The 72,089-nt window shown below is 38.7% G+C and overlaps 2 protein-coding genes, 1 long non-coding RNA gene and 2 pseudogenes across 11 annotated transcripts; 3 read left to right on the top strand and 2 right to left on the bottom strand.

The window, feature by feature from the left end:
- The first annotated feature begins 13,782 nt into the window (after positions 1-13,782).
- LOC148999394 (Pentatricopeptide repeat (PPR) superfamily protein) lies at positions 13,783-17,265 on the top strand. The gene has a single exon (XM_089141188.1). The coding sequence runs from the start codon at positions 14,252-14,254 to the stop codon at positions 16,670-16,672; it is 2,421 nt and encodes an 806-aa protein (XP_088997314.1). The 5' UTR covers positions 13,783-14,251; the 3' UTR covers positions 16,673-17,265.
- Positions 17,266-17,945: 680 nt separating this feature from the next.
- Positions 17,946-27,015, top strand: LOC148999393 (DExH-box ATP-dependent RNA helicase DExH10-like; annotated as a pseudogene). Its single transcript, XR_016170956.1, has 9 exons — positions 17,946-18,164; positions 18,292-18,450; positions 19,781-19,870; positions 19,993-20,085; positions 24,122-24,258; positions 24,368-24,516; positions 24,592-24,687; positions 25,203-25,295; positions 25,488-27,015. The product of XR_016170956.1 is annotated as a DExH-box ATP-dependent RNA helicase DExH10-like (transcript).
- Positions 27,015-30,182, bottom strand: LOC148999392 (gamma-glutamylcyclotransferase 2-1-like; annotated as a pseudogene). Its single transcript, XR_016170955.1, has 7 exons — positions 30,126-30,182; positions 28,304-28,360; positions 28,132-28,188; positions 27,989-28,029; positions 27,638-27,709; positions 27,451-27,545; positions 27,015-27,309 (listed from the first exon to the last, which is right to left on the bottom strand). The product of XR_016170955.1 is annotated as a gamma-glutamylcyclotransferase 2-1-like (transcript).
- Positions 30,183-32,343: 2,161 nt separating this feature from the next.
- On the top strand, positions 32,344-38,160 carry LOC148999391 (protein RDM16-like). Its single transcript, XM_089141196.1, has 6 exons — positions 32,344-32,680; positions 33,945-34,226; positions 34,381-34,839; positions 34,943-35,137; positions 35,227-35,387; positions 35,538-38,160. The coding sequence occupies exons 1-6, from the start codon at positions 32,447-32,449 to the stop codon at positions 36,406-36,408; spliced, it is 2,202 nt and encodes a 733-aa protein (XP_088997322.1). The 5' UTR covers positions 32,344-32,446; the 3' UTR covers positions 36,409-38,160.
- A 1,166-nt stretch (positions 38,161-39,326) lies between these two features.
- LOC148999390 (uncharacterized) lies at positions 39,327-69,179 on the bottom strand. 7 transcript variants are annotated; one of them, XR_016170954.1, is made up of 9 exons: positions 66,497-69,179; positions 66,357-66,406; positions 66,079-66,149; positions 55,653-55,809; positions 47,790-47,837; positions 42,943-43,426; positions 40,811-42,687; positions 40,615-40,721; positions 39,327-40,518 (listed from the first exon to the last, which is right to left on the bottom strand). It is a non-coding gene; the product is annotated as an uncharacterized LOC148999390 (long non-coding RNA). The 7 variants fall into 7 exon arrangements; XR_016170949.1 differs by lacking the exon at positions 42,943-43,426 and having other exon boundaries at positions 39,327-39,931; positions 40,403-40,518; XR_016170952.1 differs by lacking the exon at positions 42,943-43,426 and having other exon boundaries at positions 40,811-40,966; positions 41,075-42,687.
- Positions 69,180-72,089: the final 2,910 nt, after the last annotated feature.

Genomic DNA, 72,089 nt, shown 5'->3' with positions numbered 1-72,089 from the left:
ACCTAGTTTGTTCTTAGAGTGAACCTGGTCCTGGGATCCTGAAAGAAACAAGGAAAGTGAGAGTGGGCTGCCTTTGAGGACTGGAAGCCACCTCCAATGATTAAGTCAGATCCTGATGAACATGAATCCTCACAAGATGAAGTAAATGCTCTCTGAAGACGAAGAGAATGTCTTCTTGAATGTTCATCTGGAGAGTTGTTAACCGAGTTAATGCTCTTGGAGGACCTACCCTTTGTCTTAAGTGTTCATCTATTTATTCCCCTTATACCTCAGTGATAGTGAAATCTTGTTCAACCATCGGATCAGTGGGTTCTAAAAGGAGGATGCTAATCATCTGAGGGCATGGCTTGATCAGCAAGCTATGCCTCAATCTTGCCCAAGAAGCTTTCACGGCTATACATGATCCCACCTGTTAACTAAATCAATGAAAGGAAGAGTTCTAGATCCTTTACCTTAGTGATGTTCTGCAATGGATCTAGACACTGGAAGTGCCTCTTTGCATTCCCTTTCCCTTCTTTCAGCTTGTGAACTGTATAGGTTATTTCCACGCTTCCAAATCGGTGAACCACAATGATGGAGGTTCAAAATTAGCTTGGAGAATTCGTAGAGTATGGGAGAGTATTCTTAATCATGTGTCTTTGTTGGTTTTCCATCCCTCTATTTAAAATGTTTTCCCTCAACCCTAATTCTTTAATTAGGGTTTTCCTTAAACTCATATTAGGGAGGGAATATTAGAGTCCTCTTTAGACTCAATTAAATAGAGGAGTAGTTATCTTAGACTACATAACCATCTTGTCGCCACCTATGGCACAAATTGTAGTGGGACCCACCCACTATTATTAACATCTCCCACTAGCCATAAGGTGGCGGAGTTATCCAAATGCTCTCATCAACTCTAATCCTTTCAATGCGAAAATGAAACGTGCGACCTAAGAGATGTATCTAGGGTAGGAGTGTTATATCAAGTCTCCATCTAACCAACATAGCACATCACTCAAAAATTATCTCAATATACCCTAAACAATTCAATTATACCTAGTTCCACATTCTCGATCCCTCATAGTGAACAATGTGGACTATCCTCATATGATGTACTCATGACTTTGTCCAATGACAAGTTGCCCGGGCAATGAGTCACATCACTGATGGGTATAGAATGAAAAGTTTTTCCATAGCTCTCATGCCATTTGGATTATCCCCAACTGCTTTCCCAGTCTTGCCCTGCGAGACCGCATCATCCATGATCCTAAGGAAACAAGCTAAAGTAGCATCATTGGGTATCCTCTTCGTGGCATAGTCTAAAGTAAAGGGTACAAGTAGGATCAACAAAATGTGATCCTGATGGCTCTCACAGTGACGAAGCAGGATCCATTCAATCACTCTCATCATCGGTCGACTTCAGCACATGCAACAAACATGCATGCTATGGTGTAACTCCCACTGATATGGGCATATCAAAAAAAAAAAAAAAAAAAGTCATACGAATCTTGGTTCAATCGCTACCAAAAGCGCCTAACCTAATTCTTCTACAATCAGTCACACAATGACCAATTATAAAAGATTCACATTCGGCTACAATCTAGGAAACACAGAAATGTGATGATTCTATATTCGACCACTGAGGTTTCATCTTAGTTCCAACTGAGGCGCCTGACATTGGTTTGAAAGCCCCCTAAAGCCTTACAAACCCTTAGGCTCATCTTGCTCGCTATCTTCAAGCGCCAAGGTGAATTACCCATGTGAGTGGGTCAATTCCATGCCTGGTGACTTTATAAAATATACTAACTCACTGCATCACATCATTTGCATGTGAGAATAGGCTGAGACTTCTTAAAAGTCTTCTAAGCCAAACTGCCTCTTGAACAGCAACTGAGCATGCAACATACTCAGCCTCCATCATGGACAAAGCAATGCATGTTTGCTTCTTGTTGCTCCAAGTAATAGCTCCACCTCCAAGGACGAAAACATAACCTGAGGTAGACTTTCGCTCATCCTAATCATTGTCCTAGTCAGCATCACTGTAACCTCTCAACCTCAAATCTGAACCACTATATGTGAGCATGAGATTTGTGATCCCACGAAGGTAATGAAAAATCCTTTTTATTGCCTGCCAATGGGTAAGTCCAAGGTTACTCTGGTAACGATTAACCATCCCAACAGCATAGTAGATATTTGGGCGCGTTCATATCATCACGTACATCAGACTACCAACCACAGAAGCATAGGGTACTCTTGACATTTGATTTTTCTCTTCTTCATTCTTAGGACATTTATCTAGGCTCAATCTGCACGTTTTGTCCATTGGTGTGTCAATGGGCTTAGAATTTTGCATGTAAAAACGTTCAAGGATTTTCTCTAAGTAAGTTTGTTGAGACAAACAAAGAAAGTTCTTTGAGCAATTCCTCACTATCTTGATGCCTAACACAAAGTTGGCTTCTCCCATGTCCTTCATCTCAAATGTGAAGGACAGCCACTCTTTAGTGGCGACTATCATGTCAATGTCATTCCCTGCTAAAAGGATATCATCGACATATAAAGAGAGAACTAAGAATCTTTTCTTGTACCATTTTATATACACACAATGATCTTCTTCAATCACATCAAAGGCATTCGAAGTTAAGGCATGATGAAATCTAAAATACCATTGTCTGGATGCTTGTTTGAGGCCATGTATGGAACTTTTAAGGGGGCAAACTTTGTGCTCATGTTCCTTGGACTCAAAACCCATTGGTTGATCCATATAAATCTCTTCGTCCAGTTCTCCGTTGAGAAATGTCGTTTTAACGTCCATTTGAAAGAGTTCAAGATCTAGTCTTGCCACAATGGACCATATAAAACGAATGGATGCTATCCTCACCACAGGAGAGAATGTCTCATCATAGTCCACACCCTCTCTTTGAGTGTAGCCTTTCGCCACAAGTCATGCCTTATATTTGTCAATTAATCCATCGGCCTTACGCTTAACCTTAAGAACCCATTTGTTCCCAATAGTTTTGCAATTAGGTGGAGGATCACTTAACTCCCAGACTTGATTCTTTTCCATAGAACTCAACTCATCTTCTATAGCAGCCAACCATTTGTTCTTAGCATGTGATGATAGCACTTCCTTTAGGGATACAAGCTCCTCCTCATCAGCTAAGGCACACAAATGGGCGTCCCTTTCAATCTCGAATCGACAACTGGGAATATGTCCTCTTGTGCTTCTACGTGCATTGAGATCACAATTGTTTATGGGTGTGTCCCCACTAGGTTCATAGTCTACATTTGTGCTTCCCCTTGGTGACTATGACCAATATCTTCTTTGGTGACTAAAGGATGTGTTCTTTCCCCACCCTCGCCAAAAGGATTTGGTATGCTGTGATCCTCCTCTATCTCATAGAGGTCAAGATCTCTATGCGCATCAGATAAACTAGGGTAATTTGCTTCTAGAAACTCGACATCTCGTGACTCAATCTCAGTCATACCTCCACTAGGGTGTTCACTGTACATATCGTATCCCTTAGAGCTATTAGGATACCTCACAAAGATGCATTTCTTAGCTCTAGGTCCTAACTTCCTGTACTTATGGGAAGAGGTGTGAACATACCCAGCACAACCCCATGGTCGTAAATGTCCTAGAGTAGGCTTTGTACCTTTCCATAGCTCATAGGGTGTAGATGGCATTGACTGAGATGGTACTCTATTCAGGAAATAGGCTGCAGTCTGAAGTGCATCTCCCCAAAAACTAATTGGGAGGTTTGCTTGCGCCATCATGGACCTAACCATGTCCAGTAGAGTTCTATTCCTTCTTTCTACTACACAATTTTGTTGCAGAGTGTTAGGAATAGTTAATTGTCTCATAATTCCTTTTTCTTCACACAATTCTGTAAATTGTTCAGATAAATATTCATGTCCACGGTCAGTACGCAGAATTTTAAATTCCTGCCTAGTTGATTCTCAACCTCTGTCATAAAGTGTTTGAAACAATCTAATGCTTTATGATGGTGAGCGATCAAATAAACATAACCATATCGCGAATGATCATCTGTGAAAGTGAGAAAATAGGAGGCTCCATGTCTTGCCTTAACATTCATGGGTCCACAAATGTCAGAGTGTACTAACTCTAATGCTTGAGTTGATTTGGGTGCCTCTCCAAAAAGCTTTTGATGAGCCTTTCCAACCAAACAAGGTTCACATATGGGCAAGTCCACTTTAGCGAGTGAGCCTAAAAGGCCGACTCTAGCTAACCGTGACATCCTGTCTTTCCCAATGTGACCTAATCTAGAATGCCATTCTACAGATTCTATATTATAGTCAACAATTAAAGAAGAAGAATTAGAGATAACCGACATCAAATCTAATTTAAAAAATCCATTGTCAAGAATGCAGTGGCCCCATATGGCCCCTTCAAATAACAAATCCAAAGTACTGTTGGAAAAATTGAAAGAATATCCAAAACTTAAAAGTGTTGAAACCGAAACTAAATTATGCAATATGTCTGGTGCATAGAGTACATCATGGAGGATCAATGTGCGGCCCGTTGGTAAGCTAAGTTGGACTGATCCAATGCCTTGAACATCAATGTTGGCGCCGTTTCCCATGTAAATTCTATGCACTCCCAATGACAATTTGTGATAATTTGTAAAACTGCCTCTTTATCACATCCACCCTAAAATCCACCTAGGGTATACCCTAGCTGGATTACTCAGGGGAGTGATCCACAATCCCGACGATCCAGTTTAGAAACGATCATAACCACTTAGCACAATAATATAATCAAAAAGCAAGAACAAATCTTTGTATTCAAGTAATTTAATAATAAAAGTTAAGAAATGATCTCAGAATGATCGGAAAAGAACATCAGAGTGCGGAAAATGATACCAATAGAATAAATAGTCAACATGCGAAAATGAGGCAGAAATTTCCTCTACAACATTAGCGGAAGGTAGATCGAATAAAAATAAGGGTTACAACCGATTCTCATCAAATAAAAAGGGAAATAACTAAACTACAGTCTCAATGAATCAAATAAAAGGTCAAAAGAGAATATGACGATATCCCATCGCTGTCACACAAGTGTAAAAGCCGAACTGCTCCAGATAAGTATCAATCTCGTACTGATAGTCTTCATCAACTTAGTCGCCATAACCAGTATTGTGTGAGTCACTAACTTGGTCTTCAAAGTGTTGACCATTATAGTCAACAATAGTAGTACATGCAGGAAAGTCTAACAAAAGATGTTACAAAAAGGAGTGAGTTCAAAAGAACTCAGCAAGGTAGTTATTCCATAATACATAAGTCATATAATACAAATCATAACTTGATGCAATATGATATGAAACACATGATGCAAGTATAATTCTAACTCTATGAATGCTAGTCTCTATGGTAGACATGCTTTAAGTCATAGCACCATACTTCTTTGGGTAGGTCACACACACACACCCTCAACCATTTAAGATATCTTGGGTTCCCTTAACCATTTAAGATATCTTGGGCAGCCGATTGGTAATGGGCCCTACATCCCTCTCAGACATTCCTTGGCTGGGGATTTGGTCACCACTCTCTCACATCACCATTGGTATAAGTATTGGCGCATGTCACAGCAAAGCCTAGCCCAATGCAAGTCATCTACTCAGTCATGTCAACTCAGATCCGGATACTTCCGTTCCTCCTCAACCATTTAAGATATCTTGGGATCCTTTCTAGTATCCTTCACACTAGAGTCATGTATCCTATGGCTCCAACCAACTCGGACTACAGACTCATCAACCCTATTGGTCATCCACAAATAGTAGACGGAAAGCTCTCACGTCCCCTCACGGATCATTTCATCGGTCTTGAGTGTCCGTGAGCCCCAGTCTAGCCATTTGCAACCTTACCAATAAATGGCTCCTACAATGTGATTCATAACCTCTCACGGATCATTTCACCGGTCTTGAGTGCCCACAAATCCCCACTGCTACCACGGGTCATTTGGTCTCAATACCCTTCCGATTCGGGTCTAACACGACAAAGACATCCTAGCCACCCACTAGACAGTCCTATGTATGCCATCCAATAATCTAGGAAAGTGTCAATGGGCATCTTCGGAGAACATCCCATACTATTCCCTCGGATGTCCAAGGACAGAAGCGTCAATAGGACACTCCCCAATCCCAAATTATACCTAAGCAATCACATGCTTATTTCCATCATATCATATATCAACGATACATCATCATATTGAAAGATATGTCATAACATCTCATGATCAAGTGTATATGTAATGACAAGAATAAATAGACATGATAAACAAAGTAATTAAGCATGGTGCTACTATCATAAGGTACTACAGTAGTCATATGATGTCTAGAATCAACTAATAAGCTAAGTCTACTAAGTTTTCAACAACAGTGTAAAAGTCATACAGTCTATGTTATATGGCGATAGCCGTCCTTACCTTAAGCCATGATGATGATGATCCAAATGTCACAAAAGAATGATCCAATGATGGTATTAAGACCCTAGACAAACATAAATAAGAGATTAGAGAAGAAATCGGGAAAATCGGAGGTCGAATGGGTCAAAACAACGAAAAACAAAGTTCAGCAGCATGCTTGGTCGATGCTCCTTGGTTGATGGGATCGACCAAACAAAATTCAATGCAAGCAGAATAGTGGATTTTGGAATTTTTGGTCAGAAATCAATCTTTCGGGGCTCGGATTGACTCGAAACTTGGAGGGATGATTAATAACAATATAAGAACACATCTAAGCAAGTAATTAACATCATCTAATGGTTTAATTAGAAAGCCCCAAATTAGAATATTAAGTTCTAGAGACAAGAATTATAGCATCAATGAGAAATCAATGTAATTGAAAGGGAAGCTAGGGAATTAGTTGGGGAATGGGTTAGGAACAAGATTACAATCATTTGCAAGCCATTACTTAGACTAATCATACTTCACACTTCAGTTTAGGACAAGAATTCAAGTTGCTAAGCAAGGAATCATGGTAATGCATATGCAAGGATCAAAATGAGAGTGAGGCATAGCAAGAATGAAGGGGAAACTAATGTAAATGGGAGGGGACACACATGACAAGGTGTTTGCAAGGTTGCAGCACCTTGGCCATGGTCTCAACAGTAAGAAGAAAAAGAGGGATGAGTAGGATAGAGAGTAAGAAAGAGAATCATACCTTAGAAAATGATAATGGAGGCAAGAGACAATGATTGCAATGATTAGAGTAGAATATCATTCACCAATATCAAGGAGGAGCTTTGGGGAACCTTCTCCACTTTCTCAGGTGTTACAATGATTAGAATAGGGTTCAAAACACGAGGCTAGGCTAAATAGAGGGTGGAATATTCCAAAAGAATCTTTAACTCGCAGTTGGGCAGCCTTGGTCGATGCTCCTTGGTTGTTGGGATCGACCAAGCATAGTTTAGCAACTTCGGACAGGGATTCGGAGGGCTATACGGGGTCAAATTGAGTGGGGTTTTCTCCTACAAGTCAATCAAGAAGTCTAGTTTCAGGAAATATCTTCGGATCATGCACGGAAGTTCATTAGGTACTTCAAATAATTCATCCCTCTTCGATGCGCAGTTTCTTAAGAAACACTGACAATGCTTCCCAGTGTGGAGCACCATCATCAATATCCATGGGTTTCGGGTCAAACACCATGTCTTCTACAGAGAGGGCCCACAAAGACTTTTTCCTTCACTTCGGGGCATTGGATCTACCCTAAGGAAAAGGTCGGACATGACCTCCTAAGGCTTTCAAAGATAACAACATTGAAATCAAGGTCCGACTTCAAGGTCGATCTACCATTAGACAAGCCTTTCTTTATCCCAAAACAAATAGGGTGTCCTGGCTAGGTTTGGGCTAGATTTCACATTCTCCCCCCCCCCTAAATAGTTTCGTCCTCGAAATTGGGAGAGTACTAGGCTTCTAAGGAGATGGAGGCACTTCGCTCTTATCTTAACTTCCTTCTCTCAAGATCTACGAAAAACAAATAACAATAAGTCTTTTGCAAGAAAACAAAGGAGTAAATCTAACATGCTCTGAAAGCAGGAGCAATCAGAAGGGTTAACAAATCATGAGGGTCACCTTAATTTCCTTTCAAAATCATCAGGTAAAGAATTCACAAGGTTATAGAGTGTGTGGAGATCCACTCTACAAAAGCAGGGATAGAAGGATCAGTCATGGGAATGACTTAAGATCACCCTCCTATCAAAGGGAATAGAAGGTACAAGAAGAAATCGTAAAGAAAATAGATCAGCTTCGAGATAAACTTCTACTAAATGAAACTAGGCAACTCATACGACAGAGAATAAATCGAACAATGTATATGGTAGGTATGCATTTGGCACAGCAGCAAGGTTAGGATTAGGTGGGATTTCACAATCTCCCCCCCCCCCCTTAAAAAAAAATTTCTCCTCAAAATTGAAAGCATACCTGGACTTCCAAAAAGGTGAGGGAACTTCTTCAGGGGTATGATTGTTCCACCGAATCTTTACCAAGGGAATGGAAAGTACAACGAAAAATAGGTCTAATAGGTAAAGAACGTTGGACTCTTGGCTGACTTCTCAAACGGCTAAGAGGAACTCAAAACAATAAGCAGGTGTTAAGAATGTAAGAGATGTACAGGTGGCAAAATGAATGAAGATAGGAACAAAGGCTACGAATAACGAACCGGAAGAAAAAAGTTTTCTAGGCTTCTAAAAAAGATCCTAGGGTTTCAAAGGTCTTCCACAAACATCACACTTCCAACATGTCAACCACACTTAAATCAACTATACAGGTCAATAAAATCCAAACAATGCATCAAAATTAAAATTTTCCAAAACTGCCAAAACAGTGAAATCTACTCTGCTTGAAAACCAGCCTAAAATGGACCACTTTCTCTATTTCAATCACACTTCAAACACTTCTAACTTCGAGTTCAGTTCCGGGGAAAAGGTTCTCTAGGATTCCTAAGGTTCAAAGACTCTCAAGAGGCTTCAACCACTTCACACAAACTATCAAGATCAACAACACAAGATAATCTTCATTCTTACCCCCTCTTTCTTCTCAATTTCATTACCAACAACTTGATTTTCTTCAAAACCGAGAAATGCTTGCTGTTATTGGTTAGAAACATGCTTAGGGGTGTTTAGAAACATGCTCCAACCATTTTCCACACAAGCCAAGCTTCGACCAACAAGATTTCCCACACCTTGCACCAATTTCACTATTCACTTTACCAAAATCCCAACTTCACAAACACTTGTCCAATTTTCAAACCAAATGAAATTTTGACACCAACCAAATCCTACATAACTGTTTCAACATGAGGAAAGTGCTCACACACTTCGTTTGGCCAAACTTCGACTTTCCGAAAATCACAAAACCTTGCCCAAAAGAGGATTTCTTCTTCTAAAGTTGCTGAATTTTCATGTCCACACTGCAAAACTGATAGATTTTCTTCAAACAAACCATCCCAGCATGTTCGTCCAAGTCTTATGCACATGCTAGTATGTTTGTATCGCAATTTTGACAAAATCAAAATTTTTACTCAGAAAGAGGAAGTTAAAGAATTGTAAGACTAGTAAATATTCATGAGGAAGGATTGTAAGGTTTAAAATCAAACTGACAGCTAAAGAATTTACTCAAAAAGAGGAAGTTGATTAGTGAAATTTTCTCTTAAAATCTCTTCTAAGGACTCTTTCAGAGTTATATAGATGGATATGAAGACTGCATTTCTGATTGGAAACCTTAATAAAGAAATCTATCTCTTTTAGCCTGAGGGTTTTGCGGTTGATGATCTTAATCATCTTGGTGTAGACTCAAGAAGTCTAATTTATGGTTTTAAGTAAGCTTCCAACTATGGTACTTAAAGATTAATAATGTTTTGACTTCATTCAATTTTGTTAAGAAACTTGTAGATCAATATATATATATATATATATATGGCAAGGTCAGTGGGAGAAATTTTATCTTTTTCATTATTTATGTTGATAATATTTTGCTCACTAGTAGTGACGTTGACCTACTGCATAAAGACCGAGCAATTGTTATTTGAGAATTGTGATATAAAAGACCTTGGTAAAGCATCTTTGTCTTGGGCATTGAGATCCATAGGGATTGTTCATGCTATTTATTGGATCTTTCTTAGAGGGCATATATAATTTTTATTTAAAGAAGTTCCGTATGCTAGATTGCAGACTTGAGAATGTTTAAACTCTCAAGGGAGATACACTGAGCTTATTACAGTTGCCCTATAAAGGAGACTGAGAGAGAACAATTGAAGAAAGTATCTTATCTTGAGATACTTGAAGAGGACAATTGATGATATGATAATCTACAAGCTTGTTGCAGACCTATAGCATTAGGGTATATTTATAGATTTTGACCTTGCTAATTGTCCGGATAATAAGAAGTCCACTTTAAGTTGTTTTCCTTGATGGCAGAAGGGATAATATTGTGAAAAGTGTGAAATAAGGTAAAATTACTTATTTCATCATATAGGTTGAGTAAGTTACTCAAATTGTTTGACTAAAGAATCTCATCAGATAATTGACAGTTCTATTTAAACATCGTGGATAGACCCATCCAGTTGTACTGTGATCACAATTTTGTTGTATTGTTTATTAACAAGAAGAAATGTGTGATCATAGGGTCTAAATACATGATGGTCAAGTATTTGACCACTAAAGAAAAAAACTAAAGAAAGTGACACCACAATAGAGCATATTTGTACAGATAATATGGCTATAGATCCCCTAACTAAGGGTAGACGTCTTTGATAGACATGTGGTAACTATGGTTTTAGGGGGAACCTTAGATGCAGTTGTTTAGTAGGAGTTTGTGAATTTTGCTCTATTGTGTAATAAAGTATTATATATGTACTTGTCTCTTGTATGCACTGATAGTTTATTTGAATACAATAAAGTTCTTTGGTGACATATTAATGTTCACATTATTATCATATTGCATGTTATAAAAGTCTTAAGGTATGTGTTAACCTTAAGCAAAAAGATAAGGCATTTATATATTAGCCTTAAGGTGTGTCATGTAACACATAAAATTAAAACCCGAGTTATAAAAATGACACAGGTTCGTGGGAACCATAATGTACACATCTCCTTTTTGTGGCATTGAGTCACAGGTTCGAACCATGATGTACATACTTTCGTGGCATTGAATCACAGGTTCGTGAGAACTGTAAAGTATATTCTCTCGTGGCATTGAGTCAGGTTCGTGGGAACCATAAAATGAGAGATTTGGACTGACAACGGGATGACACATGAGGATTTCTATAAAGTATCATTAGTTGCCACACTACCATATTGCATCCATTTTCAATAGAATTAAGAGTATTTGTGACCATGGATGATCCTGTGTTGCTTAAAACATGCAATCACTGCCATGATTCGGTACTTAAGGCTCTATGTGAAGGGATTGAGTTTTATGATTATCCTCAGACCAATATAAAGTTGTGCACATAAAAGTCAAAATGTTTTCAACATGTTTTTTCAAATGTTTTCTTAAAACAAAAGAGATGTTTTGTTTTCTGCTCGACTGTGTCACAATCAATATAGCCCAAGTGGGAGAATGTTAGAATATTAATTAAATATTCCACATAAGATGGGCTTTATGGATTGTATTACACTTTGATTTGGTTTCTTATTGGTCTGATATGGGTAATATACGGTTACTAAAACTCTTATATGGACTAGCTAGTGTGGGTTAATAGGGACCGTTAGATCTTGATGGACGATCTAACGGATTTGCCTATATAAAGGATGCTAGGTCCCTCCTCTAAACCTAATGATTATCACATTATTCTCTGCATTAGTTCAGAGAGGTTATACCATCAAGCCAGTGAATAGGGAGGAGTCTAGAGGAGAAGATCTAACATCAAGTTGATCATATAATCAACTTCCACCTCAAGTTCGTTCCTAATGGGAGACAAAAGAAGATATTCTGCTGCGCTTCGTCTCCAATGAATCCTAGAAAGGTACGTTCATCATTATCTTGTGTCATTATCATATTAAGGTGTTTTTAGTCGATCTATGCGATCTTGGATAGAAATATTCTTACACCAACTCCATTTTAATTCCAGGCAAAGCTTCTGCAACATAAGCGACTTGCTGCGCATGTTCAAAAAGGAGTTGTCGATCGCTCTTTCCATTTGAAGCTGCTACATAACCATAGAATTCTACTACCAATGCAGTTGCTGCATCGCTCATGGCATGAATGGCAACTGGAATCCCTGAATTGGATGTTGCGTTTGTCAAAGTAGACAGGATTTCTAGAGCTGTCAATTGTAGACCAAAAGTAAGCGTTTCAGCAGCACAAGGCTCATATGTAAGAGTAAATCCGGAACCCAATGGCCCATTAGCAAACGCCTTGACGCCACCCAAGTAAAAACATTGGTTTATGACCCGCCCTGTCTTTTGGAGGAGGTGCTGTAAATAGGACCATGCCTCCAAAGGAGGAACCAAGCAAATTCCGATTAGCATTTTCCCTTGAGTATCAGGCCCTTGACAAACATCTGAAAAATCTTCCAAGGAGGTCCTCTCGATGCCCCAGGTATATATTGCCTATCATCATCAACTGTTGTCGCTGCACACACCACATATTTCTCACTTGACCCCTCTTTTGCAAACTCAACAAATTGGACAAGGACACAGTAGAAATAAGATGTTGAAGTTCTCAGTGCAAGCAAAGCCCCCATGTCTGTCGATTCGTTATTACTTAGTGCTCTGACAGCTGCTATGTAGAAGCGAAGACCCATAACAAATTGAACAATGCTCACCAATGCAAATAATAACCAGTCGCTCAGTAAGAAGGGTATACCTTGCCAAAGTATTAGCGAGTACCAAAAAGGTACGTTGGAACACATGCACGACTTGTATAAGGCAAGGTTGGAACATACTTGAAAAATCTTTTGTATTGTTTGAAGTCAGTCGCTAAGAAGGACTTTGGACATTGACCTTTAATTTCCCATTGCTTCCACCCTCAATCATACCAACTACAGACCTGAATCTTCTGACTTCATGGTCAAATAGAACTTCAAGTCTAGCCTGATTTTGATTAAAATAAAATTGTTTCACCCCTCTGCACGAACGCATCTTCAAAACTAACATCTTCTATTACATGAACTATATCATCCATACTAACGATGGAAGAATCAAACTCAACATCAATGGGCAGAGAAGGATGGCAGTGCGTCTCTAATACAGCTACCCAACCACACATGTGTTTCTTATAGAAATAGCCAACACCAACACGTTCTACAGGGTCACCATCGTCCAGAGGTGGTAGCGCCACTGCCGGTGGGGTTGTGTTTGTCGGAGTATAAGGTTCCCGCTCCACCATTGCTCTTGCCCCTTTCTGGTTCAGGTCCGTATACTTGCTCAGCGCGATCAGGGGAGAAGACGAAGAAGGAATAGTGCATTTCCCAAAATACCCCTGCTCATTACCTACTATAATGGGCCACATATTTTCTTTGCCTTGGCAGAGCCAAATGAATAACCCCACTGGGTTGGGTCTAACCATAGATCCTTCAAACGGCCCATGATTTAAGTCTGGCTTCATCAATTTGTAGCCCATAAATTTAGCTTTATAATATTTAAGTCTGTTGGGCTTCGCAAGGCCCAGCCACCTTTTTTTTTTTTGGTAAACAGGCCCAGCCACCTATTCTTGTTTTCTTGGCCGATTGCGTCAATCGACCCGAACCCAAGGTGAGCCAACCCGACCCAAATCGATATCGACCCGCCTGATCTACCCTTCTCAACTTCTTTCCATCACATTCGACACTCACCATTTTTCAAAAATTCATAACCGCCTCCCTGTTTGCTTCTCCGACGATCGACGTCCATGAATTGTAGGCGGAGCTATTTGTGAATCTCGCTTGCCGCTGCCGCTGCTGCCTCCGTCTCTTGCGGTGAGACCAACGTCTACCCGTCCTGACTTCCATTTTCCGCCATGGAGGTTTCGCCGGAGGTGGTGCCGTCCGCCGCCTTCTAAAGCTGCTACGCATCACCTGAGTGATGCCTTCCCTTTCGATTAGGCAAATCCGGGTGGCTGATTGACACGCCGATCGGCGATAGTTCTTCCCAAGCCTTTGATCCAAACACACTGATGTCGATTTTGTAACAATGATATGCTCTCGATAGGTATCAACATTCCTCGGATTGATCCTTCCGGCGACTCCTTGGTTCTGTGATATGTCTGCTGAATGTGATAAGCTCCTTCAACACAGTCCGGAACCTCCAAAATTCATGGTTTCCAGTAGCCTCAAACATGAAGAATGCAGCTTTCAGGTCGTCAGCTGTCTCCGAATTCCTATGCCAAACCGATGTACGGGCATTGGCCAACCGTTACGCGGCTCAGTTGCAGCTCTGTTGTCCTCAAGGTCCCATCTCTTACTCCCTTGCCCGGACTGTCCATGCCCACATGCTTACTTCTGGTTTCAGAGCCCGTGGTCATATCCTCAACCGTCTCATCGATATATACTGTAAATCTGGGGATCTCGTTTATGCGCATCACCTGTTCGACGCTATTCCCAACCCAGACATTGTTGCTAGAACAACCCTGATTGCAGCCTATGCTGCTGCAGGTTCTACAAAGCTTGCACGAGGAATATTCGATGGAACGCCGCCAAGCATTCGTGACACTGTTTCCTACAATGCAATGATCACGGGCTACTCTCATAATGGTGATGGTTATGCTGCTGTTAAACTATTTTGTGACATGAAGAGAGAGAGTTTGTCTCCTGATGATTACACGTTTACTAGTGTTCTCAGTGGTCTGGCCCTCATCGTTGATGATGAGAAACAATGTCAGCAGTTACATTGCGATGTGGTAAAGTCCGGAACACATTCTGGTGTTTCAGTATTGAATGCACTTGTATCTCTTTATACCAAGTGTGCTTTGGCGTCCTTTTCATCAATGGCCTCTGCTAGGAGGCTGTTTGATGAAATGCCTGAAAAAGATGACTTAACATTGACAACAATGATCACTGGATATGTTAGGAATGGCGATGTTGATTCTGCTCGTCAGCTATTTGAAAGCATGACAGGTAAGTTGGATGTTGTGTGGAATGCCATGATTTCAGGCTATGTGCACCATGGGTTCATTTCTGATGCGCTGGAATTGTTTAAGAGGATGCATTCTTTAGGAATTCATTTTGATGAGTTTACCTACACAAGTGTTCTCAGTGCTTGTACAGCTCCAGGATTATTCTGCTGTGGCAAAGAGGTTCATGCATATATTTTGCGCACAGAAGTAAAATCTGCGCCTCATTTTTCATTGCCTGTGAATAATGCTTTGGTCGCATTGTATGGAAAAAGTGGTAAAGTAGTCGAGGCACGGTGGATTTTTGATAATATGTTGGAGAGGGATCTTGTATCATGGAACACAATCTTATCAGGATATGTGAATTCAAGGTGTATCGATGAAGCCAGAAGTTTGTTTGAGACGATGCAAGAGAGAAACCTTTTGACATGGACAGTCATGATATCAGGATTTGCTCAAAACGGGCATGGTGAGGAAGGGCTGAAGTTGTTCAACTGGATGAGGATAGAGGGACTTCAACCATGTGATTATGCATTTGCTGGTGCATTCACTGCTAGTGCAGGACTTGGAGCACTGGAGCAAGGCCGCCAGCTTCATGCTCTGCTTGTTCGTTTTGGATTTGATTCAAGCCTATCAGCTGGAAATGCAATGATAACAATGTATGCTAGGTGTGGAGTTGTTGAGGCAGCCCAACAATTGTTCCTTACAATGCCGTATGTGGACTCTGTCTCTTGGAATGCCATGATTGCAGCTCTTGGGCAGCATGGACATGGTGCCATGGCACTTGAGCTCTTCAAACAAATGTTGGAATGTAACATACAACCTGATCGGATCACTTTCCTCACTGTTCTATCTGCTTGTAGCCATGCAGGTCTAGTTAAAGAAGGTTGTCAGTATTTTGAGGCTATGGAGAGCATGTACGCTATCACCCCAGGAGAAGATCATTTTGCTCGGCTTGTTGATTTGTTGTGCCGAGCTGGAAAATTCTCAGAGGCAAAAGATGTGATTGAAAAAATGCCATTTGAACCAGGACCACCCATCTGGGAGGCACTTCTTGCTGGGTGTCGCATTCACGGGAATATGGACCTAGGGATACAAGTTGCAGAAAGGCTCTTTGAGTTAATGCCAAAGCATGATGGAACTTACATTTTACTGTCTAATATGTATGCTACCATGGGTCGGTGGGATGATGTGGCTAAAGTGAGGAAAGTGATGAGGGATCGAGGAGTGAAGAAGGAGCCTGGTTGCAGCTGGGTTGAGGTTGCAAACAAGGTTCATGTATTTTTGGTGGATGACACAGTACATCCAGAGGTGCAAGAGGTGTACAACTATCTTGAGAAACTAGTTCTGGAGATGAGGAAGTTAGGGTATGTTCCAGACACAAAATTTGTGTTGCATGATGTGGAATCTGAGCTAAAAGAGCATGCCTTGTCCACTCACAGTGAGAAGCTTGCAGTTGTTTATGGGCTCATGAAGCTCCCCAAAGGAGCCACTATCAGAGTTCTCAAAAACCTAAGAATTTGTGGAGATTGCCACAATGCGTTCAAGTTCATGTCGAAAGTGGTGGAGAGAGAGATTGTTGTGAGAGATGGGAAGAGGTTTCACCATTTTCGTAATGGTGAATGTTCATGTGGCAATTACTGGTAATATGGAAATTTGATTTTTGCACCTTATTTCAATGAAACAAAAATTCTGAAATAGCTGTTTTGGAATTTGTATTTCATTTTATTTTACTTGTGCTTTTTAATGAGGATATGGTTAATTTGATTTCACTGCCGCCACCATCTCACCAATGCTGCTGCTCTGCTGTCAGTTACCGTGTCAACCCCCACTGTCACTGCCATTTCTGCTGTCAGCATATCTGTCCTACCACTGCCACTACCGTGCCCCTGCCTCTAGCACTACTCTTACCAAAGAAATATAGGAATCTATTTTCAGAAATTGAATTACCTAACAGATTTTTTCCCTATTGTTGAAATATTACATATTGGTACAAAGAGAACTGTTCAACTTTTTAACTAAAAATCTGTTTGGGTTAAGAAGTTTGGTTTGATTTTTGCACCTATTTTCAATGAAACAAAAATTCTGAAATAGCTATTTTGAAATTTGTATTTCATTTTATTTTAACAAGGATATGGTTAATTTAATTTCACTGCCACCACCATCTCACCAATGCTGCTACTCTGCTGTCACTTACCATGTCAACCCCCACTGTCACTGCCATTTCTGCTATCTCCATATCTGCCCTACCACTGCCACTACCTGCCCCTGCCTCTACCACTACTCTTACCAAAGAAATATAGTGAATCTATTTTCAGAAATTGAATTACCTAATCGATTTTTCCCCTATTGTTGAAATATTACATATTGGTACAAAGAGAACTGTTCAACTTTTTAACTAAAATTCTGTTTGTTGACTATTTCATGTTATCAATCCAAAATTGAAATACAAATGATTCCAAATCTGGCTGTAGTCAATTTCATTTCTGTTTTGTCTCAACCTTTTTTTTCTTATCAAGTCAATATTTAATTTGAAAGTTTGATAGGTTTATTTTTTATTTTTGTCATTAACCTCTTTTGGGGTATTGGGATTATTAACATGTTTGTTGATGTTCTAACACTGACCTAAAACAAAGCTGATTTGAGGGTAAAATATCTATGTACCAACCCCATCAGTTGGATGAGGTCTTGTTGTTGCAGTTAATATCTTAATTTAACTAATTATTCCCCCCCCCCCCAAAACCAAAAAAAAAAAAAGAGGGGGGGGGGGGGGGGAAGGAAGAAGAATAAGCCTAGAAGAATTTTTGTAGAAGTTCTTCGACTTGAATTTACGCGGAATAAAGTGCCTAGCTTTTACAGTGTTACCCCCTGCTCGGTTGAAGATTTACTGTGGTTTCAAACATGCTGAGAAATGGTTTAAATGTTGCAGGTAAAGGTATGTGATGGTACAACTGATTGGGGTTGGGGGGTAGTAGTCAATGTGGTGAAAAAAACCCCAGCAGCATTAGGAACTCTGCCTGCACGTGGTAGTGGTTATATAGTGGACACTCTGCTTCATTGCTCTCCTGGTTCAAGTGAGAATGGGTCGCGCCCCAAACCATGCCCACCTTGTCCTGGAGAAAAGGGTGAAATGCATGTGGTGAGTTGAAGCTCATGCAATCAACAATTTTATGAAGGGTCAGTTCATTGTTTTTATTGGTTAGGTAGTTCAAATGGAGATCTTGGTTTGAGCTGTTGTTTAATGTGGTTGATTTCATCTTCTGTAGGTTCCTGTTCAGCTGTCCCTAATTTCTTCTCTGAGCAAAATAAGATTATCGGTTCCATCTGACCTTCGACCAATGGAAGCGAGGCAAAGCATACTGCTGGCAGTACAGGAGTTGGGAACATGCTTCCCTCAAGGGCTTCCAAAACTTAATCCGGTGAAGGTATTCATTTTTTTTTCAGCTTTAGCATATGCCGCCTATCCACAGAAGCTTCGTAAAAACTTCATGCATGTGTATGTGATACAACTTAGGGTTTCAAAAGCCTTGACTAAGTCATTATTGCCTTATGATATTAAGAATTTTAGGATCCAAAGCAACTATGTGATTTTCAGACCACTGCTGGACTCTTTTGCAATGGTAAATCGAAGTTTGGGTTAAGAGATACTTAACCCCGAAGGACTTGTCTGGAAAGAACTTGGAGTGGTAGGAGCTATTTGAAGGATGAGAAAGTCAATTAACATAAATTTACAGAATCACTGTCTTGAAAGTGCTGTAACTCGCACATGATATATTAGTTCAGGTGTGAAAAAACTTGGAATTGCTGCTCTGCCAAATGTTCGAAATAACTTTAGTTGGAATTGCAGTTTTAATGGTTGAACTCTGTTAGATGGTCTAGTACATGTTGTTTTTCCATTTGCTGGTGTCTCATTTCTTAGCCAGCATTGTCTGCCCAGATATAGCAGACAGGGTGATAGTTCAGTTGGTATAACAGTAGTAGGAATATTAGGAAGGAACAGATGAGGGCTATTAGTTAACTCAATTGTATTATCAACTGTGGATGGTGGATCCTATCAAGGAGATCACTTGAGCTAAGTATTACCCCTTCCCATGATCCAGATTGCTAACTTATCTTTTGGTTTTACGAATGTTTTACCTTGTTGGAATTTTTGAGTTTTAGAAAACCCTAACATTAGAAAGTTGAAATTTATATTTTTGCATTGTGTGTCTCCATGCTGTGTCACGAAAATGGAGATATGAGGGTAGGGTAGGTCCTTGTGATAAAAGGACTGTCATATATTTTGTTGAAATCAAGTGCAGTAAGAGGAGAGAGAGTTACAATGAGAATTCAAATTTCCATAAAATTTAAAATATATTTCTGTAATACTAGTGGAATTTTGTAAGTTTGCCATTTTGGACTAGGTTTTGATTTACTCCCTCTGCCTTTGGGGGTGGAATCTAGGCCAATGAGATAGATGTACATCCTTATGTGCTTAGGCATATATCTGTCATGGCAAATCATGATGGACAGTGATTGCTGTTAATGGATTAGATATATGTGTCTGTCTAGTTCAGGAACTTATATATGGTTGGAAAACTCTCTTTCAGTTAACCTCTTGTAGTAAAATTCTAATCAAAGAAAATAACATCTCGTTCTCTTGACTCTGCTTATTCTAAGATTTTTGCCTACAGTGGGCAGAGAGTAGATTCCCAACATGCAAAGTTTGAGATTTTGGAAGTTTCATTCTATTCTAACTTTTTAACTATATGGCAGGATATGGGAATTGAGGAACCTGAGTTTGTTGAGATGGTCAATAAAGTAGAGGAATTGGAGCAGAGGTTACTTGCCCATCCGATGCATAAGGTTTGAAAATGTTGGTCAAAATCAATATGAAGCATCTAGTCATTTATGCTCTTTGAATATATTTGTGCGTTAGAACAACTTGTATGAGCTTGGTGCAATTTGACAAAATATTTGCTTTGCAGTCTCAAGATGAGCAACACAACAAGTGTTATCTAAGGAAAGCATAGGTGAATAACGAAATTCAACAACTCAAATCTAAGATGCGGGACTCCCAGGTATTCAATTGTTCTATCTAGGATAAAATGGTATTGGTATGTAAATGAAATATGGAGTGGCCCACTGTTGCTAAGACACGGAAAAACACAGAAAATAATTTATACTGTTCTTTATTCACCCAAAAAGAATAAAGAAAAGAAATTTCTGGCTTTCCTCCCTTTATTACATAATACATCAGGCTGTGTTTGTTTGCTGGAATAAAAGTGGGGTGGGAAAATTCTTGAAAAAAATGTAGATTTCTTACTTTTCCCTTAAATCTCAAAATTGTAGATTGTTTGGTTGCTTAGGGTGGGAAAGTGAGAGACAAGCTTCTCTGAATCAAGGAAACTTGTCTGGTGATGTGGCAACCCAACTTTTCCACCCCAAGCCATTTTAAAACCCCACAAATTTGGTGGGATTTTGTGGAAAAGTTTGGAAAAGTAAAAAGTGGGACCCACCACTATCACTTTTCCACAAAACCCTTTCCTTTCCTTCTCCCTCACCCCATGTTTTTTTTTCCCACCCCACCTTTGCAAACAAATGCAGCCTCAGTGTTTATGTTTGTCCGACTTTGTTGGTTTGAGCCTGGGTAATCTCTTGGGGTATTGATGTAGCCTCAATTGAACGAGGGCTCAAGATCTTTAGGCAATACCAACTTGAATGGATGAGAAAAATAGGAAGTTTTGGATTTTCAGCTAGGGTGTATGGGGGTGAAAAATGGGGAATATAGAATGAGATCCTGGAGAATAGGCCGGGTTTGATACTTTCTGGATGAGATGGGTTGGGGTTAAAGGATGCGGAGTCAAGTTTGAAACCAATCTAACATTAGGTTGATGTGTGTGTGTATTTCTCTTTTTAGTCCCTACAAGATTGTAGATGATTTTTAGGATTCAAGAGATGGAGATCTTGAGATCCAATGGATGGATGGAATTTTTTTTTTGCCCTATTGGGGGGATGGATTAAACCCATGGGCGATGAATGATGATGGTACTTGAAGGTTCTTGCTTCTTCTTCGTTTTCTTTTCTTTTCTTTTTTGGTGGTGGTGGTGGGGGGGGGTTGTTTGGGGTCCAATTGATGGATTGATTTAGATCTAGATTCTGGGTTTACTCGGAGTCAAGGAAAGTTGTAACTTAGTTTTGGCTGGTAGGAATGGGCTGCACCAGGGATTGAGTCCCTTGTCTAAGGGTGGAATGGTGTGAGTGAAGTTTGAACAAAAACTGATGGTTGAATTCCTGGGAATTTAGGGTTTTCTGTTTTGGGCTTAGGGTTTACTCAATGTGCTTCTTGGGTTTCAAGAAAACAAATTGTGGGAAATGCAATGGAGAGGTATAAGATCTGCAGCCTACCGTTTTGTTGAACTTAATCTTCAATTGGGCAGACTCTAGGATGGATGAAGTTGGTATCCACAGTTGCAGCTAAGGTCCACGACCATCCTGGACTTGAAACACCTAGGATCCCAGGTCTTGGACTTTAGCCACCAGGTTCCTCAATCTAGACTTAAATTTACTAGGTCTGAACTCTTAACAGAGGAAATAGCGTAGACTGACATGTATTCTTCTCATCATTTTTGTTCTGTGCCTTGAATTTTTTTTTTTTTTTTTTTTTTGGGGGGGGGGGGGGGGGGGGTTGTTATGTATGGGGGGCCATAGTACCAAGACCTAGAATAATTGGGAATTTTCTAATTCCAAACTCTGAAAAGGAAAATGAACCTTCCCTCCTGGAGCTCCTTTAATAATCTGCATACCATTTAATTTAAAACATTAAAATTATTGGGGGGGGGGGGGGGGGTTGTTATGTATGGGGGCCATAGTACCAAGACCTAGAATAATTGGGAATTTTCTAATTCCCAACTCGGAAAAGGAAAATGAACCTTCCCTCCTGGAGCTCCTTTAATAATCCGCATACCATTTAATTTAAAACATTAAACACTGATCTTTCTCTGCTTTTAAGTTGGACTGGATATTAAATAAAAGAACCAACTGCTTAGCAGCTGGAAAACAAACTGTAGGAACTAGGGCTGCAACAAGGACAGCCTGGGTTGGCTTTTCAAAATCCAATCTCAGCCCTGAACCTGACTGAAGGCCTAAAGTTTTCTCCTGACCATGAACCTTGACGGACCAAGCCAAGCCAAATGCCGCCTGGTTGTCCCTACTTGAACCGCGTTGGAACATATTGGCCCTGTCGCTGTCCCTGATTTGCTGTGTCACCCTATCTGAACCTGGGCCTAATAAATCTGATATATAAGAAGTCAGTTGTTTGAACCTAGAAGGATACAAATCTAGCATTAACCCTAAAATTAAATAACATTTTGGCAATGATTCTCATGTAACCCCAGATCAAGGGGCCAGTCTTCAGGTTCCTCTTTAGAGAACCAGCAGTGAATCAGGGTTTAATCTTGTTGTTATAGCTCTAATCTCTGCTGAGTTTAACGGACAGCAACCAAGTATAATCAATATGCGCTGCAGCTTAGGGTTCTAAGCCAAATTAGGGCTTGCAATCATGTAACAAGTTTTCTGAAGTGGACAGCAGCTGTAGGGAACCAATTAAGTCCTGTGGTTTAGCTTATTTGAATTCCAAACCTTGGAGCTAAGAATAGGGTAGTCTTGTGTTTAGTGGGGGAAAGTTTTAGGGTTAGGATTGAAAGCTAGGGGAGGAGAGGGGAAAGAGGTTTCCTAAAGGGATTGGGATTAGGATTGGGAGAATTAGGGATTGGGGATGGGGAGGGGTTGCCACAAGCTAGTGGGAAGGGGGTGAGGGGGCTACAAGTGAGAGAAAAAAGGGAGAAAAGGGTAGGGGCTCTGGTGGGGTCATTGTACTTAATGGAAGCTTGAAGAACTTTCTGGTTGCAGAAAATTATAAACAGGCAGCAACTGCACCCCTCCTAGGGAAATTCATGACTCTTGGCACCTTCCTATTCTCAATTATTGATCGTCAAATCTGTCATTTACAAGCTAGAGAGGCTTTAATTATAGCCTACACGGATGAACTCACACTACGACTTGAACTTAGAAGGTAATCCTAACTAGAACTCTAATTGGACTAAGGACTCACATTCAAACAAGGACTTTATCATAATTCAACCTAGAATGATCCAAATTGCAAAATAAAAGAACATCTAGGCTCTGTGTAAGAAGTGGACTATAGCTTAGAGAATTTCTCTCAACATGGGACGCTACCCTAACTTGGTCTCTTCAATAACTTGGCAACAACGGACTCAAATTCAACAGTAAAAGTAGATCTCAAATCCTATTAACATACTGGATCCAACAAGAGGAAGCTTTCTCTAATTAGGACCCGTAATTTGATTACGACTCCTTCATAACTTAACAAGGACTAACTCAAATAACAAATGAAAATGGTTTTGGACTCCTGTAACTATCTGCATCCAATTAGACTCACTAGGACTCCAAAAAAGAAGACAAGATGACCAATTTGCCCCTCGCCAGGTTTGGCCTTCTTGGAGAGGCCACAAAAAATGGGTTCTTCGGATGGGGGATTCCCCCTGGTTACATCAGATTCCTGTCTCAATCTCGTTGCAAGTTGATTTCATATCCATCTGGGATCTAGGCCAAAATCAGGGCCAAAAAATGGGGTACAAGAAGGGCAGGACAAACGACACTGATCGCATGCCTGCCTTTATCCCTGATTCAGGGCTAGTACATTTTGGCCGTGACCTGCCTTGAAGGCCAAGATCTTGAGCCCAGGCCCTGTTCGGGCTGAGGGCAGGTCAGGGCCATTGGGGCCAACCTTGCACCCTAATAGGGACTATACCCATACTACTACTATTATACTGTCTGGCAGCTTCAAAAGCTCTACTTGCGTTTCTTCTTGCTGGTGTAGGTTTTTTGGCCTGCATCAGGTCGGGCCATGGTTGATCTTAAATATGCATTTTTCTATTCCTGTGGCTTCCCATTATTCCTTGATGTTTTACCTCTTCAAGAAATGTTAGAATGCAGCTGATGTCATTTGAAAAGTTTCGGTGGAAATTATATCAAGCTGCATTCTAATTATTTGGTATGTAATGATTTAATCACATATAAGTTATGGTTCTGTAGTTTCAAAAATTCCATGATGAGCTCAAGAACCGGTCCCGGGTTTTGAAGAAGCTTGACCATATTGATGCTGATGGTGTTGAACAATTGAAGGGGCATGCTGCTTGCTGAACTTCTTGTTACCGAATTGATGTTCAATGGTGAATATGCTGTCCGTTCCCCCCCCCCCCCTCTCTCCAACTACTGTCTGGAGTGTTTGTAACTTACTCACTAGTTGTCTATATAATATATGATCAAATTCTTGAATAGGTACATTCAATGATCTTGATGATCACCAAGTTGCTGCTCTTGCTAGCTGCTTCATTCCTGGGGATAAATCAAATGAACAAATACATTTGAGAACTGAACTAGGAAAACCATTACAGCAACTCCAAGACAATGCAAGAAGAATAGCAGAAGTGAGTCATTGACTTTCTTCTTGTTGTTGAGTTTGCATATTGAGTTTGTAATGATCTTTCTGCTTTTTGCCACAGATACAACGTGAATGCAAATTGGATGTGAACGTTGATGAGTATGTTGATTCGACAATAAGATCATACTTGATGGATGTGATCTACTGCTGGTCGAAGGTTAGTTACATCATTTGCTTTTGTTGTAGCTGAGAAATTAGATGTTCTATACACACAGATGCACACACCTCAATATCATGCTTCTTTCTGAACTAAATTAATTTAAGAGCTTTATTCAACTAGAGGTATGATATAACATGAAAAGGCGAGTCTCCTTATCGTGGTTTCTTTTATTGCTTTAGGTCTGTTCAGTTGTTAGATTGTCCAAGGATCACGTTACACTTTAGCCTTAGTTTGTTATACTCCTGTAATTCCTTTTCTCATTAATCACACCATTTCTCCTCTCCACCCCCCACCCCCCCCCCCCCCTTCAAAAAAAAATTGTTCTCTTCCCACTGTCAATTTCTGTTGCTTCTCTTTTCTCTTTGCCTGGTGCCGGTACAGATTCTGAGATTGTTTACATAATGCAAGCAGTTCGTGTTATTTTACTTTCCAACGTGTGTTTGTCATGTTTAAGTATCAGATAATGTTGGTCTTAGGATTTCTCAGCTTCATCTCTCGTTGTCCTGTTTCAGGGTGCAAATTTTGCAGAGGTCATAGAAATGACTGATATCTTTGAGGGTAGTATCATACGACTTGCTTGAAGGCTTGATGAGTTTTTGAACCAGGTAACTGGGTGCCTGACCTCACTGAGGGTTGGGAAAAAAGAAAAAGATCTTAAACCACTCGATGGCCTGTTGGTTGGCATTCCATATTTGTGCATTGTGCAAATCTTAATAATACTTTATTTTGGAGGCTTATTTTTACCTAACAATCTTGGTCATAAATTTTTGTAATTCCTTGCTTTTGGTGTTATTCAGTTGTCTGGTGCTGCTCATGCTGTTGGAGAGGTTGATTTGGAGAACAAGTTTGCGGCTGCCAGTGCAAGTCTTCGGCGAGGTATTATGTTCTCAAATTCTTTATATCTATGATAGCGGCGATGTCTTTACCTGATTGTGATCTATTAAAACCACCATCTAACAAACACATGGTTAGGGACAGATATTAGTTAGAAGTTGACCCCATGTGTTCCCTTCCTTGTCAATGTTAGATTTTCATGAGTTATCCTGTAGCAGTCTATTTTGTAGCGTTACTATGTATTTTTTTCGGGTAAAATTTGTACATGAAATTTGAGGAAGAAGAAGAATGCAAAAATATATACATGGTTTATAGTTTTCCATATCTATAAGTGGAAGCTTCTGTTCTCTCTTCCTTTTTCTTTTCGTTTATTTCTGTTAAGAAAAGGTTCCTAGAAGCCCCATTGGAGCAACCTTTTTGTAACACATTTATTTCCGTTTTGAAGATGAATGATTTAAAACATTTCTTAAATTCTGAAATTGCCCATTGGGGCGAAAATTATTATGATTTCCTTGTTCCTGAGAATTATTTACAACTTAGAAGCCATAGAGAATTTAAAATTTCAATTTCTTTTATTGGATACATAATATGATCAAAGTAGATTTCTGCAAGGGGCACCATTTAAAGTAAGCCACGATATAATACAATATTGATCGATATGTATCCATATTAAATACAATTTGATACGATACTGACCAATACATCTTTCTTTTTAAGAGCATGTATTGGATTGCATCTTCTTTCTTTCTTTTTAGAGCATGTAGTGGATTGCACCAAAATGTAGTCATTATGATACAGAATGATAAGTCTCTTACAATCACGGACTGGTACGATACTCGATACATAAAACCTTATTTCTGCAAGTGATTTATCATGATCACTGGATCAGCATATGTGCTAGTGTGGTGCACCCACATTGAAACTACAGTAGCTCGACCTCATAACCTGTGCTGATGATACTCCTATAATCCGAAACAAGTTTTGATTCCCAGGGAAGGAGATGAGATGGGCAGTATTATTTTTAAGAAGCTGTTGTAGCAGCAAGGGAACTTAAACAAAGAAAATCAGTTCAGTCAAACTCTAATTCAACTGTTTCTTGTTTTACGTCCTTGAATTTTGAAATAGGTTCTATATTACTTGAAGACAGTTTTGCTTCTTCAAACTTCAAACAAAACCCCTTTTCCCCAACCTTAATTACATGAGTTTCCATGATTCAGGCACTTCAAAAGGGCACTGTATAGTGTTATCTCACTTATCATAGCCTGATAAATACAACAAATACAAGGTGAAGAAATTGAGAATGACATAAGAACATGGAACCACTGGGAACAAAAAATTTACTAGATTTGTCTCCTTCAGAAACTTAAAATGTTTTGTGGACATGATTCTTTACATTGCGAATCTAAATGTTGATGTTAGATTCTCTTACAGTATCCAGAAAACGTTAGATCAGAGCCGTGGCTATTGTTTCAATATGAATGTGTTAGCTCTAGCAGATCTATTGGTGAGGTTCGAAAACCTGGAGACATTACAAACAAATGAATTGAGAGCAAAAGCAGAAGAGATAATAATCAAATAAAAAAGACGCATCTGATTTCTCCTTCTCCTTTCCTTTCTTAATTGAGTCCATGGTCAATGGTTCTGGCAGAGGAACAAGTTGTAGAGGTGCAATGTGTAGGCTTTGTGGTGCATGAACTGCAACTAAATTCTCCTTTGGCCTTACAAAAGATTCAAGTACCTTCCTTACTTCATTAGCCAGCTCTATCACGTACGGATCTTCATGACCTGTTTATATTTACACAATATCAGATTGTTCATACTGTGTGAAGGATACTTGAAATTTCAATCTTATCTGAGTTGTCAAAGTCATTAGTTCAAGTAGATTTTGCGTTCAATTGGACCCGGAAGGATTCACTTAATACATACCAAGAAAAGAGAAAAGTTTCATAGAGAAGGCTTTCTCCAAATTGAAAAGGTCGTCTCTGTTATTACCACATGACCCACTAGCTGTAGCGATTTGTCTGCAACATTAAGAGATGGAGTTTGAGAACTTAGAATGAAGAAACTCAAGGGGCCTGAAGAGAGGACAAACATAACTGTTATCTTCTGTTGCCTTGCCATGTTCTCTAATGGGGCTGGCCCTAAATAATACTTGTTAGACACTTTGTCTGGAGTGGATTTGAATCTGCACCATTAAGGAAGGTAAAGGTTGAGCTTGAACTTGTAGACAGTTTTTGCTTTTTCCAATTTTTAACTTGATTCCAAAGGTGGAAAGAATCAGCAAGTAAGGTAACAAGGACATGTCTTCCAATTTATATTTCGGTGGTCGAGTCATACATTTTGTATTCATTTCACCAACAAAACCCATTTCAATGCCCTTGTTCCCTGGTTCAGTAATTTCTTCAAGCACATAGATGAATTGTTAAAACTGAAAATTTTGAAAGCAAGAAGTCTAATTACTTACACTAACAAGCCTGTTAAGGTAGGTTTTGAGGTGTCTTCCTCCTGAAATGAAAATGAATACAAGCAGCAGCTTTTAAGTAAGGAAGAAACGAATTAGAATTTTCAAGTATGCTCACCGAAATGATACCATGACATGGCTCTTACCGTGTAGAAGTCTACAACAGCCTTCAGATCATATTCACATTATCTTTTCTCCAAGTACTAGAAGTTAAAGGAAACAGAGTTAAATTGATAATGGAAGCAAGTTTGATGCAAAGATGAATTGTTAGGAGCTAGGTAAACTACTACCGTAAGATTGACAAAAAAAATTACTTACTTCCATTGCCATTTTCTCCCTTTCTGGACCTCCTCTAACACATTATGCAGCACCCCACTGTGAAATGATTCCAAACACAACTATAAGCTAAACATGTTCATGTCTCCATTGAAGAAACAGTAAAATTATAAAATATACTTCCAATAAATTGACCAAAGTAATCATGAAGTGCTAACTACCAAAAACCACCATCTTTCAAATCCCAACTGATTATAGCTAAAATTTGAGTTTACTTTTTGTTGAAAACATGGACTGAGGTTTTCTAATTAGAATATGATTATGTTTCCTAATAAGTCTAGAGTTTTATTTCTATTTGTTTTATATTTATTTTTCCTATTTAGTATGGGACTTAACTAGGTTGTAAATATAAATATCCTATTGGGGTCTTGTGAATAAAATACTTTAAAGGAGCAATTCTTCACATTACAACATTGTATTGGAGCAAGGTTTTGTTTTCATCCTATGGAAGTGCTGTAGAATTTTTTTTTGAAATCGCTATTTACGTGTTTGTTTTCTTTTCGTATATCCTGGAAATGTATATTAGGTGATTAAGTGCATGTCTAGGAAAATTTTGTCAAAAGAGTCTGGTATTTAAGCCGACCGGTTGTGTCCCTCAGTCTTTCCTGGAAACTTTCCTGGTGTACTTTGGTTCAACAATATACCAATTAGAAGTAACCTGAGGAGATACTTTTCACGTGAATTAGTTGAGTTATTCTGTAGTCAACAACAATTCGTGATAGAAGCAAAGATAGCTTTTGCAAATTTGAATAGTTCCAGAGACTTTTTTTGCAATTTTCAACAATTTCAAAGAATTTTTTTTGTAATTTTGAAAAAATTCAGGGATTTTTCTGCAATTTTTAACAATTTCAAAGATTTTTCTGTAATTTCGAAAAAGTTCAAGGGGCTATTTGTAAATTTGAATAGTTTCTCCTTGCAATGATGATTGATCACATATCTCCTTTATCTGGTACATCTAAAGAGTCTCCCATGTCTTCCATTCATAAGGATCGTGAGTTTTCTCTACTTCAGATAACCACTGTGAAACTTAATGGGACAAATTATCTTAGATGGTCTCATTCAGTTTCCCTCGCTGTTGGTGCTCATGGTCCTACTGGCCATCTTGATGGGACTTCTACAAAACCTTCCACACCTGGTCTGCAACTTTCCAAGTGGTATACAGATGAATGCTTGGTCATGGGTTTTCTCATCAACTCTATTGAATCTAGCATAGCAAAGAGTTATCTCCTCCTTCCTAATGCGTCAACTATGTGGAAAGTTACTCCGGAGTTGGCAATGATGCACAGTGCTTTGAAATTAGACGAAAAATCAATCAGTTATAGCAGAAGGACTTTCCTCTTTCTCAGTACTATAACATTCTTTGAGGATATTACCAGACTTTAGATTTCTATGGGAAGTTTACACCGAAGAATACTAAAGATATTATTGCCTATCAACAATGGGAAAATAAATAAAGAGTTTATGATTTTTTGGCAGGATTGAATATAGAATTTGATCAAATTCATGCCTAGATCCTTTCAAGAGAACCTTTCCCTTCTCTGGCTCAAGCTTATGCATGGTAGATACCAAGGACAGTCGAAGGACAGCTATGATACACACTCGAACATATGATAGATCTACATTGGTGGCTGGTTATGGCAATAATAAAGTGAGAGTATTGTGGAAAAGAGCATCACAAAGGACAAGTGTTGGAAGTTGCATGGACGTCCAACAAATTCCCATGGAGGAGGTAGAAATGGAATCAAGGGTAGCAATCAAACATCTGCAAATCAAGTCAGTTCTGACACCCTGAGTACTCCAATACCTCTTTCTTCAGATGAGCTCCAGCACCTTTGCCAGTTGATGTCCAGACTTGACTCATCTTCTCCACTACAGACTTCTAGTGCGAGTATAGCCTCTGTCATTGTTCCCTCTATTAATCCACAGTTCCCCACATGTATTTTTTGTTGTCACAATGTCAACTTGACTTATCCCTCCTTGGTAATTTACTCTGGGGCAACCGACCATATGACAGGCTCTTCTACTTTGTTTCATACTTATTCATCTATCCTTATTGTTCAGGATGTTCGAATGGCTGATGGGTCTCTCTCCCCTATCTTTGGGAAATGATCTATTATTTGTTTGTCTTCTCTTACCTTATCTAATGTCATGCATGTTTCTAAGTTTTCGAGGGCTCTAATTAATGGATGGGTCCCCATCAGCTTTTTCTACGGTCTCTAGTTCCACCTCTCCTGCACATTTTACCTTATTACAGTGGCATAGTTGCCTTGGCCACGTTCCTTTACCTATTTTGTCCAAATTATTTCATGATCTAATTAAAAGGTGTAATTTGAATGATGTTTATTGTGAGGCATGTATTTTGGCCAAACAGACCAGGCATGTTTACCCTATTTCAGAATATTCGTAGTAAAATTCATTTTTCAGTCATTCACTCTGATGTGTGGGGTCCTTCTTGGACCGTGTCTGTATCTGGCCATAGATGGTTTGTTACCTTTATTGACTGTTATACTAGGACCACATGGGTTTACTTACTTCACCAAAAAAATGACGTTTTCTCGTGCTTTCAAGAATTTCATAATATTATTAAAACTCAGTTTGGGGCAACAGTCAAAATCCTTTGTACGGATAACGAAACTGAGTACTTGGGTGGTACATTCCCTTCCTACTTAGAAAACCATGGCATCATTTCATAGCCCCACACCCATCTGCCCAAGCAAAGAAAAAGAGAGGAAGTGATTCATGCAAATTGAAAGAAGCCCCAATCTCATCACTTCTTATCTCTCCCCATTTGGGTTTTTTGGATTTCTGCCGTTCTTATTTGGGTTTTTGGACTTCTGTCTTTCATAGCTTGAATCTATGTCTTCGTAGCTTGTCTCTCGAATCGCTAATGTGGCTACCATGGGTAAAATCTCTAGGCTGAAGTCGCCTATTCTTCCAAATCCATCTTCCAATGGGTTTGCATCGCCATTGCAATTCTTCGTTCATTATCTCGTCCTAGTACCAAATCACTCCCTCCAATCCCTCCATTGCCACTGACTCCATCACAATTAGATCTGGCGCCGCCAATCTCAGTCTCTCTTCCAAGCACCGAGAAGCAAATCGTCGCCTACTACACAAATCTTCGTGTGATCCACAAAACCTTTGAATGGACGCTTATTGGAAGAACTGCAAATGATCTTAGGTAGTAAGGAGTTTACTCTACCTAGGGTTTTCATCGGCGGTAGATAAATGGGCAGAGCTAAAGAGATCCGTCAACTTCACGAAACCAAAGAGCTGAAGAGGTTAGTTGTGATTGTAGTATGATTCATTTGCAATCGATTGTGTATCTGATTTGCTTGTCAAAAGCTTGAACGGAGGTAAATATTAGGGCTTATCGACGATGGAACAGTTCGATGAATTAGGGTTTAATTTTGCAAATTTGTAAAATAAAAAACCTTCGAAGATTAAAAAAAAAAAAAAAAATTTTAATTTATATTTACATTTATACCCCCCCCTCTTTTAATCCCAACCGTTGATTTTTTTTTTTTTTTAATCGTGGTAAAATTTGAACCAGTAGCAAGTTGGGTGCAAATAAAAATTAGGAAAATTACATGATTAGCCACTTTTAGGTTTTCTTTTACAAAAATAACGGCTTAATGTTTCACTTAACAAAATTGACTAAAACTAAGTTTGGGTTTACAAAACTAGCCAAAATAGTAATTTTTCTCGTTTGACTTTTTAACTCCTAAAATTAATCGCATTAAAAAGGAAAAATCACTATTTTGTTCAAAAAGAAAAAATCATTAATTTTTCATTCCCTTAGACATCTTTACCCTTATATTGGTATGATTAATTTTAGAGATAAAAATGTTCAAATGGATGAAAAGTCAACATTTTGACTAATTTTGTAAATCCAAATTCTGTTTTAGATAGTTTTAGTTAGTTTTGTTAAGTGAAAGTTTGATTGATCACTTCTATAAATGACTATAAATGAGAATTTAAAACTAGTTAATCAAGTAATTTTCGCCATAAAAATCCGAGAATCAGACAGCCAGTCCCATTCCGAAGCGTTTTTGGAAAGGAAGAACACGAATATTAGTCTGAAATATAGGGTTCTGGATCGATCGAGCTTTGGAGCTTCAGGTAATGGAGAAAGGTGTTGAAAAAGGGAAATTGAGTAGAAAAAGAAGGGACGGAAGGGAGAGAAACAGGGATGAACGACGGTTCAGAGATAAGGTTAAAGAGAGGAAAGAAAAACGACGGAAGTTTGAGGATCGACCAAAAGAAGATGGCATGGTGGTTGTGGAGGAACCTGTAGATGAGCGGGTGGATAATGCTCAGAGCACTGTCTGTACAAATGGAAGTGGTTCCATAGCCAATGTAACTTTGTTTATCAATTTTAACTCTAGTCTTACTAATTTTGTTGTGTGATATTGATGTAGCCACTATTTTTCCTTACTTTCCCATTCTTGAAACTTACAATGCAGCAACAACGTCTCATTCTGCACCATAATGGCTGTCATATTAGAACTTGCGGTAGGGTTGTTGGGAGAAGGCTTGATGCAGGATAACTAGGTTTTCAGACCGAAACCCAGATGAAATTGGTCTGACCTGGATTTTGGTCCTGTAAGGGTTTGTAGTACTTCAGTAATTCTTTCTCATTGTTTGAGTTAGATGCGTAGGAATAGGAGATAGAGAGATATAGTTTGACTGGAATGTAGTTTTAGTTTTAGAGTCTTGTTAGAAACCTTTATTTTCCTTATATATTTTCATGCACCCAACAGAACAGACAGATTCGAAAAAACGTTAATGTTTGGGTTGCTCAACATGAGTGTGTGATCCTGAGACTCCTTTTTCCTTGGTAACTCTAATCTCAGATCCCTTTCTGCATTCTGGCCTCCACCAATTTGGCAGCAGAGCCTAACGACTCCATCAGTCGTATCTCTTTCTCTCTCTTCCCATTCTTGTTAGTCCTCTCTTCATCATCTCCCTTTTTTGGAGGTCTTCAGCAACAGCTGAAGACATTATATTCTTCTTGACTGGCTTCATCCGGTGCTCTTTGCATGTCTTTCCTTGAGAAGAAAACCTTGAGACAGCATACTCAAAGTTGGATTTTTCAAAACCTGAGTGGGCTTTCCAAGTTGTTCCTCTATTTCCAAAAAGCTCTTTGACTATAAGTTATACTGGGAAAAACTCTTAATTAGATACTTAACCCAATTTAGATATATTTGAATCAGAATTTGGTCTTTGATGGCCCTTCTGAATTTTGTAGTTACTTCAGCATGATACAATCAATAAATGGACTTCAATAGTTACTGCTATCTCTCAGCTCAAACAGAATAGGACATATATGGATAAATTGCTGTCTTCTGGCAACTGTAATATATCATTTGAAGTTTGAAGTTATTGGGAGGCCATTAACTGATAATCTATGGATGAATCATTTCATTGTGCTTTGGTAAGACATTTTCTACTGTTGGTTTAGCAAATATCCTGCATTGCAACTATTGTGCAGTACTCTTACCTCTCTTCCTCCACCCAAAAACTTGCCTTCTTTTTCTTCTTCTGGATGAGCTGAATACTATGTCCTACTAGGAATGGATCTTGGATGGATTTCACTTATATATCTTTCATGTTGTTACAGGGTGCTGCTCTGGAATCACTTAACGTGGCATCAAAAGTAGTGCGTGAGACTTCTGCACCCAGTCAACCCTCTCCTATCAAGGTATCATCCACTTCCACCACCAATGAAAATAAGGGAGTTAGTGTTACCAGATCTCATGAGGTTCCTGGAAAATCCAGTACAGATGGGACAACTTCAGCTGCTGGCAGGAATGGAAGTTTGTCTCTTGATGCTTTAGCGAAAGCTAAGAAAGCTTTACAGATGCAAAAGGAATTGTCAGAGAAGCTGAAAAAGATTCCATTGGTAAGTCAAGTAGTAATGCTTACTTGTAATACTTCAGTCTTATAACAATTTTTACTAATCCTGTAGTTTTAATAAAAATCTATGCTTCATTCTGTAATCCTAGTTAGCAAGTTTTTTTTTTTTTTTTTTTTTTTTGTTTATATAATTGAATAAGGGAGCAGGCTCAGATGGTAGTAGCATTCAGCTTGGTTCAACAGACAAGGAGGGAGCTAAATATCAGCTAGCAAGTGCAGCTAGGCAGCAAGGAGCCGTCCCACCTTCTACTGCTACCATTTCGCAGGCAAAATCAAGCATAACAAATGTACCTACTGCAGCTACAGCTTCTGTGAAACCCTCCACCTCTGGCATGACTGCTCTTCCTGGGCTTACAACCCAAGCTAACCTGGAAGCTATAAAACGAGCACAAGAACTGGCCGCAAAGATGGGTTTTCACCAGGACCCAGAATTTGCTCCTCTCATAAACATGTTTCCAGGGAGCACGGCAACTGAGGTTGCTGTCCAGCAGAAGCCATCTAAAGCCCCTGTTCTGCGTTTGGATGCACTTGGCAGAGAGATAGATGAGCATGGAAATGTGATCAATATGTCTAAACCAACAAATCTCAGCACATTAAAGGTTAGATCATCATTTCCCTGTTATTCTGTTGGCCTTTGTAAATTATATTTTAATATTTCTATTCATTACTGTACATACTAAGTACGTGTATGTAATTCATTAGGTCAACATCAACAAGCAGAAAAAGGAAGCTTTTCAGATTCTTAAACCTGAGCTGGATGTTGATCCAGATTTGAATCCTCATTTCGACCCAGGAATGGGTATCAATAAAACCAAGCTGTTGCGACCCAAGAGAATGAATTTTCAGTTTGTAGAGGAAGGCAAATGGGCAAAGCAGGCAGAAATAATCAGATTCAAGGTATTGACTGTTTCAGGATGCTAATGTGGCTTATCGTCTCTTTATCTGTTTCTTTGCTCGATAATATCTCTACCTTATGTGGTTTTCAGAGTCAGTTTGGAGAAGCACAGGCTAAAGAGTTGAAGACAAAACAAGCACAACTTGCAAAGGCAAAGGCAGAGCCCGATATCAATCCAAATTTGATAGAGCTGTCTGAGAGAGTTGTCAAAAAAGAAAAACCGAAAGACCCAATTCCAGAAACTGAGTGGTGGTAAGTTGATCTTGTATTTGTTTGCTTGGCAAGGTGCTTACTTTCTATTTATTGGTCTGTTTGCTTTCAACCATCCGATACTTCGATAAAATTTATGAATTTTGACTTGCTCACTTGCTATTTACCTAATATTGTGTATGGATTAACCAGGGATGTACCAATTTTGGTTTCTGGAACCTATGGCAACTTAAATGAAGGTAACATCACTGGAGGTGAACTTAAAATGGACAAGTTTACAATTTACTTTGAACATCCTCTTCCTATTGAGCCCCCTGCAGAACCTGCTCCACCACCTCCACAGCCTCTGAAGCTTACCAAGAAGGAGCAGAAGAAATTGCGCACACAGAGGCGCTTAGCGAAGGAAAAAGATAGGCAAGAAATGATAAGGCAAGGTTTGTTAGAACCCCCAAAGCCCAAGGTGAAGATGAGCAACCTCATGAAAGTTCTTGGTTTGGAAGCAACACAAGATCCCACCAAGCTTGAAATGGAAATACGTAGTGCGGCTGCTGAGCGTGAACAAGCCCATGTTGACAGGAACATTGCAAGGAAACTCACACCAGCAGAGCGCCGTGAGAAGGAGAGGAAGCTTTTTGAGGATGCAAATACAGTGGAGACCCTTGTGTCAGTTTATCGTATCAATGATCTTTCACATCCACAGACCCGCTTTAAGGTTGATGTCAATGCCCAGGAGAATCACCTGACGGGCTGTGCTGTCATATCAGATGGCATTAGTGTTGTGGTTGTGGAAGGTGGTAGTAAACCTATCAAGAGGTACGGAAAGTTGATGCTCAGGCGCATCAATTGGGCTGCATCAGTGGGGAATGAAGAAGATGAAGAAGATGAAGACAAGGACAAACCTGTTAATAAGTGTGATTTAGTGTGGCAAGGCAGTGTTGCTAAACTGAGCTTCAACAAGTTTCTTGGTCACCAGTGCAGGACAGAAGCTGCTGCAAGGAAAGTGTTCTCTGATGCTGGGGTTGGTCACTATTGGGATCTGGCTCTTAACTATACGGGTGACTAAATATATATGAACAAATGGATGATAGTGGTCTTGATCAAGGTGATTTGTGAACAGGGCTGGCCAATTCTGTTGATCATATTCAAACTCCTTTAACCCTGTTCTTGGAAAGGGTATATCCATGGTTGCATATGGGTTCAGAATGATATTGAAGATGAGAGGACAGAGGCATGGATTTGTATTATTTTGCCTCTTTATGTTCCATCTCTACATCCACTTCTTAACCTACTTAGACCCTTAGCTCCTCTACTCCTATATGTGAGAGTGTTAAGATGAACCTGGAATGTGTTAAATCAGATGGAATCTTAGGCTTCTTCAAATTGAACTAAAAAGTTGAAAATTTTGATGAACCGTCACTTCTTTTTTGCCCTAAAAAAAGTAAAAGAAAGAACAGAAAAGAAAACTTCTCTCTCACAGTGATGAACAATGAGAATGTTCTCAACTAGCAGCAAGAAGAATTGCTACTCAATCAACGCCACCAATGGAGACAAAGTTCTTGTTTGTGCAAGATTTTACTATGGCAGCTATGATCTGAAGTCATCTCCCCCTTCATTTGATCTTCAATTCAATGGTAACAAGTGGGCTACTGTGGAAACTTCAACTAAGCATGAAACATCTTACGAAAACACCTACGTTTTAATGGAGGATGCTGTGAGTGTGTGTTTGATCCAAAGCCAACCCAATCAAATCCCCTTCATATCAGCACTTGAAGTGAGGAGTTTGGCTTCAAAGCATGCATTGTTCTCATCAAGGAGGAGCATTTATGTTCCCAGTCCTAATTATGTTCCAAGGCCTTACCATGTTCCACCTTATGATCCAATAGCTCATGTTCCACCTTATGATCCATCTGTTAATGTTCCACCTTATGATCCATATGCTTATTTTCCACCTGATGATCGATCAATATTTGTATGCTCCACCTGTGACTGCAAGGTAATTTTCTTGTTTCTATTATGATTTGATGCTCAACAAGGTAATTTTCTTCTTTTCTTTTATGATTTGATGCTCAATCTGCTATTCTCACCACCTTCATAGTTGATCATTAAGATTAACAAACTCTCTTATGTTTCAGCGTGGGAGGGACGCAGCCGTCGAGTTACAGTGCAACCGGGAACCAACCTCGCGGATACGCCTATAAGATATATGTTCCTGCCGGCGTCGTCTTCATCTTCGTGGTAATTGTTGTGCTCATAATTCTCCACAGGAGAAGAACCCAAAAAATAGCAGCAATAAATGCAGGTTAGCCACCTTGATTTGATTTAAACACCAAAGCATGCTTTGTATGTATATATGCCTACTCTGATTTCTAACACTTTATAACACTTTAGTTCGCCATTTTCTTGTATTTGTGCCCCCATGACGCAAAAGCGTGTGCTTCACCACCACCACCACCAATGTCTCCCAGATACAGCTGAAGGTGGAAATGAGAAGTGTTTTATTGACAACCTGAAGTCTAGGAGTACTCTGGATCCTCTCCGGCAAAATAGAAATTGAAGGGAAAGAAATTATAGCTGCAACACATTTGATTTTCCAATCTGATATTTTTTAAACAAGCTACACCAACGCCTGTCTGAGCTCACAAGCTGGTCTTCTTTCCGCTTCTTGAAAACCCAGCCAATCTTGTAGAGGAGAATTTTATATCATTAAAGAACGGAAAGATATAAAACATGAGATCTAATGAGAAGAGGATTTGCATTACAGCAGACAGCAAGAGGTAGATGTATGTAATCTATACGTCTCTGAAGCTTGTAAGTGTTCAACAGAATTAGGGTTTCACACCCTACAGTGATGGATCATCCATCAAAGGCATAGAACCTTGTTGCAGAGCATTTCTTTCCATGCCAAGGGTATTTGGTCATAAAATCATCAAAAGTTCCTCACCATTAACGACTAACAAGGAGTGGGAAGTGGGGAGTGGGTTTATTTATTATAGTAGAAAGCAGAAATACATGTTAATACGAAATACTGATGGGCATATCTGAATTCTCAACTTACTAATGCACTTTTTGTTTCAAAAGTCATCTCCTTCTGGATTTGACCTAGAAGGTCCAACTCAGGGCATCAGCTAGAACCTTTTTTGCAGAAAAAGGCTGTCACTTTATATACAGTGGGAAAGATTTTGTTTAACTTAGACAAATGAGCTGTACTAAAGAGCTCCCTCTAGCCAAGTGCCATACGTAAATAACTGAGTTATTTGGGCTATGTAACTTGCCATCTCGTCTTTTGTCTATTGCTCTTGCTTTTTCTCCACACTTACTATATCATTCTGCAAATCTTCCCACACCTCCAGCATCCTCTGTTCACGCTTTTTCATTCCATCTTTTGGCCTCAGCAGTGATTTTGTAAATCTAGCACTAAATTTTGCATTTTCCACGATCATCGTTACGACATTGTCCAACACTTCGCTTAAGATCTCACCAACAGGGATTTTGCTTGGCAGCAGTGCCTACGTGGCACTGATCCAAGCAACGAAAGGTCAGGATTAAAAGTTTGGTTTTTGATTAAATCCTCACCGTGAATTATCAGCATGTGTAACAAAAATCTTTTTAAGTTGTATTAATTTGATTTAATTACTTTAACCCGGACCATGGGATCAACTCGGTTCAAACTAAACTAAATATTAAAAATCATCTTCTTTGTTTAATTGCTCCAAATCAAAATCTTTATTGAACGTTAGCTAAACGATTTTCATCTGTGTTCTGGGACTGGGCGGATCTATGGCTAACGGTTTCTTTGGGAAGAAGCAATGAAATCGGAAGAGGGAGAGAAAACCCATGAATGAATCAAAATGAATAGTTGCAGGGATGCAGTTCAAGTGTCAAAGGGTGTCGCCATTAATGAGGGCTCAAGCTCTAGAAAGAGAACCATGGGTGGAGCAGAGAGAAGATGAGAGTCGACGAGATTCAGAAGAATGCAGGAAGGAAACAGAAAATGGTTGATCATTTCTCAACTCTTCGATTGATGCTTCCGCACCTCCAAGAGGTAATATGCACAGATAATGGGTTCTTTTTCTTCTTCTTTTCATTCTGGGTTATAAGTTTCTGAATGGGTTCGTGTTTAATCAGAAAAAACAGGGTACGAAGGAGAGGATTGTAGACGAAACAATCTCTTACATAAGAAAGCTTGAGCGACATTTGCAGGACCTGCAGGAACCGAAGACAGATGCAGAATCGATTAATCTGCAAACCCACCATGAATCATCCATGGAAGTGACTGTTTCTGGAGAAACAATGGAAGAAGAAAACGCCATCTCTGAATTGTTTCAGACTATCATGGAGGACTATAGCGACTCTGTAATTCCTCCCTTGTCACACCTCTGCTCTTTGCCTGAAACCACCACCACCAGTACCAGATTCAGAGGCAGAAAAGCCCAGTTGCCACAAGAGAGAATTCCAGGGGAGGACACTGCGATGGTGGAACAACAGAGGAGAAAAAAAGCAGCAGAGCTCTATCAAGTTCTTCGAACCATGGTTCCTACCGTCCAGCATAAGGTCAGCTCTGCTCAGTTTTCTTCTTTAACTACAGCCTAGCAACACCCAAGCAATTACATTAGAGGACAGGAGGAGAAGCTTGTAAAAATGGAGGCAGCAAAGAAAGCTTCATCAGTGGAAGCACCAGCATTAATGGTGGCAAAATCAAGTACCCACCAGAATTCTAATTCTTCATCATCAGTAGATGTGATGGTTTCGGCAGATATTGCTTTCTTTGGTATAGAATCGGTTACATAGAAGGGTTTTGCAGTTGATGAGGGTGTCAGAGAATCACTAGGCAGAGGTACTGGCAGCTAACATTAACGCTAACGAACGTTTAGTCTGGATTTTACTTCGGAGCAATTAAACAGAGAAGGGGATTATTAATATTTGGTTTGGTTTGAACCGATCCCACAGTCCGAGTTAAAGCAATTAAACCAAATCAATATCACTTAAAAAGATTTTTATTGCACATGCTGATAATCCACGGTGAGGATTTAATCAAAAACCTAATTTTTAATCCTGACCTTTCGCTGCTTGAAGCAGTATCACATAGGCACTGCTGCCAAGCAAAATCCAAGTGTCGCTGTCTTTTCTTAATTCTCGCGGCACCTGAGATATTCCAGTATGACGAGTGCCTACACTGCACAAAATTAATAAATATAAGTTTTTACTGCAGAAACACAAATAATTACCATATAGCAAATATGTAAAGATCAAAACCGGGATCCACAAGTACCCAATATTATCATCTTAAAAACATGCTTGCTCAACATTACACCCAACAGATCTGAGCAGAAGGCTTCCTTCCAGCAGTAAGACTCATAGTCATGTACTAATCACATACTGTATTGAAAACATAACCAAAATAAGTTGGGTCAAAAGTGCAACTTATCTATGCATTCATGAAAGAAAAAGAAAAAAAAAAGGATTACCTGTTTTCCCCAGGACTTCCAAATAGACGAACTAACACACTGTTCTGCTGGAACTAGAATACCACATCACAACAGAGTATGGCATCATCAAAATTCTTATGCTTCTCCAATTTTTGGTTTTTCAGTTCTGTTCATATGCCTGCCTGCCACAAATGCCTACATATTTTATACATATATTTCTTAGAGTCTCCAAGCATTGAAAATTTTAGCTACAACACTACACAGAAATACTGTACACGTCAAGAGACTGGATTCCTCACTGACATGTCTAGATCTTCATCGACATGTCTATTTCACCGAGCCTCTTTCAAGACAATGCCCAAGATCATCATGCCATTTGACATGTCTCTGAAAGAACGAACCACTCAGCCATATCTCTGAAAGCCAATGGCTACTTCTTCCTGCCTACTTGCAAATAGGACAGCCTGAACAACTCACACCATGAGAAGGTGAAACCAAACTGCTGCACTCTCTTCAGTATTTCAGAGGATACGAATTTTGATTTGGGAAATTTTCAGCCCTGTAGTTTATGAAGAACATCACCCCCTATTGAGTGAACCTGTATCAGTCAGACCCCTTGCTGTTAGTCAATCAGAGTTTAAGCGTAGAAAGGCAAAATTACCCCCTTAACAAGAATGAACCAACCCTGCATTTTCTTCTTTCTCTTTCTGTCCCTTTTAGATAATGTTTAACTTGCCACTTCTGATAAAACATTTCTTTATTTGCAAAGTGAATGGAGATCCAAATCTAGGAGTGAACGTTTCTCACAGCCCACACAGCAGCAGCATGCAGTGACATGCCTGCAACTTGCACCATCCCTTCCTTGGGGAACATACCTCTTACTGCTTCTATACGGACCCAAATTCCAAGCACGTCCTTTCATCCTTGCAAACCCAATGGCTAACCCAATACCTCAACAATTTCAAGCAGCATTGCGGCTACCTCACCACAACAGTTTACTGTTGCTGTGTTTCCTGGGAAACAGCCTCCCTAAATAGTTCTCCCCATCTCTAGGCCAACAATCTCCTACCATTCCTATCTTATAAGGGCCTTCAAGGAAGAAGTTCAGACTGAGCTCTGAATCAGTGGAGATTGGGCAAATGCACAATGTGAAGCCTGCACCTGTATCAATTGTTATAAACCCACCAAAGGAAAGGCCTCATATCTCATTGCATCCTTGGCCAGCTTTGTTACCAAATCCACCAAGACCAAGACCAGGCCCCAACCAGAACACCCGTACTTCCAGACAATACACACCAGGTGGCCTCCCAATGCAAATCTTGCTGCTTCCAGGAATATTGTGCTGTTTTATGCAACAAATCTCCAGTACCAAACTAACCATGATAACTATAATGAGTTTGTGCTAGGGCTTCTGCCTCCCACCTCACATGGCTTGCAACAATGGGTTTGCGGGTGGCCTGAGCCAGAGATGTGGAATCTGGAGAGGAGTCCTGACAGACTCCCCCTCATATCAACCTGGTTGGAACTTTCACATACCCAGAAATACTTATAGGCTTATAGCTGAAACTCTAGACCAGATCAAATCAAGCCAACGGAATTCTGGATACAGGGAACACGGTAGACATGAGAGAAACTGGCATGAATGAAGGCACTGAATCTCCATATGATATTCACTGCATCTTGGATCATCAGGTACAGGTAGAGAAATGTGTACTGATAAGGAACAAAGAGAAGGAATCGTGATTGAGGTTGTGAAATCAAACTGCTGTACTGTCTTCAGTATTTCAGAGGACATGAATGTTGACATCTCATCCTACTCCATCAAGTACACAGTAAATTCAGCAAGGTTGGTGTCATATAATCATTTTGGTCTCAGCAACCTCTTTTATCCATGCTTCATGGCAAGTATCTGGTGCCTACAGTCAATTGTTAGACTGGATTAGTCATCAGTGTAGTGTCAATTTATGAAACCGATGATAATATATTTTCAAAATTAAAAAAATAATAATAATAATAAATGGTAGGACTCAACAAGATCCCTGGCATACCGCATACTGGTAAAAGTAAAAATAGAGGCTTCCATTCTAAATGCAGCAAGTATAATTCTTTGGTAACTGAATAAATAATAAATAAAAACATTACTTCTGAACAAGCAAACCAATAAACCCAACCTTTTTTAGAATGTAACATGAAATTTGGAACAGGCACATCAGCTAAGGATCTTCACTGCTGGGTTATTCATAGTAATAGAAAACTACCAACGTATCCAAGTAAACAAGATAAGCACTAAAGGGAAAATGTTCACGAATATGGGGGTGAAATAAAGAGAATCAAAATTTTAAAAAATAAATAAATAAATAAAGGAGAAGAACAACTCATCACATAATTAACTTAAAAACTAAGCTTTGGAATAAGAAAACGATCAGCCTTTAAAACAGACAGAGTCTACTAACTTAAAACAGATAAACATGGACAGTTAAGTAATTTATACAACTTGTTCAATTGAAATAAACCAAAAAACACTCAAAAGAACAGAGTGGAAACCGCATTAAAGAATTAGGATACAAGTTGGCCTGATGTGTACATCGTTCCTGTAAAGCGACTGTTTCAAGTTTATTCATTGGTGTCGGCATGGAGATCAGCCTACTGCAGCACCTATATGGATGGATTTAAGTTAAACAAGCAACGTAAAAGCTCCCAAAGAAACAAACAAAACCAATAAAAACAACTAAGCTGCACTACTGGTGGTGCCCCTCGTCAAAACAACACTCTGGCAATGTGATAGCCTCTAAACTTGTACTCGACCCACATAAGTGCTACAGTGAGCAGATGGTCCTCACACTCAAGCTCCTAAGTATCCTGGTCAAAGTCCTCACGGTCTTGCCCCCAACATAATGGTTTCTGTGGGCACATTCCCAAACAACAAGTCCAAATTCTTGGCATTTTAAACACTAGAGCTGACCAGTTTTCGAGGGAGAGCTCCCAAAATGCCTTTACCCTTGTTGTCAATCTGATGTTGTGGGTTAACCAGGAGGTTAAACCTCCGAAAACTAGATTGCTTGAGCTGGAAGCTTTTCAACATTCCCACAAATACGGCTCAGAATCTTGAAGATCTATCCAGCCCCCAACCTGGCCCAAAGAGGGCCCAAGCCACCCATGAGATACAGCTCAACTAAGAGGGGCCAAATCCATCCAAGGGGTAGATTGGTCATTTCCTACCCCTGTATTGAGTATAAATGGTGACCAAGTCCAGTCTAATTAGTTAAGTAAGTTTTATTTCCTAATTCGGAATCCTAGTGGTTGAGTAATTGTGGTATTTATTTGTTCCCATTTTGGTTTGAAATTCTAGATTGGCAAGAGTCTTGTTGAGTTGTTTAAATTAGGAAACAGTTACTTCCTTAAGAGCCTTATTTGAGTTTGTTTCAAATTAGGAAAGAGTATTTGAGTATACTTAGAGTTGGGTGACTATAAATAGCCTAAGTCATTCCTGCATTTGGCAATCTTGATCATTGAATAAACCAGAGCTTTGAGAATTGGCTTGAGAAGTCGTGGGATCCTGAGGGAAAACCTGCGACTGGCTATTGTGCATTGTTTCTTCAACTTCAAGGCCATATTCACTGCTTCAAGCATTCAATCACAGAGTTTCTGCAAGTTCCTTCATTTCAAGAAAGTGGAAAACGCCACCCAAACCCTAATCCTCATCATCTCTGTCCGCAGCCATTACAGCACCCTCCCCACAATCCCAGACCCTAATAACAGCCCCAACCCCATCGCAAATCACCCATTCCCCTTCCCCTACTGGACCAGCAGCTTCTAGCTCCTTCCCTAGCACCTGTAAGCCCTCCACCTATCCTCCCAGTTTCTGCAATAGCAGCAGCATTCTCCCTTGGTTAGCCCTACCTCCTCAGCCCCTCCAGACCCCAACCCCCCCCCCTCCTAGGATCACATCTAACCCTGGAACACAGCCCCTGAATTATTTGTCCCATTCAGCCTGTTTTAATTTAATCTGGAATTTTCTGCACTTCATCTTCTTCAAGAGAAGTTGCAGAATTTTCTGAGTATTCAGAAAACCCTAAAACCTTCATACCCCAGCCCTCTCTCCTCTGGACAGCATCTGATTTATTAATTTAGCAGTAATAGTAGTTCAGATTTACAAAACCAGCAACCCTAGACCCATCCTAAACACTAGCCGAAACCCTAGTTTACCCTAAAAACCCTAATTAAGTGCTGGACCCATCCCAGAAGATCCTGGGTATCTAACCCTAAAATCTAGGGTTATGTCACTTAGAGTTCATTAAATTCAGCCATGTGCTTAATCACTGACAGTTTGCCTACTTCAGGGTATTCAGGTTCAACAAACTAAGCTACAGCAGAAAGGCAAGAACTCCCTTTTTAGCTTTTTCTTACATCTAATCCCAAGTGGTCACTAGCTCAAGTTCTAAACTGTTCTCTTGGTACTATAATTCTTTGGTTATGGTTTGTTATTGATGGACAACTAACTACCCTTGATTTTGATTTTGATGATAAAGATATCATTTCATTCCCTGGTGGGTTCAATCATCTGACATTACTAGCATCTAGTGTCTAAAATTACACATCGTTATCAATTCGTTCATGGGCAAAGACATGGATCTGAAGGTATATATTCAAAAATGGAGAAGGCTGCTGAGATTTCACTAGGTTGCAACAATTTTTTGAGCCATGTAATGAACCAATTAACCGACTGGTTTGATTGGTTTTGGGTAAGTTATGATCAACCGTGTGGGCTAAGTTAGGGCTAGGATAGTGTCCATTTTTCATAATTAGGTGACAACAATTAGTAGCACATGCAAATTTTTAGAAACTGATCGTGGTTTCTAATTCTGGTAAGCGTTAAGGTTGGAAGTTTCTACTTTAAAGCCTCCTAATTTTGATTCCTTACTTCATTTCATTCCGATAAGTGATAAGCTTAGAGAAAGTCGTTTGAGGTGGCACAGCCACGTTCAACGGAGACCTATAAATGCTCCTGTTCGGAGAAGTGATATAATCCATATTGAAGGAACTAGAAGAGCTAGGGGTAGACCTAAGATAACCTTAGGAGAAGTGGTGAGAAAGGATATGTATAGCTTAGGCCTTGTATCTAGCATGGCCTCGAACATAACTGATTGGAGGGCAAGAATCCATGTAGCCGACCCCATTTAGTTGGGACAAGGCTTATTGTTGTTGTTGTTGTTACTTCATTTCATTCCGATATAAAAATACAACATTGAGGACCCAGGACAGCCATGATGTTGTTTATTTTGTTGTCAGCATGCTGCTTCTACAAAAGTAATTCCTCGGTGTTAATGATCCTTGGACAGGGACCTATTGCTGGACCCTGGTGACTTCCAAGGTTCAAAATTCAAAATTTTGACCAACTCAATCAAAACATGGAAATTTCGGCAGCAAGTCTCGATGAGTGGTTTTGGCCATATTTTGATGGGTTTTTTATGTAAACTATTTCCAGCAGTTGCACAGGGCCTACAGATACTTCCCCAAACCTTAGAGCCTCTAATTGATCTGGGGGTATTTTGATCATTTTTGCAAATTTCGTGGAGTCCTAGGTCAGGGTTCCATTGAGCTCAGTCAGCAAAGCTTAAAGTATCGTGTATCAATCAGGTGATTTTAAGAGATGTTTCGCTTCATATTGTATTGTACCACAGATATGTATCGACAGGCACAATTGAATGGAAATGATCAAAATACATAAGGTAATAGTCTATTTCAAGCAAAAACAATAGACAGCTCATAAATAATCATTTTATCATGCACCTATTACTTAAACATGTGTACTTCGTAATCACCAACAAGACATAGCTAATAAGTCTCTGGTGGTTCGATCATTGCTCATACAAGTACAAGGTGTACAAAATGTTTCGATCTAACCAAAATAAGATTTGAGTCCTATATTTACAATGTCATGTACTCTGGCAGTCTGGCTACACAACAGCATTTGTTGACACCTTCCACAACTACCAGAAGAAGAAAGAGTAATACATAACACCAGGATACAATGAATAACAACTTCATAACTGATCAATGGAAATACTACAAGACATAGACCCAAAAATCAAAAGGAAACAATTCAATAAGCCAAAAATGGACAAAGTTTCTTCAATGCTTGAGTTTTGACATGGTCTCCAATGAGTTCCCATTTTCATTATCTGAAATTCCTCAACTCTTCAAGAGGTTGTTTCAAATACCAATACATAATGCTTGCGGTCAAAGTTAGGATCATCTTCTGGTTCATCTAGAGGACCAAACCAACATATTAAGTTTCAAAAGATAATTGTTCAACCAAAAAGCTTATAACGAAACAAATACAGATCAATTAAATGTTTAAAACATAATGGGTTAATTCAGCTACCCCAAAACATAACCCCCTCCACCCGTCTTCTACATTTTCCAAACAAACCAAACACCCCTACCACCACTGTCCATCACTGCCACTGTCCATCCCTCTACCCCTACCACATTTTCCAGTCAGTAAGCCTATTACAGCCAACTACAAATTAAATCACCAGCATCCCAGGGCTTCATGGAAGGACCAATCACATTGAACTTAGTCAGCATTTCATGTGTAGTGTTATCATGAAAAAGCTCATTGTTACACCTTTGGTCTCCTCTACTTATCAGCTAGATGGTTTGTTTACCAAATCTCTTTTTGGAGTCTTTGGACTTGCCTTCTATAGGACTTGTTGTAAGTCCATCGTACTTCTTGTTGTCTTCCTTAGTAGTTTCTGGATAAGTTTGTTCCTACTTTTTATCTAATTAAAATTTTCCTTTTTACACATAAGATTGTAAACTGTAATCCTCGAACGTATGTATGACCAAGGGTTGGGTTACAACAACCGATTCTCTTCCATTGTCTTCTTATCATAATCCTCATCACGTAACTATAGGCAAAATACACACATGTGGATGCATTGAAGCATGAGACCAAAATGAAGCAAACAATAATCTATATATTTCTTAATCCTCATATCAATTTGTGATATACCTTTCGTGAATGTCCAGAGCCTGTTCTTGCAGTAGTGGGAGGATTGAGCTACAGCATAACCAAAAGACTTTCTGGTTGGTCAAAACAGATTTATGTAGCCAATAACTTGAAGTAGAAATTAAAACAATCAAAAAGACATACAGAAAATTCGACAGCATGCCCAACTAGTTCCCAGCATATAGACAATCATAAAAACTTCGTGAAATGAGTCAAATATTGGAAGGATATTTGTAAAATTGAGTTTCTATACTTACTCTAGAGAAGACACCATAAAATTCAATTTTGGAATGGAGATTATTATTACAACAATTTCATGAATTAACGTATCCAAGCACAAAATAAAACCATGGAATCTTAAGTAGACTGCTGGAGAAGATAAGAAACTACATCTCTATTTCAAATATATTAGTAATTTCATATTGCATAGTGGGCATTAAATGCATCAATAATAAATAAGCTCAAAATTGTGTTCTAGCAAAATTTCAGAACTGAGGCTACAGATCTTGGATTTCAGGCCCTCATTCACTTGAGGCTACATTACCCGCTCACCCCTTCTTGATGGATTCCGATAAGATTTAATCAGAACAGGCACGGTCAGAGTCCCATAGAAGGTGAGGGCTGGGAATGGGTCTCTTGTGTAAGGCAGAAATTTACTTATTAATTCCAACGTGGGAACCTGTTCACAGCACCAGTATGATTGGAAGTTGCAGGCCTAAACCAATAAGGAACTGAAAAAAGACACTGACACCTCCAATCACCAAATTGTGATTTAAATTTAGAAAATCCTTAGCTCTTACACTAGTATTTGCATGCCAACCATATGCTCAAATCACAGGGACTGGGGGATGCATCAATTTGTTAACTACTACTGAGTGGCAGAATCCATGTTGGGCTGTTGAAATCGAACAAGGGCTAGCTCTTTAATTATTAATAAAGTCCCATAATATGATAAACGGAAAGAGAAGGAGAGGAGGTGAAAGTATCCTCTGTTTATCTTAGCTCTCTATACATTGGATAGAAAAATTATGAAGTTAAGCTATAAAGTTAAGCAAGCATGAGAAACCTATCAGCTTATTTATTGACATCGAATAAGCCTCAGGGTCTCAACCAAACTGGGGATGATGTAATATTTCGCAGCAGAGCTTCAATAAAATTACTACTTCTTTTTACAAGATTGAGCGTACCTGAAGAAATCAGTGTGAGCATAGCAAAGTAGACCTGGGCTAGACCTTGAGAATCTGATATTGATATGAGCCACGGATGGAGATAGAAACTGAGGTTCAATTTCGAAAACAGTGGAAGAGGATTGATCAACAATGTGAAACAAGAAACCCTTCTTCTGCAGACTGCAACTGGTCACGAAATCTGAAGAACCCCTTTCTTCCCTCTTTTTTGAAGTATAGTTTTGATACGTATCGGTTGTATTGATATGTATATGCTCAATTGCTCATATCGCTGTATATCGGTGCAATACATATCGATACAATTGATACACATCGTAAGTGTACTGCGTGTTCTTTATAACAAAAAAATAAATAAATAAAAAAGCCCTGCATTGCAGTATCGTGTCGCTTCGCACCATATAGACCAGTATGTGTCAATATGTATCATTTGTCTTGAATTTACTTAAGATTAACTTTTTGAAAACAAAACGTCTCGGTGTATTGTACCATCTCTCAGCATATCGGAAAACACATTAAGAGATGTGACAGACAATATGGAAAAATATTTCTCTAGTTGTATCAATGGCTATGATACCGATACGTATCCGGCCAATATGAAACAATATGGGCCAATACTTTAAACTTGGTTGTCAGGATCCTAGGTCCTTTTTTTTCTTTCTTATTTGGGTCATTATTTTGTGATTTATTAAAGAGCCCTTGTCTAGGTGTGAAACACAACTTTGGAGTCTTTGGAAAGTCAACTAGGGTTGGGATTTGGGAAGAGGTTGAATAGGGCGGTGGGAGATTGTAATCCTAAAATAATTTGAAGTTAGGTTGAGGAATTTGAGGGTTATAGGATTTCAATTAAAATTAGAGTTTAGGATTTCTAGAGGTTGAAGATGAATTGCAGGATGAGTTCCTTGATGGATCCACCCCACAAACCATGTACCACTGCATCTATCTGATCCTCTCCTCTAAATGGTGGACAAAAACTTCCCATTTAATGATGTCCAACCAACTATTCAGGCAGTCCGCTGCTAGGAATTTATAGGTGTTATTGTCAGCGTGAACTATATCCCAAACCAGGGAATGTGCCACTGTAATCACTGTAAGAGGAGAATGGATGAACTAGGTGTGATGGATATCCAAAGATGGAGTCCACAAATGATGCACCTGCTCCTGGTCCATCCTCATACCAACGTGCGGACAGACTAGTAGCAGATGACCTCCCACATATCCCTCATAACCACTCTCAAAGGAAGGGCCACCAGCAACTCCATCATATGCTCCATAAGGTTTTGTCTTGGTTTGGCACCAATTCACAATTTAAGCCGGAACTTGAACACTACTGCAAAATATCACAGAACTTAGTCGAGTTTTGAGCATTTTAAAAAAGGTCCATTTAGGTCGGTGCGAGGGAAATGGTCCATCCCCGTTGAAAAACTAAAGCATAAAATTTCGCTATAGAGGTTTGAGGTTTCATCTCGGGTTGGCAAAAAACAGAAATTTCAGTCAAAACTTAACACTGGTGACTCCTTGAGGTGGGACACCTAGAAGGTCCCTCTATATAACGATTATTTTGCCTTGGCGAGGTTTTTAGAAGATTCATGCCTGCAACCAAGACACCCAGATACTGCCTTCTCTGAGATTACTTAGTTTCTGGTTTTTTCAACTAACCTTCCAGGCTTCCACTTCCATTACCTTATCTTCCAGCCCAGTGAAGCATCACCTTTCACCATCTTTTGAGCACACCATCCCCACCCTAAGCCTCATACTTGATACTTGTTTCGACCCATTCTGCCCAGTAGATTGACTACTACAGGAAACAAAGCTGTCCCAAACCCTGTTGAACTTGGCAGAGTACCAGTTGCAAACCTGTTTTAGCTTATAACCCAAACTACTCATACCCTATCCTATTGAACTGAACAGTTCTGATGCAGATACGCAGCCTTGGACCCTATTCCCGAGCTTTTTCTGCATAATAACACATAATACCAAACTGCTCTGGGCCTATCCTCTTGAACTGAACACTTCTGATGCAGATACATGGCCTTGGACCCTATTCTAGAGCTGTTCATAATAACCCAAACTACCCCAGCCCTATCCTATTGAACTAAACACTTCTGATGCAGGTACTTGGCCTTGGATTGACCCAAACCCAGCTGGATTCCCATACCAAGATGTACCCAATTAAGTAATGGATCTAATAGACTTTAAGAAAATTATGTCTTTTTATTTATTTTATTTTATCATATTCATTTTAGAAGTTGGGTTCGTAGAATATTTGGGTTTTAATTCTTTTAGTTTCCTTATTGGGTCAGTGTCCTAGTTAGAGAGAGACTTACTTTAGGAGCCAAATAACTTCCTCGATGTATGACGCAATGTCTCATAGAATAAATCAAGTTTATGGTTTGCGGTTTGCGGGCTGTGGTGTCATGTCCACTCCACCCCCTCCCTTTTTTCCTTTGTCCGATGTGATTTCCCCTTCACCTTTCTTTTCATTGTTCTACCATAGCACTTCACCCTTGGTTGGCATTACTCATCCAGTTTCCAGATTATTATTTTTGGGACAGGTCAGACCTTCAATTCTATCCTACATTATGTAGGAAGTAAGCTAATGGGAAACAAGCTTCCCAAGGCCTCTTACCTACCAGACATGACAAAAACATAAGATGTTTTATGTTGCTGGTTTGGATATGAACTGTTTTGTGGATTGTTGGCTTCGGAAACTCATGAAAGTTTGATAGATGGGCAAAAGTAGTATCCTGTCTTGACTCTTAGAAGACAAGGAATTTCTCCATTTGGATATAATGGGTAATAATGCCTTACTCATTACTAAGACAACTTTATGAAATGGACTTTTATACTAATCAATCCAAACCATCGAGCATCTTTTACATATTAAGCTACAAATGTTAAGTATAGATCTTTCGTTTTGACCTTTGGCATACGGTTCTTGGTAACATGGAAACAAATCTAGGTTTCACAAGCAATCAACAGAACTGATGAGCACATTTATGTGTGAAATCTTAGGGCATAAAGCATGCATTTTATACACTTAGAGTGGAGTTACCTTGGGTTTTATGTTGTTTTTGTAGATTTTAGGACTTTTCAAGATTTAAGCAAATATTAGGAGTTTTGGGCTTGAATCATGCTATTTTACACGTCAAGAAGTCCATTCAAATTCTCATATGCAAAAATGGGCCTGATCTAGAGCATGATGGGCTAGAGATGTGTGATTATGGGCCAACTCCGAAATATTGAAGAGATAAAGAAGGCAAATTTGATCTACGGCTGAGATTTTAAATCAAATCTATAGAGATATTATTGAGAGATTCCAAATGGAAAAGAGTCCTTGAATACCTCAATATCTTATTTCCTATCTTGGATTTAATTAAAGAAAGAAAAAGAGGAAAAAGAATTATATTCAGAAAGAAAAAGAGGAAAAATCCCGTTTTTGAATGCCTCTGTCCAGTTTCGATCAAACCCTTCATCGAACGGTCATCCGATGTCCGATCGTGCTGATTTTTGGAGGAGAGCTTCACGACTACTTAAACCTCAAATCCAACGGTGGAATTATGCATCTGATCTCTCTAAGTCGGAGCGATTAGTACGTCAAAACCCTAATTGGCTGAGTCAGATAGAAACCTTGAGTTTTATTCAAATTAAGCCGTGCTTCATATCTCATGTAAACTCTATAAAAGGAGAGCATACTCCATCAAAGGGGAACATGTTCTAGAGCTTAGTAGAAGCATTCTTTCTTCTCTCTTCAGTTTATTTAGGCTTTCTCTAGTTTTCTTTGCTTGCATTTGTGAGATTTAAATTTCTAGATTGAATGTTTAGGTTTAATTTTTTTATGTAATGCAATTCAAGTTCAAGTTTCAAGTTTTTAGATTCGTTTTTCTCTGGGTCTAGCAATTGCAGATTTAGATCATTCTAGATCTAGATCTGGTTGTTAGGGTTGGTTGAGATTCGAATCGTTTGTTCAATTCGCAAGTAAGTAACCTTCTTTATTAATCTTCTCTCCTCCCTCCATTCCTGTTTCTATCTACCCCTCCATATTCTTAATTTAGGATTTACTTTCAGCAGTTACTTATTGTTCTCCCATCCCCTGGTTCCTTGATCAGAGATGCCTACAGCCGTGCCTCTCTTTGGTTAAGGCTTCCTTTTTACTTTCTGCAATTTACTTTCTGTTATTTACTTTCAGCAATTTACTTTCAGCATTTATTTATTGTTCTCCCTTCCCCTGGATCCTTGATCAGAGATGCCTACAGTCGTGCCTCTCTTTGGTTAAAGCTTCCTTTTCCTTTTATTGCTTTGTTTATTGCTCTGTTATTTACTTTCTGCACTGTTTTTTTTCTTTAATATCCATTTCCCCGATCGGTGGACTGTAAGCTACGGCAAAGGGTCCACAGTCAAAGTCATTATTATTATACTCCCCTTCCCTTGATCCAGAGCTGACACTCGGATCACTTCCCTTTTCCGTTTTATTTTTATTGTTCGCATTTTTTTTTTCTGTCTTTTATTTATGCATTGATTGTGTTTAATTTATTTTTCGTTTCAATTCAATTGCATTAGATGTATAGATTTGGATCGTTTAGTTTAGTTAATTAGTTAACAAAAAATTGAATCATTCCACTCTCGCATTACTATTAAGAAGTTGAATTATAAGTGGCATATCTCCTTGAGATCGACCCGTTAGCTACACGATACCGTGCGCTTGCGGTTACTTTTAAATTTCACAAACAAGAACCTTAGGGGAGTTTAAAAGACAGCAAGCTTTGACAGGTTTTGACCAATTTCGACAATGTTATGGAGACTTTGATAATCTCCACCAGTAAATACAAAACTTGACCAGTTTCAGTAGTATCGACCAATTTTGACTAGCCCATCACGTTTGGGGTCAAAAGATACAAGGTTTCAGAGTGGGTTCAATCAGTTTTAACCAAACTATGGTTCTTACTCGGAAGACTCAGTTTTGTGCAATTATTGAGATTATTTATCAAGCCTATTTCTGAATGAGTAGTAACATCCTACAATGACTCGGTTTATGCCAGATTGCTCTCTTAATAAGTTGCCATATATTATATATATGTTGCCTAGTCTCAAGGCATAAACAATGGTAAAGGTAATTGTAGATTTGTAGCCACTATCAACAAATAGACAATAGAAGTATTGGTGAACCACGTCAAGGGAAATTTGTCGAAGAGTAATTGATGCAGCACAACAAGTCAGTGTTCACAGCTATTATTCTTCCTATTTGGTAAGTCTAGCTTGCAAAGAGATTAAATAGGAGATGCTGTTTTGAGTGGAAGTTCTAAAGATAATGTAGAATTTTATTATTTATTTATTGGGATAATTATGTAATCAGATTTTTAACTTCGTCATCAGTTTTAGTTAGTTTTAAATTGCCAATAGTCATACTAGAGTTAGTTTCTAACAATAGCAAGCATTGTCCTAACTAAATGGAGTTGGCTACATGGATCCTCGCTTTCCAAACAACCCTATCTAAGGCCATACTAGATACAAAGCCTATGCCATGCATATCCTTTCTCACCACTTGAAATTATCTTGTTGAGGATGGAATAGAAAAACTGAACAAAAGTTTAAGCTTTGTACCTCTGCAGTCCGTCCTCTCTCTCTCTCTCTCTTCTTCTTCTTCTTCTTCTTTTCTTCTTATGAGTGTTCTTCCCCCTCTTTGCCTGCTACAACCTCTTAAGTCTTCTCAGTTTTCTTTCTTGTTTTCTTCTTCCCTGTTCTGTCCCTCCCCTCCCCCCCCCCCCAAACCAATTAGCATCAGTGCCAAAACCTGGGAGAGAGAAACCTGGGTGAATTCTTCTCTCTCTAGTGGACTCTTTAACCTTGTTGTCTCTCTTAGCTGTTTTTCTTCTTGTCCCTCAGAACTTTCTAGCCGTTATATCCTTACTTCCTTTTTTATTTCCCCCTATTCCTTTTCTTATTGATTGTGGCCAAACAATGTTGCAGCAACCCATCATATCATGTTTTTGTGGTGCCAATCAAGTGAGGCAAATCTTTTTTATGTAACTCTAGGACGAGTTTTTTTAAGGAGAGAAACTGAAGCAATACAATCAGTCATTGTTCACGCTACTATAACATGAACAGTAACATAGCAGATTATTCTTCCTAAATGGGGGACCCTGAGTCTAGCTTGCAAGGAGATAAAATAAGACATGTTTAGCATGGGGGTTTTAAAGATAATCTCAGATTTTATTATCTATTTATTGGGATAATTATCTAATCAGATTTATTTTTCTTTCTTCTTCTTTTTTTTTTTTTTTTTTTTGGGGGGGGGGGGGGGGTAGGGTAATTAGTATTAGTTTTAGTTAGTTTTAATTGCCAATAGTCTTACTATAATTGTTTTCTTATTAAGGTATACTCTTTTATTATTTTAACACTTGTAATCAGATTATTGAGGATGAATTAAAGCTTGAACTTTGTATATTTGCAGCCCCCCTACCTCTCCCATCTTCTGTACTTCTTATGAGTGCTTTTCACTCTTCTCCTGCTACTACTGAGACTTCTCAGATCTGTTTCTTGTTTTCTTCTTCTCTATTCTGTCCCCCATTAGCAAGATGTGGACAATAGGAAATAAAGGCTGTCTCAACAAATAGATTATAACAGATTTACATTGTCCAATATTTAAGCATGAGTTATGAAGTATAACTCATTAAATGGTTACCTTATGATGGGTATCGTTACAGCTGCTTTATATAATGTGGTGCCACATAAATCCTTTAAAACATGTCTCCCAGTAGGGAAATTTGGAGCACTGGAAGGATTGATTCGCTTTGGGAAAGGAATAACTGTGACATATGCAGCTTGTACTTCTCGTCTTCCTGTAAAGCATATAAATTATCAAACAGAAGAAGTTTTTAACTCCAACAGTGGACAAAATAAGCAACAATTAAAATCCCAAATGGTAGAAATTGGGTGATCTCTTAATATCCTAAATACATCTTTAACTTTCAAGAGTAAAGTTATTAGCGCACATCATCCAAACAGGACACACTTTTAAAAAACCATGATATCATACAAAGGCACATCTTGACCAACTTATTTTATCACTTTTAGCTTAGAAGTTCCTGACAGCATAGCATCATCCTTGTTCTTATAAATTGGAAAGATGAATTGTTTGTGACTTGATTGGAAAACCATTTTATTGCAAAAAACAGAAGAAAGATGATGTAACCAGGGTTGGGCCCAAAAACGACAATTAAAGCTGACCAAATACCCCATGGGAATTTTGGAAATTTTCCAAGCCCCCTTTTGGGGCTCAATATGGGTCTTGACTAATCCCCTCGATCCAAGTCATGGATGTACTTTCGGTTTTCTGTTTGAGAGTTAATAGTCCGTTTAAAGTTGTTGGGTTAGTTAAGTGTGGATAACATTCCTTATCTAAAGAGGATCTTATCTTTTAGTGTTTGTTTTTATTTGGAAGTTGTTAAGTGTCCTAACAAGATTCCAATCGAGGGGTTGTGAACTTGTAGTAATTTAATTCCTTTTTGAGTGTAATAGTCTAGTGTTGGGATCTTCATCCATTAAGGACTCCCAACCCAAGTTTCTTTTATTTTAGGCTATAAATAGCCTCTTCTTGCATTGTAATTAGAGAATTGAGTGGGAGAGTTGTGGGAGCCCTAGGGGTGACCTACGGCTGGTTTTGAGCCACTGTTTCTGCAATTTTCAAGTTTTTTCTCCTTCCTCAAGCACTCAAGCAACAATTCCAGCAAACTTTCTCAGCATACAAGTACAGGCCTTCCCCCCACCCCGTCCCTCTCCTGCGCAACCATTCCCATCCCCCATCCTGCTGCCGCACCAAACCAGCAGCCCCTCTACCTCCTGTAAGCCCTAGAATGCCCTTCCCCTTTAGTTCCCTGCAACTCCAGCCCCTTCCCCTAGCCACCGTTACCTTCACCCACTCACCCTCTTCCCCACGGCTTCAAAATCCCAACCCTATAAGGATTCCCCTAACCCCTGCTCTGTTTCAACCCATTCTACCCTCATTAGAATCGCATAAGCCCCTCGGTGTCATCCCTACTGTTATTTTCTTCCAAACAGCCCTGCAACCCTAACCTTAGAAAAACCTGCACTTCATCTTCAACCTTAGAATTCTGCAGGATTTTTATAAGTTTCCAGAAATCTGATTTTGTTAAAGTCTGATCAATTGGACCTCAATCTAGTTGAAAGGACAGTAATATAAGTCAGTTCCATACAGCAGAATCAACAGGGAGAGCCTTCTTTCACCCCAGCTGAATCCATTGGAACCCTAGTTTTGTGTTGGTTCTTACCTAAGGAGATCTTGAAGATCTAAGCCAAGCCCCTGGGTTACATTAACAGACATAACTTGAATACCTAGAAAAAAAATCTACGGAGATTGCTGCTTTATTCCTCCATCATGGTAAGAAACAAAAACTGTCAGTAATACCTTCAATTGTCCCCATACATAGCAAAACTGTTACAATACTATATTCATGCACTAGCTTCACGAAATGGATCTTCAAGAAACTGAACATACGATTTCCAATAAAAGAAAAACATTGCAAGTAGGGAATGGTCTGTATCCTAAAGCAATACAACGGTGAAGAGAGGAAAAAATGATACCCTAATAGTCAATTCCTTGGAAATGCTCCTAACTTAAGAATTGGCGCCATGTGCCAAAAACTGAACCAACTGATCACATTTAAAGAACAACTAGCCTTGCCCCAACTAAATGGGGTCAGCTACACGAATCCTTGCCTTTTTTTCAATCAGCTCTATTTGAGGTAAAACTAGATACAAGGCCTAATCCATGCAAATCCTTTCTCACCACTTCTCCAAGTTACCTTAGGTCTATCCCTAGCTCTTCTAGGTCCTTCAATTTGGATTACATCACTTCCCCATACAAGAGCACTTAAAGGCCTTTTGACTTTCTCATAGTTTACCATTTATCAGAGCTACTCCCAAACTAGCTCTAACATGAACATTCTGACGTTATCTTTCCTAGTTTAGCCACTCATCCATCTTAGCATCCTCATTTTTGTTACACTAAATTTATTTATGGCTTTTGTCCCCCCAAAAAAAAAGTCTATTTATGTGATGCTTCTTAACAGCCCAACACTTTGAACCAAAATCAAAGCTGATCATTGTACAATCTTATAAAATTTACTTTAAGCTTTAAAGGAATATGTCAATCACACAGTTCCCAAATGCACCTCTCCACTCCATCTACCCTATTTTAATTCTCTGAAAAACATCATCCTCTATATCGCCTTCTTAATTTATGATCGAGTCAAGGTAACCAACTCACTGTCAAGTTCTAGCTAGATTAGAACTACGAAAAAAGACTAAATAATTATTAAAATTAATCTTAACCATCACCCACAAATTCTAGGTGCAAGGAGTACCCCTACACCGACGCCACACTGGATGATGCTGGTGTAGGAAGGAATCCCTAGATCCCCTACTCCAGAAGCTGTACTTTAGCAGCCAAACTGCATAGCCTTTCCTTTAAGTCTTGAGGCATTTATTGCATATACGGTACATATGTTGATATATATTCCAGTTTCAATTGTCGAGATGTTGGGACAAGCGAACCAAAAAATGAAACTTTGGAGCTTGGAAATGTGATCGCATATTTGGAGAGACTACTAGAGTTGACCTAAACAGCCAAGCATACTAAAGTAACTAAACACCAGTAAAATGATAACTTCATTGCACAAAATACCAGTAAAATGATAATCATTGCACACAAGCAAGGGGGAAATTACCATTTATAGTTCCACAAAAGTAACTTTAGGAAGTGAGGAACTGAAGACGTGCGTACAGTGAATAATTAAAGGAACGGATGTAAACGGATAACCAAAATCTACTTTTGAATCCACATTTCTGTCCATTTAGGGGAATTTGAATCAGTTCAAAAACTAAGAGTATGCAAATATCGTAATATCTCTTTCCAGCCGATTATTGTCCAACGACTCCAACCAATTAGTAATTTAGTTACCTTGTTGGATCTAATTCTTATTTTTATTAATTTTTTAACTTAAGACAGTGTGCTTATTTGTCTAGATTTTTCATTAAAATAAATATAAAAGAAAAGCAATAATAAAAAAATGCAAGAAAATCAAAGACAGGAGTAGAAGAAAGGAAGGTTTTAGAATTCTCAAATCTCAACCCTAACCCTTATCAATAAAATGGTAAGATGTTAGCAGGTAGTTGAGAATTCATATTCAATTTGTGTTCCTACCCATTTAAGAGAATTTGTATTATAAAAAATATAACTATCCAAAAACCACCCCATCTGACTGAATCTGTAAGAAAACCCAACAAGATAATATCTGAATCAGTCCGAATATAATAGGCCATTAATATCCCTAATTCAAGGTGTTCCATGAATATCATTTCAAGGGTTCAAACAGCAGTCATCTAAAGAAGATTCAAGTAGCGAAAAATTTTAGGGTTACACCACACAAAAAAATAAAGTTCAATACTTCCACCAAGGTTCAACAACTTGATTCCAGTATTATACAAGAACAAGAGAGAGATCTGATCCTCACAAAATAGAAACCCACCCTCATGCTATTATATTCTACAGTAACAGAAGACCATTAGGTTGAAGGATTAAGACTTTCAGCCAGGGAGAGATATCCCCAGACCTTATGGCCACCGAGCTTGCCAATTTCAAGGAGATATTTCCATAATAAACTCGTTTATTTTGGAGGGGTCCCACATTAAAGAGGAGATAATAATGACATCATGCGGGTCCCACAGCCAGCATAATTGACAGGTTCTCGTGGCCCCATGCCCAGTTACTCTTAAAGATCCATGTCATTTACTGGAAGGCTGTTAAATAGAGTACTCTTGTTTCTTATTAAGATATTATTCAATTACTTGATACCTTTAGCCTGGCTAGATGAACTTGAACCACATTGGAGGCCTAAACCATGAGGGGCTCGAGCAGTTGTTGGGTCCAGCAAGGGTGGTAGCTTACATAGAGAATGCAATATTGCATTTCCATAAGTGGATAGATTACGTAGATTTGCTTTGGTAGTTTCCCTTTTTTAGTTCTGGCATAATTTGTTAATTTCTTCTTTAAGTTGTTCCCATACATAGTTGGGTTTTTATTTTCTACGTAAGAACATCTTTTTAAATTCAACTTAACGCAACACTCATAGAGAAATCAGAATGACAAATTGAACGGAAGAAACTGTGTTTTGCTTGAATTGAGCCTGGCACAGATGTTCTCTGCAATTATAAGCATACCCCCCTCCAATACTTGTCTTCCATTATGAATAAATTGGAGAGAGATGGCTTTGTTTGTTAGAAGCAGCATGAACGGCATATCATCAAGAGGATGAGCAATAATTCTACCAGTCATGATCCAACCCAAGGAAATCAATGTTTCATTTGACAGAAAACGAATCACTGGATTCGAAGCTGTTAATAGCTTTAGAATGAAGTTGGGGAGTCCTAGCTCTAGAACCCAGATCCATAATTTGCATGCTCGTGTGTTCTCATTCCGAAACCAATTATGGCCAAATGAGAAAATAGCATACATTCGTTTGAGTCAAACCACTTTGATACTTCAGAGGTTCCTTGTGCATCCATGCTGATCTGAGAACAAACAATGGATTTGAATCTGACAAATCTTCAACTGAAATTGAACACCAATATATGTAAACTTTTCAATTGGTGATGTATTAAACAAAAACTTTCCTTTACAAGAAGTTTTATAAAGCACAAGCCCCCCAGATCCACATCCTCTACGGCCATGAGGATGTAGAATTAAACCAAGGTTTAGATTCAAATTTAAAAATCTAAATCACACAACGGTGTGGTATTTACCCAAAAACACTTAGCATGCCATGGTTGCACGGCTGAAGGATGACTGACACACTTGTGAATGCAGATGATTTGAATCCCAACCCCCCCCCCCAACCTTTTTTTGATAAAAGAGTTAGCACACCTTATAGTTTTGGCTCAGGTATTAACTCTTCATTCAAAAATCCAATAAATAGACTACACCAAGGTTGTTTTCAACCCCCCCCCCCCCCCCCCCCCAAAAAAAGGCACCAAAATTTAACATTTGCATGCAAACTACTCAAAATATTAAAATAATTGCAATAGTTATTAAAAAGTGTATTAAAACTTGTACAAATCCGAAAAGAAGAGGAAGAAATATAAAAATAAAGTCTGCAATTAAATAAACTATTTTTGCATTAATATATCTTAAATATGTAGGTACAAATTGAAGGTAAAAATAGTGAAAATCTAGAATATCAATAGACTATTCAATAAATTTATACTGGTGGCAAATAAATGAAGAAACATTTAATATATGGATGTGTGAATGGTATTTATCTATCAGAGGATCAAAATGCACAGTGAGAGTGCCAAACTCTCAGATTCTCCTCGTAAGTGGGAAACAACCAAAATTTATTGTATCCTTATTACATGAAAGAAACAGTATTATGGGAAAAGAAATTGATAAATGCAAATTCATTAGCAAAGAATCGTAGCCATGAGCCACCATTTCACAATAGAGTTTTAAATAATCATATATTTGGGTTCACGGGTATTAAATCTATAGCATCAACGACTTGCAATCATTAGAAATTTCAAAGATTTTTTATCAGGTAAAAAGTTTCTAAATATAATATTATTAGTGACTGAGACACCCTTTTTAGTGTATGCAGATGATCCAAGTCTCTCGACAATCTTTACAACCTTTAAACACATACTTTATGACTATGCATATATTCATGAAGAAATCAGAGCCAAAAAATTGAGCATGGTGATCCGGACAAATACACAAACAAATGACTTAGATAAAAGCTTAATATTCTTCTCGTTGTTATTGTGTTGTTTCTTCTTCTTGTTGATTTCCATCTCCCTTTGTGCAACGATAGTTGGTCTTAGGAAAACTCAACAGTAGAATGCTACCAATATCTTCCTTATATGTGCCTAAAATTTCATCATGCAAAAAATTTATAGTATTCCATTTCTCTTGCTCAATTAACAGGTTGTAATTGGTAATGCATTAAATTTTTGCTCTAGTAATTATGAATTTTTATATCCTTTATTTTTGGTAAATCGCTTTGATTGAATGGGTTTCTCGCTTTTCAGTTACACCTCAATTCTAGATAGTTGTAATTGATGCAAAAAAGGCTTTGGTTGATGAAGTTAAAAACCTTTGCTTTTCCATACATAACCCTGACCTTGTAACATACCCCATAAGGACTGGAGTGAAGCATGACCAATGAGATGAACGGATAAAATCAAGACTAAAACAGTATAGGGGCCAAGGTGTATAGAAATAACAAGAGGTTACACAATTTAAAGTCATCCTCATTAAGAAACTCGTTTTGTCATTTCTCCTATCAGGGAAAATGATTATGCATTGTAGTGTAATTCAAAAGTTAAGTTGAAATAAAATATTTCAAAATCTTGTAGATATTCTAATACTTAACCAAGACACTCATAACCCAAATACATGGTGTAGGACCTGAATCAGCCAACAAAAGGGCCAGCACGTTGTGGTCAATTCTCGTGGGTAGCATTAGAGAAGAACCTAAATCCCAAGAATTGGACATCAAGGGCCCTAGGACATAACTGTCATCAAAACAACGGGGGAGAAAATGCCTTGACCTGGTGTGGATGGAGTGTATTAGGACATCACTATCATCAAAACAAATTGAAGAGGTTGATAGCATTTTGGGACTCTTAGGAAAGTCTGCAAGTTGAAGAGGGCATTATATGGGCAGAAGTAATCTCCAAAAGCGTGGTTTGGAAGGTTCTATAAGGCCACGGTCTCTAATGGCTACAAGCAAAGTAATGTAGACCACACTTTGTTCATTAAAAGAGATGATTCCCACACTCCTAGTGTACGTACATGATATGGTGATCGGAAGCAGCAGTGAGGATGAAATTTCAACTTTCAAGATTTTTTTGGGAACTGAATTTGAAATTAAGGATATGGGACAGCTCAGTTATTTCCTCGGGCTGGAGATGGCATATTCAGCCAATGGTGTGTCTCTCTCTCTCAAAGGAAGTATACTCTAGATCCACTTGAGGAAACTGGGACACTGGGATGTAAGCCTGCTAAAACTCATGTTAAGCCTAACATGCACCTAAAGGCAAAAGAAGGAGAGCCGGTTGACAAGACGAGCTATCAAAAAATTGGTGGCTATCAAAAATTAGTGGAAGTTGATCTGCATCTCATACCAGACATTACATTTGTAGTCAGCCTTGTAAACCAGTAGATACATGATCCCCACTCCTCGCACTTGGATGCAATGTATCGTATCTTGAGGTAAAGGCATATACAAATGCTAACATGGCAGGGTGTCTAGATGATAGGAGATCAACCTCTAGATATTGTGTGCATGTAAGAGGTAATTTGGTGACTTGGAGAAGCAAAAAACAGGTTGTGGATGCAAGGTCCAATGCTGAGGCCGAGTTTAGGGCAATTGCTCAAGGCATTTGTGGCAGGGGTGGAGCCAGGATTGAATATTGGGGGGGGCCAAATAATGAGTCGAGATCACCTCTCCGTCAAACGATCACTAATGTCTTTTCACCATACATATTATGTGGGCCAATGTGGGACCCACAATGGGTCCCACCTCTAAATTATTTTATTACATTCTGATGTGGGATTCGCATTAAAAATTTAGGTAAATTAATAGGGGGACTAAAAAATAGATAACACAATTACAAGTAAATTATAAAAAATATATTGAAATAAAGCATAGAGGCCAAAATTGTGGGAGAAAAACCCTAATAAATTATGAAAGAAAAAGGTGGGAAAGAAATTTTGGGAGAAATTGTAAGAAAAAGATAGATTTAAAGTCTATTAACTAAATATGGGAAAACAATCAATTTCCATAAATTAAGTAAAAAAAAATCAATGATTATAATTAGATCTAATAATATTAATGGCTGAAATTCTAAACATCCAACTAATAAAACTTAAATTTTAAATTTTTATTAGTAAGAATCGAAACTTTAGTAGAAAGTTTAGGGATTCAAAAATAAAATTAAATAATTACGATTAGATCTAATAAAATTAATGGCTGAGATTTTAAACAACATTTAAATTTCTATGAATAGGAATTGAAATTTTAGGAGAAAGTTTTGGGATTAAAAAAAAATCAATGATTATGATCCAATAAAATAATGGATGAATTCTAACGAGATTTAAATTGCTATTAGTAGAATCAAAATTTTAGGGGAAAGAAAGAACAACGAATTTTTAAAAAAATAAAAATAAATAAAAAGAAGAAGAAGAAGAATTCAGTTATGCTTTTGAATACTAGCAAAATTGTGGGTGAGAGAGAGAGTGTGAGTACCTGATAATTGAGGAGAAGATTTAGGAAAACTCCAATGTTGCTAACTACTCCAATATTTTGTGAGACGTGTGATGTGTGAGAAAAAAAGAGAGAGAAAATAAGAAATAAAAGAGGAGATTCATGAGAGAATAAATTAGGAGAAAATTTATGGATCGTGAGTTAGTTTTTAACTAGAATTTAACCTTTTATTCCTAAAAACTAGGGGTTTAATGATAGCCATTAGATAATGATTAAGAATGACATATATACCCATCATCTTTATCTTAAATTTTTATTTTTAATTTTTAAGGGGGGGCAAATAGTGGTATTTCACATGTAAAGTGAGAGAAATAAGGAAAAAATATAGGTGTTTAAAATTTTAAAAAATCCGAGGGGGGCATGGCTCCACCACTGTTTGTGGGGTACTATGGCTGAAAGGGCTACTTCAGGAGATTGGGACAGGTTCCGAGGGTTCTACACAATTGGAGTAAGTCAACAATCACCATAGCTCACAATCTCGTACAACATGACAGAACCAAGCATGTAGAGATTGACAAATATTTTATCAAAGAGAAAATTGAGGCTAGGTGGATTCATATCACCTTTGTTACCTTAGACAATCCGCGGTTGATGTGCTTACAAAGGGTTTAAGCACCTATTTAGTATCATTGGCAAGTTAGGCATGATAATATCTATGCTCCAACTTTAGGGAAGTGTTGTAAGACAATCAATATTCGTTGATTTGGTAACTTTGAGTGTGATTTGGTTATTGATAGATTTAGTTTCTATTTTTGGTTTTTGCTAGGATATTCTGGATTTCTAGGATCTCTAGGATCTTTTAAGTTTTCTTGTAAGATTCCCACACTGGGAAGATTCGGTTTGTTCTATATTTGGTATGTTATGACTATAAATAAACCTCCTGTCGTACCCTATAGACACAAGTCAGGATTTCTCCAACTCTTTCAACAGAGTGGAATCTCAAGAGATGGACCTCCAACTTTAGATCTCTAGATATGACTTAGAGAGCCATATGCTTGATGTCTCCTCTAAGATTCAGACTCTTTGCCACCCCCCCACCCCATTTTCGATACCCCAAGGAACAAGATAATTGTTGCTGCCTAGGGTCTCGGTTCTTACTTTTTTGTCTCCTAATTGGTCGTAATCTCCCCCCCCCCCCCCCCCAAAAAAAAAAAAAAAATTTTTCCTTTCTTCCTTGTACTTCATTCGTTACCTTGAAATTGAATTTCTTTATTCATCCACCCACAAAGAATACTTTTATAGGTGACGAAGAAAAAAGTCAACACCATGGCACATGGTGATATTTGAATTTGGTTTTAGTTTTACAATTATATATCTTTCAAATTATATTTAAATTCAATTGGTATAATCTACACATCAAAATGGGTACCATGTGCATCAGCACATGTAGCATAACTAGTGTGTATATATATGTGGATACATATAGAGATAGAGAGAAAAAGATCTCATAACCTAACAGAAGGCAAGGAAATAAAATCAAATCTTGGCAAATAAAATTATATCTTATCCCATCTAGGGCGGACCCCACATAGTATGGTTACTACTAAAGTGATACAATTCAAAAAGCTTTGTTGCGCGACAAATTAAGTAATCAAGTCTTGGACTAATCCGAACCAACATATTTGATAAATTAGATAATTTAAGCTTGTAAGTTATAAGATGAATAATTTATATTCACAACATAGTATGGTTACTACTAAATTGATAAGTCATGCATATCTTAACAAAACCAATAATAAACCAAGAATAAAAAAGTGAAAACCCCACCTTCTTCTCCATCTTTTATCCTTCTTGCTTTTAACTACTTTCTTGGCACCACAAACAAAGGCGATGTTGATCTGAAAGGTGAAACAGCCCACATGGCACTGAAAGCATTAGACTATAGATCCATCAAATCAGAAACAAACAGCTAAGCTTGTGGTCTCATGAACAATAAATGAGCTCTAACTAATAATTAATCAAATGCATGAAAAGAGATAACAACCAACAATATATCAGTTCTAATTGAAAATTAATTAAAAAAGCACGAAAAGATATGAACAAACCATAAACTCCCCTGGTAAATCGTTCATCCGATCTGCACGTCATTGATTAACTGGACAGGAAGATGATTGTCACTTCAATGACAGAACTAATTGACAATATTGAGCAATGATTTAGGAGGGTCAAATAAGAAAAGCAATACCTTGATATTACAACGCAAGAGAGGAGATTGTACTATGGCAAACTCCAACTCTGCAATTACTGCGATGGACCAATTAATGAAATGGTTTGGTGCCATAGGTATTCAGTATTGGGCCATTAATTATCCGCAAAACAATTATCAGTTAACCTATCAAAAAAAGGGGAAAATTAATAAAATTATACAGTAACTCTTACTGAAAAGTAAGATCTGGATGGGAAACTTCCATCATATACAGCTGTTGTAACCACTCCATCTTGTAAGGATGGATGGATTCCAACACACACTTGTCGTCTTCATCATACTGGACACTCAAATTGCCTCACATGAAAGTTGCTCCAGTGGTTTCCACCTTTGCATCCTCAATCATCATATAATAATCAAATGCTAATGCATGAAATTCAAACCAGTTCATTAAATGAACTGTTGAGCACAAGCATGAATCTTCTGCCGTTTTAATGGACTTCTTCCTCCACACAACCTTTTCTAGCACAAAGAGTCGTATCTCAAGTAATGGAATAGTTTAAGATCAATTCCGCATTGTAATCTTCAAATAGAATATAAACATGGAGACAAGAAGACAGAAAAAGAAATCAAATCAGATAACTGTTGTAAAGGTCTAAATGACCCAAATAGACAAGTCCAACACATTAGGTTAAAGGGAGAGAAGAGGGGGGGTCATCCAAGTCCCATTAGCAATTAACACTACAGTCTAGATTTACAGTATAAGATTCCTCTACCGAGGATGCGAGGAAAAATAAAAGGAAGAAGAAGAAGAAGAAAAGAAAAGAAACTCAACTCGGCTAAATTATTTAACAGCTAAGTGTATTACTGTATTATGCTTCATTTTTTTCATCCGCCTCAAGGGAAAAAACTTAAACATGCTTCACAAGATAAGAGTAGCTAGTGACAAGAGAAAAAAGTTAATCCAAAGTCATATGGAGCAAAATAACACCAAAAAGAAGAGGGGAAGGGGAAGCCAGGGTTGGGAGTGGTGTTGCGAAAGGATTGTCAATTATCAAGACCTAAAGTAGGTATATCCATTTTACAGCCCTAGCCAAGATCTTTTCTTTTCTTACGTTAAGAATCAGGGAACGAGAGTATTTAAACCAGCAACAAGATTAAATTGGAGAAAGACAAAAGAATGGAGACTGCAAGAGAGCTTCCTTGTGGTATAAACCAATGACAACAACAATAGAATCCATCGTAGAAAATGGAAAACTGGAGACCCTCCCTCACCCAAACCTCTATATATTGACTGAAAAATAAATTAAAGGCTAAAGACAAAGGTTTGAGCATGGTTAGCTAAAATGGGAACAGGAAAAGAAGGAGTACGGTAATTTTTATCACGGATCAGAACATGATGGGGATAGGAAAAAATACATTGAATTTTTCAAGAACATCAAAAAGAAAAAGAAAATGTTTCATTTTTATTTTCTGGGTGAAAAAAATATATCCATTAACTAAAGGAGAGAACGGAGGGGAAAGAATACAAAAGCGAGGCAAGGGAACCAAAAAAACAGGGCTAAGTAAGAGGCACGAAGCCTACAGCAAAGCTAAAAATACAGCACTAGCATGACACTAGGCCGACATGGACCAAAAACCAAGGCCAGTAGGCCAAGGTAGACCGACGCAGTTTTATATTCGATGAAACGGGGCTACGTTCATGTTCTAATGGTTAAATTTGAACATTGTGGATCCCAGAAAGGTAATACAACACGGATATAATGTGAAAAGAATTCCCATAAATTCCGGCATCAACATTTTAAAACGACTACAACACCCAAGATAAATGCAGATAGCATCTACAATCCATTCCAAACTGATAACCATTATTTTCCCAAACTCATGACAACTTTGATATAGATCAATTGTTATAATATAAAAAAAACCTAACCCGAACGCATCCTCCCAAGTTTCATGCCATATCATCCAAAACGCATCAAAATTATATCATCCAATGTAATTCAGATATATAGCACATGCAGAGACATTGAAACCAACCCAAGAAAATAAATCCGCAACAAAAATTAATACGAAAACTACAATTTTTTTGCATCATCCATGGGAACAGAGGCCATTGCGCGGAAATGACCAGCAGATAATGTAGCCCCAAAACGCAATGAACCTCAGCACACAAAGATCAAAGCACACATACGGAAGTTCAACGAAATTTTAGTGTTAACATCATCAAGTAATATAAACAAGGGTGTGAACTTTTGCTTGAGAATGAAAACAGGTTGCAAATCGATCAAAGAGAGAGACATTCGACATATGGAAGTCAAGACCACAGACCTGAAGATAGATAGCGAACGAGAGTGGTTTTAAGAATCTAACCTATTTCCCGACTATGGCTACAGATCGAAGGAGTCCCAGACCTGGAAGTAAGACTCCAATCGCCGCTGTGCTCCAAGTAATCCTGAAACTGGAATAAGGCGTGCCGCTGCTCTCTGGTTCTGGCAGTCGTGCGGCGGCGGCGCCGCTTACACAATCTGATGGGGTTTTTCCGGTTGAAACACAGTGTGATGGGTTGGAGGTGGAACAAGATGGGATGAAAAATGTAAAACGGGATTTCAATTAATACAAATCAAAATATAGGAAATGCGAAAAATAATTGAAAGATTAGCGGGTTTTCCAGCCCCATTCGTTCAACGAATGAGAAATGAAAATAAAAATGGAAAGTATCTTTTTCTTTATTTCGATTTGATAAGGATGAAAATTGAAAAGGCAAGTTATCATTTTCTTTTTCCTTTTTTTCTTTTTCTTTTTAATTAAGGAACAAAAGGAAAATTGTCTTCTTCATTTTTTAATGACTGGTACATTCAAATGCACGTGAGCTTCTTGCTTATATTATGATTAGACATAAGAATGCAAAGTGTAGATTTGTGCATGCGTTATAGCATGGCTCAACATTCTCAAGCTTTTCGATAACTCCTTCCACATACAGTTGTTGTGCCTAAAAGTTTTGGGTGTTTGGAAGCATTAACTCATTATAATAACAGCAACAATTGATTTGGCCAAAGATGACACAAGCAGGAAAATCCAATATGGTAAGTGCTCTTAATTTCAAAGAGTGAGAGTGACCATACCGTTCAGTTGCGAGTCTACGGCAAACACCTGAGAATAGCACGTGTACGGTGGGCAACATCTGCTCAGGGGATGTATTACTGAAGTGGCACTCGAGATCAGTGGGGGATAAAAACGGAAATTTTATCAAATATATAACCACTGTATGAAAACCCTGCCAAAATAAAAGTATAACAGAAGGACTCTCCAAAATCTGATAATTGAACTGAATAAGTGGATGTTCACTTCTAATGTCTCTTCTAAGGGGGCATTTTCTAAGGGGGCATTCAAATTCATTCGTGGCTTTACCGATCGCAACGTCCATCTCATTCAATAAGAAAATCATGCAATTTAATTCCAAATTGCGACACTGGGAGATCACGTTTTTAAATTTGTTTATCAATAGATGGAGTTATGAGTATAACCTACTTTGGCATCTTCCAGCTTCTGTGAATGTGAATATAGAGAATTCAAAGAAGCAATTTGAGCCTATGAAACTAATTCTGTTAGCTGTGTCATCCTTCCCCTGCAATCTCATCTCTAATCTCAACCGAAACAAGTACCCGATGAATAGGAGACAAAATGATACCCATTATGTTTTTCTGGCTCTGTGGTTGTCACAACCAGTATTCTGAGGGTTTATGGGGTTCGGCCCATCCCTTAGTTCGTGTTATTTTCCTTTTGTTCAGTGTTTGTGTCTGTGTTTTATTTCAATTATGAATGAAATGTTTGACCTTTTGACCAAAAAAGAATAGGAGACAAAATGATACCAGAGAGAGAGTTCAGTGAATCAGTTACAATTTGGGAAATTATGGTAGGTCGAAAATCCTTGACCCATGTCTGGTTACACAAAAAAAAAAAAGATAATTATCAGGCCAACATAGAGAGTACTAAAAAAACACGGGAGAAGTAAAACCGTGGTTTGTGGCAAGGAAAAACACAATATCAAACTATGGAAACAAAAAAATCGAGAAGAATGAAAGTTTATGATTATTCAGATTCTTGCCGTTACATACATGCGAATCAGATTGTTGGTCGCTATGGAATTGTTGATCACCGTTTCCTGAAACACTGATGGCAAGAACGGGTTCCAAACGCTGTTTAATAGGCAATGAAGAAGCGAGGGAATGTTGCTAAGCACGATCTGCAGAAGTTCTGCCACTAAGATGGCGAGGAATTAAAACCGTGTTTGGGAGAATGTGGAGCAGAGTAGGAATTTGTGCACCAGGGATCTAGCAATGTCTTCTCAATTTATCATAGGTCAAGAAAATAGTTTAGAAGAAGGAAAGGAACCAATGAATTGTGTCCGTCACAATCCGAGTCAGCAGCGTCTTATTGAGTTAGGATCTCATCACAAATTCCCGACTTCAAAGTTTCGAAATCAGAATTATAACACCTCATTAATGGCGTAGTTTAAGGAGACCAATCTTAGCAACTCACGAGAAATCAGAATTATAACACCTCATTAATGGCGTAGTTTAAGGAGACCAATCTTAGCAACTCACGAACGTAATAGAAGTATGTGTGAGGTTTCTTCCATCCTACATTTACATATTTAAGTCCCCCTGGCAACACTTATTACAGAGACCACGTTCCTTCAATTTATGCCAACAAGCCGTACTTGATTAATCAATGGGTCCGCAGGATAAGCAACAATAATGGCAACTGCACTAGCAGCAGCACTGCTGCGACTGTAAGGATGGATGTTGTCGTTGCCGATGCCGTTGGAGTGATATGAGAGCAGAATGGTTTGGTGACAGAGGAGAGCTATTCTCAGTAAGTTATAAAGAGGGATGTAGATGATTTTCCTGCTTATCATTGAATTGTCCACATACGTATAAACTTAGTTGTCTTGAAAAGGTTTCTCTTCTGCTCCTTTTGGATCGACTAAAGGTTTTGTTACCAATATGAGTTCTGGAAAATGTAAGGAAGAAAGGGCTGAGAAGTTGCCGTTGTTGCTATTGAACCACGACCACAAAACATCAGCAACAACTGAAGGCCACCAGGTTGCTGACGTTGCCTACAGTCTTAACGCTTACTTGCATTGCCTAGTTAGCAGAATCGACGATAATAATGGTGGTGTTGGCTGACAGTGTTCAAGGAGGTAGTGGGTGTGGGAGAGTGAAGAGTGCAGTCGTCGCGAGGGTTAAGAGGCTTCGCCCAAGTAGGTTTAGGGAAGTAACGTTTGGGTAAGAGTTGGTTTGTTGGGTTGAAAAGGCATGGTAAGGATGTTTGGGGAAAAGGTATGTTGGTTTGTAATGGGTATTTTGGGCTACTAAAAAACATGACATAACTGAATTCAGGTGTGTTGGTTGCAGTGTTGGGGTGTGTAGCTTGTCACTTTTGTCCGGTTTTTAAGGAGTGCGGTGGGTAGTTTTAGGTTCTTTATGAAGGTACATGTCTATTAAGGAGGGATATTTTGGTCAACTAATATACGTGCCACAAGTGTTGGAGGTTTTCCTTTTATATAGTAGTATGATATGATATGGAAGAAAAAGGGAAACTATAGTACCTAAACATGAATTAACCC

Source organism: Hakea prostrata, unplaced genomic scaffold, assembly GCF_041222555.1.
Source record: "Hakea prostrata isolate BN-2017 unplaced genomic scaffold, UWA_Hpros_2 contig_12, whole genome shotgun sequence".
Lineage (NCBI taxonomy): Eukaryota > Viridiplantae > Streptophyta > Magnoliopsida > Proteales > Proteaceae > Hakea > Hakea prostrata.
Note: the sequence above shows the minus strand (reverse complement) of the source record. Positions and strands in the feature narration are given on the sequence as shown.

Bases quoted from the DNA above. Each gene is read 5' to 3' on its own strand.
- LOC148999391 (XM_089141196.1), top strand. From the start codon at position 32,447: ATGGAGAAAGGTGTTGAAAAAGGGAAATTGAGTAGAAAAAGAAGGGAC. The intron at 32,681-33,944 runs GTAACTTTGTTT...ATGTTGTTACAG, and splicing joins GAAGTGGTTCCATAGCCAAT to GGTGCTGCTCTGGAATCACT. The intron at 35,388-35,537 runs GTAAGTTGATCT...TGGATTAACCAG, and splicing joins ATTCCAGAAACTGAGTGGTG to GGATGTACCAATTTTGGTTT.
- LOC148999394 (XM_089141188.1), top strand. From the start codon at position 14,252: ATGAAGAATGCAGCTTTCAGGTCGTCAGCTGTCTCCGAATTCCTATGC.